This window comes from Diospyros lotus, chromosome 15 (genome assembly GCF_014633365.1).
Source record: "Diospyros lotus cultivar Yz01 chromosome 15, ASM1463336v1, whole genome shotgun sequence".
Taxonomy (NCBI): Eukaryota; Viridiplantae; Streptophyta; class Magnoliopsida; order Ericales; family Ebenaceae; genus Diospyros; species Diospyros lotus.
This window is the reverse complement of record NC_068352.1, coordinates 17,811,737-17,878,661: the sequence shown is the minus strand read 5'-3', so window position 1 is coordinate 17,878,661 and position 66,925 is coordinate 17,811,737. Positions and strand designations below refer to the sequence as shown.

The 66,925-nt window shown below is 39.3% G+C and overlaps 2 protein-coding genes across 2 annotated transcripts; one reads left to right on the top strand and one right to left on the bottom strand.

Annotated features, from left to right (window-relative positions):
- Window positions 1-16,838: 16,838 nt before the first annotated feature.
- On the top strand, window positions 16,839-22,258 carry LOC127791352 (anamorsin homolog). The gene is made up of 8 exons (XM_052321167.1): window positions 16,839-17,043; window positions 18,377-18,524; window positions 19,632-19,792; window positions 19,972-20,076; window positions 20,662-20,824; window positions 20,946-21,079; window positions 21,604-21,678; window positions 21,775-22,258. The coding sequence occupies exons 1-8, from the start codon at window positions 17,041-17,043 to the stop codon at window positions 21,811-21,813; spliced, it is 828 nt and encodes a 275-aa protein (XP_052177127.1). The 5' UTR covers window positions 16,839-17,040; the 3' UTR covers window positions 21,814-22,258.
- A 23,842-nt stretch (window positions 22,259-46,100) lies between these two features.
- On the bottom strand, window positions 46,101-49,543 carry LOC127791440 (ankyrin repeat-containing protein ITN1-like). The gene is made up of 2 exons (XM_052321319.1): window positions 49,014-49,543; window positions 46,101-47,357 (listed from the first exon to the last, which is right to left on the bottom strand). The coding sequence occupies exons 1-2, from the start codon at window positions 49,509-49,511 to the stop codon at window positions 46,482-46,484; spliced, it is 1,374 nt and encodes a 457-aa protein (XP_052177279.1). The 5' UTR covers window positions 49,512-49,543; the 3' UTR covers window positions 46,101-46,481.
- Window positions 49,544-66,925: the final 17,382 nt, after the last annotated feature.

The window sequence follows — 66,925 nt, the reverse complement described above, 5'->3', positions numbered from 1 at the left end:
TTGCTATAATCTAGATTATGAACTCTATGGCTAGAAATTTTTTTATAGCATAACGAATCGTGGATTAACCATTATTCATATTCTTAACGTTTAAGAATGATATCTACTCCTTATTATACTGATGGATATATGTTTAATTTAAATCATATTGCAATTTAAATTTAAAACATAAACTTATCATTTAAATAATAATATTTAAAGAATTATAATATCGAGTTTCTTAATGTCATTAGAATTGGTCTTAAGGGCTCATATCCAAGAGACTTACCTTGCAACAAATTCCAATGTTAATAAGATGAAGATTTTTGACTCAATCAATGGCTATCTTCTTGATTTAGTCAATACTATATTATTATTATTATTATTATTATTATTATTATTATTTTAAACAATAATAAACATAGAATTTATAAAACTTTTAAAATATATAAATAGATTTCATAACAATCCCTTACATATTTCAAAAATTTAAAAGAAAAGAAATCATCAAATGTTGGGTTATCCCATTTGAATATAATGCATCATATCTAATGCTTTTTACGCTATGAACTAAATCTAGAACTAATGAGTTATAATTTACAAGATTAATGATGAAATGAAAAAATTTTATGAACCATAATCCTTATTGTAAATTATAAACCTCATCGTTCACATTACACATGTTAGATTAAATTTGATCATACGTAGCGAAAAATCATTTTTTAGGTATCACCTTTTTCATATTTTTACGATTTACTAAATGAAGAAGGAAAGACAAATGAATACCTTTTGACGAAATTTGATTTTTACATGTGTTTACCTGTCGTGTAATTCTCCATGTGTAGGATACCGAATCGGTCCACTCGAAATCACTTTTGATTCAAGGCAGTCTCGAGAAAAAAATGAGAAAAATTTCTCTAAAAGTTTCTTTTTTATTTGTTTTGGTGACAATAGTTATGCATTATGGTCCTATTTGTAGGAATCCATAAAAGAAACCCTAGGGCACGTTTGGTTTAGGTTTAATGTGCTAGCATTAAATCCTAATCCAATTTTGAAAAATATTAATAATTTCATTCACAATAAAATTATTTTATTATCCTTATATATCCTTATAAAATAAATGCGTTAATATTAGTAATTTTTAAAATTACTAATTTACCATTCTTCTCTTAAAAAATGATTTCTTATTGGGTAGGACTTTCTGAGTTCACAATTAAATTGGTAACGAGAATAATCTATTATTAATTTTTATAAATTATGAGTGGCATCTAGCAATATGTCATAACTACCTAATTTAATGTGAAGCGGGTACAGTGAACATTTTACTATGATTTCGTGCAATGCGATCCCTCTATTATCATATATCCCGACAAGACATGAGATCATGGACAATAAATCAAATATCGCAATCTTGTCGTATGACCAAATCCAAAATCATTCTTGATTAATATGACACAATTTATGGAGTACACATTTCATCGTCATAATACCTTGGCCAAGGATTTATCATTAAGTGATTATCGAATCGTATAGAATATCCTCCTCGCCAGCCCCGAGGTGATAGATTTCATGTCTGATGTACACATACCTCATACATCACTAGATTAGACACATAAATATGTATAATAATTCTTGATTAGAATAATTATATAGTATCATTGATTTCTTAATCCATCAATGCATAGGTATTTATGTCATCTTAGGTCTAAAGACTAGTTGCACATACGCAACTAACATTGAATCATTGACCCATGAGCAAGAACCCATGTGATTTAATGTTAACAGTCTCGTTTAGTGAACTCGTTCCTATAACAAGTACCTACTCATCTTCCTTCCATATCTCATATAGAATGGCATGAAACTCACCAATATTCATCTTCAGCATATCATACTAAACAAGGAGAAAGACGATCTGTTAGCCTTTACGAATTGTTATTATTCAGGTTAGGAACTCTATAGCTAGAAATTTGTTTATAGCATAACGAATCGTGGATTAACCGTTACTTATATCCTTAACACTTAATGATGGTATACATTTCTTATTATACTAATGGATATATATGTATATAATTTAAACCATATTACAATGTAAATTAAAACATAAACTTGTCATTTTATTGATAATTAAAGAATTACAAGATCAAGTTCATTTGTGTCACTAAGAACTGGCCTTAAGGGCACATATCTAACAACACCACCACAATCATTTGTTATTCATCATGGTTTGTTCTAATAGGCCATTCATGCTTTTGTTAATTCATGAGTGCTTTATAAATATAGCCACAAATTTCATAGAAACGACCCCACTCCACACTCATATAGGTGAATCCATCAAGTGCATACTGCAATACTATACACCACCCATAAGAGATATGAAATTCATTAAGAGCTTAGCTTAACCCTCATACATTGTAATTAATCAACACTATTTACACCATAGGATAAGACACAACAAAAATAATAGTGTTTCACCAAGATCAACATATGACTTGTTATTACCCATATAAACTTAATTCATGGGATCTCTAATCACATAGGTTGTGTTACCATCACTGATGATTTTTCTCAATTGACAATAGTCATATTCCCCTCAATGTTTCATTTATTAATTTTCTACCCAAGAGTTTAGTCAAAGGATCGGCCAAATTCACTTTTGACTTCACATAATCAATGAAAATAATTCCATCTCTAAGCAATTGTTTTACCACATCATGTCTTAAACGAATATGTCTATTTTTGCCATCATAAGATTTATTCTTTGCAATGGGTATTGTTGCTTGGCAATCACAATATATAAACACATATGGTGTTGGTTTCACACCCAACATAGGTAAGATGTTTCTCAACCACTCAGCCTCATTGTCAGCTAACTCTAGAGTTACAAACTCCGACTCCATAGTGGATTTAGTTATAATAGTTTGTTCGGTTGATTTCCAAGCTATTGCACCCCTACCAAAGGTGAACACATATCCACTAGTGGATTTTATCTCAAATCAAAAATCCAATTAGCATCACTGTATCCTTCTAATATAGTGGGAAATCCACTATATAGAATACCATAATTCATGGTACCTCTCAAATATCTCATTAGTCTAACTAATGTAGACCAATTATCATGATTGGAATTTTGTGTATATCTACTCAATATACACAACATAAACTATATCAGATCTAGTAAAGTTCATTAAATGCATTAGAGTCCCAATAATCTAAGCATATTTAGACTAAGTTACACTATCACCTTTATTTTTAATTAAATGGGTATTAGCATCATAAGGAGTGCTCATAAGTTGGACATCAAAATGTCCAAATTTCTTTAGTAGCCTCTTAACATAATACTCTTTAGTCAACATTAGATCACTATCTTATGATTTTAATACCCAAAATTACATTAGCTTCTCCCATATTTTTCATATCAAATTTAGAAGTTAAAAATTGTTTGGTTTCATTTATAATTTTAATGCAAGTCCCAAAAAATGAGCATATCATCAACATATTTTGTATATACACATTTACCTACTTTAACAGAAGAAAAACCATTTGAAATTAAAACAAAATCAAATTTTTCATGCCACTATTTAGGAGTTTGCTTTAAGCCATATAAAGACATAAACAGTTTATAAACCTTATTCTCTTCACCAAAAGCAACACAACCTTCAGGCTAAACCACATAAATCTCATCTTCTAAATCACCATTTAGAAATATCGTTTTATTATCCATCTGGTGAATAACAAGGTTATAAACAGAGGTTAAAACAATTAAAATATGAATAGAAGAAATTCGAGTAATTAGTGCAAAAGTATTAAAATAATCAATATTTTATTTTTGAGTAAAACTTTTTGCAACTAATCTTGCTTTATATTTATCAATAGACCCATCGGGTTTAAATTTTCTTTTAAATATTTACTTACACTCGATAAACTTTGCCATTGGGGGAAAATAAGTCAAAAGCCAAGTTTGATTTTGTAAAATAGACTCAATCTCACTTTGAATAGAATTTTTTCAAAATTGACTTTCAAAAAAGTTACAACTTCATAATAAGTTAAAAGGTCGTTATCAACAAGATATGTGATGAGGAAAATACCTTCGGGTCTGTAATTACTCTCATACCCTGGGAAGGCGTCCTATAGTAGTCATGCCACGTGTTCGCTTAAGGGGTACTTCGCAGATCCTATCTTGTTTGGATCTAGAAGGACACGTGGCAGATAGGTATCACCACGCCAGTTGGCAGGATGCTGGGTAAGGAAGTCTCCGAGGTCTTAGGGACTAGTCCTTTCGCCAAAGATGACGAAGGAAGAAAGCTATCCTGAACTCTCCGGAGAGGGCGACTATTATGGAATCCTTATCGATAAGATTCTAAGAAAAGTGGGATAGAGATCCCGAAGATCTCTATCCGGAATCTTGATCTCAACACAAAGATAAAAGAAGGAGGAAGGGTAAAGGTAAGGGGGATCTCTTCATAATTTGAGCATAAGTAATTATACTAGTTTTGCTGGTAAAAAGACATCTGACTTGATCGTCGGAGATTCACCGGGGGAGTAAGTCCCCATCTCCATTGCAGGCACACTGGAAAAGGCGGAAGAGGGTGATCGGCTACCGCATCATCAATTGGCGCCCACCGTGGGGCCGAGGCATTTTCTTTTCTATCTCTCCAGCACAGCAGGTCGTGACGTTCTTTAGTAATCTCTTTTTTCTATAATGGCGACAAGGAGGCAATAATCTCGAGCCGCTGGGGGTAACCTCGTTCCAAAGCCCAGTCAATAGAATCCTCCAAAAAGCCCGCCAGGGAGAGATCGGAGTCCAAAAGGGCCTCCACCCCCTCCTGATCGGATAGCGCTCCTAGAAGGTTAGGTACAGCGGCTGATGGAGTTACTCACAGGCTTCTTGGATCGACGGCAAGCCCAGCATTCTCGGACGGAGGAAAGACAGGAGCCCCCGAGGGAGGAGGAGTCATATCTGCATGAGGCAAATCGGCGGAGGCCAAGGCAAGACGACGGGCATGGCGAGGCAACCGAATCTTCCGACTTGTCGTATGTGCCACAGCGGCAAGAAAGGAGACTACGGCAATTGGAAGAGGAGATCGCCGCCCTGAAGCCGAAGTCTGGAGAGGCTCAGGGGACAAGGGTGAATTAGCCCCTCAGCTTGGAGATCATGGCGGCGGTACCACCGGAGCGTCTTCGCATTCCGACCATCAAACCTTATGCAGGGACCTCTGACCCGATAGACCACCTCAATCTTTTTACCTTACATATGATGGTGCAGGATGCCTCAGATGTGATGTGGTGTAGGGTCTTCTTGGCAACCTTGGAAGGGCACACACGGGCTTGGTATTCAAACCTGGCCCACCATTCTATCGCGAGTTTCGCACAGCTCTGAGGCAGCTTTCTGGCGCATTTTGCACCTCTTCGAAGGCATCGAAGGTCCACCATGGCCCTCATAAGTATGAAGCAGAACCAAGGAGAACCTTTGAAAGACTTCGTTTCACGTTTCAATATGGAGGCCTTGAGCATTGGGAACTTTGATCATAGTGTGGCTATGGTGGCATTCCAGAACGCCCTAAGGCCTGGCCCTTTTGCTCAATCATTAGCCAAAACACCCCCGATTACGTTCACGAACATCTTGGGTCGCGCTACGAAGTACATAAATGCCGAAGAAGTCATGCAAGCTAAGAGAGCAGAACACGCAGAGAAGAAAGACAAAAAGAAGCACCCCGAGGAAAGGAATAATGATGACTGGAAGGAAAAACATCGTCCTCGGTGGGACTCGGGTGGTTTTACCCCTCTGAATGCCCCAAGAGCGGAGATCCTGGCCACCATCAAGGGTAAGGACTATCTGAAGAAGCCTCGATCGATGAAGGCACTGTCTGATAAACGGAACCGGAATAAATACTGTTGTTTCCATCGGGATCATGGCCATGATACAGAGGAATGTCACCAGTTAAAAGAGGAGATCCAGGAGCTCATCAACTGAGGTTTCCTAAGGAGTTATGTGGCCAAGGAAGGCGATTCTCGAAGAAGGAAAGATCGACGGTTGCGGTCGAGGAGTCCCCCCAAGAGGGACAGAACGGACGATCGAGATCATGCTTGACGTTCGCCTCGAAGAGAGAGATCGCAGCGGGGAGAAGATGATCATCCCCAGCTTCTAATATTTCATACACTCACTGCAGGGGAGGTCCCAGTCGTGAAAGGCGAGCGATTGGGCTAAAAAGGTCGAGGTATGTTGAGCTAATCTCTTTTTCAGATAGTAACCTCCCGGGGTACCCAAATCGAAATGATCCGCTAGTGATAACAGCCGAGCTCAGGAAATGAGAGCTTCGGTGGATCCTCGTGGATCTAGGAAGTTCCTCTGAAATCTTGTATCGGCAAGCCTTCTTAGGCATGGGGTACGAAATGGCGCAACTAAGGCCAGCGAGGGTCCCTTTGGTGGGATTTGATGGGGAGGCCGTATATTCGGAAGGGATCATTCAACTTCCGCTGATTGTAGGGAAAGGCTCCCAAACTTCTCAAGTCATGCTAGATATCCTGGTAGCAGACGTGCCTTCGGCCTATAACATGATTCTAGGAAGATCTGGCCTTAATGCCCTTCGAGCTATTCCTAGCACGTACCATATGATGATGAAGTTTCCTACAGACAGTGGAACAGGTGAAGTACGGGGAGATTTGCGCTCAAAACGTGAGTGTTATATGGCCTCTATAGGCATAGTAAAAGATAGAGAAGCAATGTTGCAAGGAGAAGCTCTAGGTTCCCGAAGGGATTCCTAAGGAAGAAAGGGAGAAGATCCTTCAAAGGAGGTCCGTTTTCTACTAGAAGGACTGGAAGATCCAAAAACAGCAGAGCCGGTGGATAAATTGGAGGAAGTACCTTTGAAGGAAGATTGCCCAGATCGTTGTATATGGATGAGTGGAGAGTTAAAAGACCTGTTAAGGGGTCGGATCTTAGCACTTCTTAGGCAATATGCGGACATCTTTGCATGGACTGCTCAGGACATACCAGGAGTGGATCCAGAAGTTATGACGCACAAATTGGGAATACGACCGGGCTTCCGACCTGTCAAGCAAAAGAAGAGAAGCTTCGGCCCCGAAAGAGCTCGAGCAATTGAGGAGGAAGTTGCGAAGTTAACGGAGGTACAGTATATTCGAGAAGTTGATTATCCGGAACGATTAGCAAATGTCGTGTTTATTCCAAAAGGGGAGAGTAAGTGGAGGCTTTGCATTGATTTCACTGATCTTAATAAAGCTTGCTCGAAGGACAGCTACCCTCTTCCGAGGATTAATGCCTTGATTGATGGGACTGCCGGTTGTTTGCTCATGAGTTTTCTGGATGCTTTCCAGGGATACCACCAGATTCCATTACACTCGGAAGATCAGGAGAAAACATCATTCATTACCAATAAGGCAACTTACTGCTACATAGTGATGCCTTTTGGTTTGAAAAACGCAGGAACCACTTACCAGCGCTTAGTAAATAAGCTTTTTCAACACTAGCTCAGGAGAAATATGGAAGCATACGTGGACGACATGCTGGTGAAAAGAATGGAGGTAGAGCATCATCCGGAAGATTTGGAGGAATGCTTCAAAACCCTTCATAAGTTCCATGTGAAACTTAATCCTGTCAAATGTGCTTTTGGCGTCTCTGCAAGAAAGTTTTTGGGCTACATAGTACACCACCGAGGGATTGAGGTAAACTTGAAAAAAGTTAAAGCCATTATGGATATGCCAACCCCGAGGAGTATCAAGGAAGTGTAGAGTCTTACGGCAGGATGACGGCTTTAGGGAGATTCCTCTTTCGTTTGGCAAAAAAAGGCCTTCATTTCTACAAGGTCCTAGCAAAGGCAAACAACTTTGCATGGAACGATGAATGTCAGAGAGCCTTCGAAAAGCTGAAAGAGCATCTGGCTATGCCTCCGATTCTCACCAAGCCAAAGCCAGGAGAACCATTGTATATCTATTTGTCGGTGGCCGAAGAAGCCGTAAGCTCGATGCTGGTACGAGAAGAAGATAAGATACAGATGCCCGTTTATTATGCAAGTAAGCGGTTAACAGGAGCGGAGGTCTGATATCCTTCCATAGAGAAGTTGGCCTTCACCTTGATAGTTTCGGTTAGGAAGCTTCGGTCCTATTTTCAAGCTCATACGATTATTGTGCTTACTAACCAACCTTTGAGGCAGGTTCTTAGCAAACCAGAACTTTTAGGGAGGATGTTGAAATGGACAATGGAGCTTACCGCTTTTGACATTGAATATAAGCCGCGGCCGACTATTAAGGCATAGTCGTTGGCGGACTTTATCGCCGAAGGGATAGGGACTCCCAAAGGGGTAGAGGAAAATCAGAGACCATGGACAGTGGCTATAGATGAAAGCTCAATCTCGGGTGGCGGAGGAGCAGGATTAATGATAAAGAGTCCCAAATGACAGATATGGCCTTATGCTTTACATTTTGAATTCTGAGTATCTAACAATGAGGCAGAGTATGAGGCTTTGTTGGCAGGATTGAGATTGGCAGAGTAGTTGGGAGCTCAGAGCGTCGAGGTGAGTTTAGATTCTAATTTGGTGGTGCAAGAGGTGAATGGAGAGTACGAAGCTCGGGAAGGCCACATGGCATGATACCTGGCACGTTTTCAACATATAAAGGTGGAGTATGTCCCTCGAGCTATGAATGCGGAGGCGGACCTGTTTTCCCGAATTGCCCCTTCCTTTTTCCCTACAAGCTCTCGAGAAATCCGGATTGAGTCCTTGCCACAGAAGAGTATCGAAGAGGTCGCTGATCAATTATGTGTGGAGGAGGAGCTTAGCTGGATGGATCCTTTCCTGTTGTACCTAAGGGAGGAGAAACTCCCCGAAGATGATTCAAAAGCTCGGGAGGTTAGATGAAAGGCCCGAAGTTTCGTGTTAGTCAGTGGGGAGCTTTATAGAAGGTCATTTTCGCAGCCATTGCTCAAGTGTATCCGACCCCGCGAAGCAGATTATATCCTAAGAGAGATTCATGAGGGCATATGTAGAAGCCACATCGGAGCCCGAACTCTCAGCCAAAAGGCTCTTCGGTAGGGGTATTATTGGCCAATGATGGTAAAAGATTCAGAACAGCTAGTTAGGACCTGCGATCGATGCTAGCGGACATCCAACTTGGTCCATGTACTGGCGGTCGCACTAGCTCATTTGGCTACGCCTTGCCCTTTCGCTCAATGGGGTATTAACATCTTGGGGCCCTTTCCCCCAGTAGCTGGTCAAGTTAAATATATCATGGCCGCTATTGATTATTTTACAAAGTTGGTCGAAACCGAGGCAGTGGCCTCTATAACTGCCCGGCGTGTGAAGCAATTTCTATGGAAGAATGTGGTATGTCACTTTGGAATTCCTCGGGTACTAATCTCCGATAACGACACTCAATTTACTGATCGATCTGTCCAAGAATGGTGCCAAGCATTGGGAATTAGGCAGCAGTTCACCTCAGTAGCCCATCCATAGGCTAATGGACAAATTGAGCTCGCCAACAGGACTTTGTTACGCAGTCTGAAAGCGCAAGTGGATGAGGCAAATGAAAGCTGGGTGGAAGAACTACCAAACATCTTGTGGTCTTACCACGGTGAAAATATCCACGGGTGAAACTCCTTTTAGCTTATGCTACGACTCGAAAGCATTGATCCCAGTTGAAATTGGGGTACCTACGCTAAGAGTGGAGCTTTTTAGCCCCGAATCCAACGAACAAAATTTGAGGGACAACCTTGACCTCCTTGATGAATTTTGTGATCAGGTAAAGATTCGACAAGCTGTTTACAATCAGCGCATAGAAAGATACTACAATCGAAAGGTAAGGGCGCGAAATTTTCTTCCTGGAGATTGGGTATTGCGGCGAGCAGATGTTCGAGGGGCGCGAGAAGCAAATAAACTAACACCAAATTGGGAAGGTCCTTACAGGGTAACAGAGGTTCTCAGCCCTGGCACTTACAAACTCCAGACCCCCGAGGGTACACCAGTGAAAAACGCGTGGAACGTGTAGAATTTAAGAAAGTTCTACCAGTAATGATTCTTTATTATTTTCATATGTTCTGTCGGTAATAATTCTTTATTACTTTTATGTCTTGGCAGTAGTATTTCTTCGTTATTTTCATATGTTATTCAGGAATAAACTTATTCTTTCCCCTATGAGTAAAAACTCTTCGTTTCCAAAGATCTAGGAAGGCGCACCTGAGTAAAGTGAGCCTAACTTCGGAGGGCCTCGAGCCCTAAGCCCAAAAACAACAGGATCGGATGCGATCCTCGAGGGGTCCGAACCCTCGACAAAAACAAAAGGATTGGATGCGATCCTCGGGGGGCCCGAACCCTCGACTAAAACAAAAGGATCAGATGCGATCCTTGGGGGGCCCGAACCCTCGACAAAAACAAAGGATCAGATGCGATTCTTGAGGGACCCGAACCCTCGATAAAAACAAAGGAATCAGATGTGATCCTTGGGGGGCCAAGACCCTTGGAGCAAATGGGAAGATCAAGTTCAGCGATAAACAAAATAAATGAAGGATCAAGCTTGATTCCTAAAGGTTTTTTTTTTTCTCTTCCTTTTTTTTTTTTTGAAAAACAAAACGAAGACGACAAAAGCAAGGCAGTAGATAAGGAAAATTTCCAAAGATCAGACGAAAAGATAAAAATTTTATTATGAAGTTTGAATACAAAGATATCTACTCTAAGGAGGATAAGGCAGCAATAACATCAAAGGGGATGGAGTCCACATCCAGGTTCGGAAAACGCTCATTTGTAAGTTTCTTCATATGCTCGAACCCGCCCCGAAGGACTTCTTCCAGCTCCGCGGCATAAGCTTCAAAGCTTCGAAAATCCTCGCGACCATTCTGGAAGGCCACTTGGGCATCCTTGAGGGCGGATTGAAGTTGAGCATGAGCAGTGCGAAGGTCTTCCTTGCACCGAGAATGGGACTCCAATGCCTCGACTTGCCCCTTTTTTGCCTCCTTCAGCTCTAAGGTGAGCTTCCTTATATTTTCTTGGAGCTAGTCATTGGCGTCCTTCGCAGCATCCAGTTCCTCCCCGAGCCGAGAATTGGCCTGGTTAGCCTCGAGCATGTTTCTCTGGACTAACTCCAGATCCTCGCGCACCTAAGCTTCGGCTTCATTGGCAAGTCTTACATCTTCTTGCGCCAGCTCAACAGATTTGGTCAAAATGTGGACGCAGTGTTCGAGACGTGACAGCTGGGAGGAGAGGGACTCAAACCCTCGGAGCCTCTCGACGTCGGACTCCAGGGAGGTGATCTAGGCACGGAGTTCGGACTCTCACTGGAAGACAGAATCTTGGAAACCCGTAAGGTTCTAAGAAGTGGAAACAAGGTGAGGATTAAGATCCATCCACATGAAAGAAATTCAAAAGGAAAAGACTATGGTCATACTTTTAAAATCTCGGCACAGTAATCTGGTTCGCTCGAAGTTGGTGGAGTGCTGGAGAGGGCCAAAGTCGTTCGGAGATAGTAGCGGCAGAAGGTGCAGTCTCCACCCTACAGCGTTTCGTTCGGCACGCTAGTATCTCCCTCGTTGATAGCACCGAAGCCCCTTCCAGCAAAGCCTCCCCCGTCAATTCTGAGTGCCTCTCTAGTGCTAGTGGCGTTAATATTTGCTTAAACACATAATTGATAGGAACGCTGGGAGACGTTACAGTGGGCTCCGTACCTGCAGAAGTTTGCTTTCTCTGTGCTTCTGTGCGAGTCGCTTCGAGTACCTAGGTGATGGTCGTCGTATCATCTTCAAAGGGGATTGGCAAGAGGGCAGACGCGACTGTGGATCTTTGTTGCGTAGAAGAAGGGTCTTTGGTTTTTGAGGCGAGGGGCTCCGAAGAAAAGCCCTTCGAGCCCCCATCGGCGTTGTTCTTGGAAGCCTCTTGGAAAGTCTGAGGGTCCCCCTCCGCCGTTCTTTGTGATTGGGAAGAAGTTGAGGACTTTTTATTCTTTTTGCTCTTCGGGGCTCGCTCAGGAGGGGTAGCCTTTTTAGATATCTTCCTGTCGCTAGGAAGGGTCGAGGGAAGTCTAAGATCGTCTTCTCGGTAATGGGAGAATATGTTATCTCCCAAAGATTTTCAACTACAAAAATAGCGACAAAGGTCAACGTCTGATAGGAGCGGGAAAGGAAGAAGAAGGCAAAGGTCGAAAACTTACAATTTACACCGTCCAAACCCGCTTTGGTAAGAGTTGGGTTAGAAAGCCATCCTTCTACCCAGTCCCGGCTGACCTTCATAAGCTTGCCGGCAGGTTCCTTGATGTTCTCGATGCTCGGACGTTTGTGCTTGGTATCCAAAGTCCATCCATTGCTAACAGACCAAATTTCTTGGGTAGAGCCGGCTGATTGAGGACTGACGAAGACGAAACGCTCTTTCCAATTGTCCGATTCTTTCGATCTGCCGGAATGCAATAGGGTTGAGGCTTTGATCTCAAGTTCGGGGCGTTCTTTGGGGGCAAGGAGGCAACCCTCCTTTATGATTCTTGGAGAGATCGAAATCCAACCACCAGGGTCGCGATTGGTGGTAAAAAAGCAGTCAAAGAGCTCTCTCATGGGTTCCACTCGAGCAGTATGGCAGATAACGATGAATCCCATCAAATACCTCCACCCGAAAGGGGAAAGTTGAGCAGGGGAGATAGTAAGATGTTGAAGAAGTGACATAACCCACCCCCGAGGAGGTAGTCGAAAGCCCCGATCAAAGACGTACTTGTAAATATAGAATCGACTCGCGACGGGATGGCACGCTCAGAGATGGGCGTTGAACTTGATCTCCCATTCGTTAGGAATCGCGTACTTCTCCCAAAATTGTTGGCATTTAGACTCACTCATCCACTGGCAAGTAATGGAGGCCGTAGGATGCTTTTCCCATTCTACGAGCTCGACGCCGACTGAGGTGAAATGTCCGAAGCCAGTGATCGCCATTGCAGAGAGATTAATCAGGGAAAGTAAAGAGGATGAGAACACCTGGCCGCATGACAATGAGGAGGAAGTGGAGAATAATCGGAAGAAAGAAAGGAAGAGTGGAAAACCCCTTTTTAAATCATAGGAGCGGAAGATCAAAAGGCGAGTAATGATGAACATTAACTACCCCAGATCGTCGCAGTTCAAAAGACGAAAAGGTTTGGACAGAGCATTGGGAAGAGAAAATACTGCCGGAACAAAATGGATATCTGTGCCCTCCATATACACGTGAGAGAAAAAGACACATTGGCTCTTCGGGCCTCGTAGATACTGACCCTCGGGATAATAAGAGCTTGAGCTTCGGAGATTCTAGCACTCCATGAGCCCTTCGAACCGAAGAGCTCAAGGAGTGAGGGGGCAAATGATGAGGAAAATACCTTCGGGTCCGTAATTACTCCCATACCCTGGGAAGGTGTCCTATAGCAGTCGTGCCACGTGTTCGCTTAAGGGGTACTTCACAGATCCTATCTTGTTTGGATCTAGAAGGACACGTGGCAGATAAGTATCACCACGCTAGTTGGCAGAATGCTGGGTAAGGAAGTCTCCGAGGTCTTAGGGACTAATCCTTTCGCCAAAGATGACGGAGGAAGAAAGCTATCTCGAACTCTTCGGAGAGGGCGACTATTATGGAATCCTTATCGATAAGATTCCAAGAAAAGTGGGATAGAGATCCCGAAGATCTCTATCCGGAATCTTAATCTCAACGCAAGGATAAAAGAAGGAGGAAGGGTAAAGGTAAGGGGGATCTCTTCATAATTTGAGCATAAGTAATTATACTAGTTTTGCTAGTAAAAAGACATCTGACTTGATCGTCGGAGATTCACCGGGGGAGTAAGTCCCCATCTCTATTGCAGGCACACTGGAAGAGGCGAAAGAGGGTGATCGGCTACCGCATCATCAATATGTATAAAAACCATTCCCAAAGGAAGACTATTTTCTTTGTCTTTTACTTCTTCTTAAATCAAATTCAACATTTTCTAAATCAACATTTTCAAAAGACAAAGTAGAAATAGTATTAGTTTTCAAAGGAAAAATATTTTCAAAAAATTTAGCATTTTTTGTTTCAATAATAGTGTTGTATTCAAGTACATCACTTTCCAATACTATAAATCTATATGCAATATTATGATCAACATAATGAATAATCAAATAATCAGATATTTTAGAGCTTATTTTTCTTTTCTTAGGTTCAAGAAGCATAACCCTAGCAAGACACCCTATATTTTTAAATATTTTAAGTTAGGAAGATAGCCCTTCCATAACTCATAGGAAGTCTTACTAGTTTTCCTATAAGGAATTTTATTTTATAAATGGCAAGGGGATAAAATGGCTTCACCCCAAAGATTATTAGATGCATTAGAACTAATTAGCATTGCATTCATCATTTTTTTTAGTGTTCTATTTTTCCTTTCAGATACACCATTAGATTCAGGAGAATAAGGAGTAATTTCATGTATAATTCATTCTTTTTTACAAAAATCATTTATCATTACGTATTCACCTCCTCTATTTGATCTAACTATTTTAATTTTCTTATTTAATTGATTTTCTACTTCTGTCTTATAGAAAAAAAACATGCTAAAAGCCTCGTCTTTATTTATGAGTAAATACACGTTAAAATATCTAGAGCAATTATCAATAAAGGTTATGTAATATCTCTTGCCACCTCTAGTCATAGTTTGTTTCAAGTCTCCCTAGTCAATACAAATTTAATAGTTTAGATTCTCTTTCTATAGAAATGCATGATTTTCTAGTTAGCTTAACTTCAACACAATGTCACAATTATTCATGTATGAGTCACTAATTTTAGAAATTAATTCTAAAATTTGCATTTTCTTAATTTGTGAATGCTAACATGTCCTAGTCTACCATGCCACAAATTAATAGAGTAAAGCATATAAGCATAAGAAGAACTAGCATTATTATTCATTACTTTAGAGATATTAAGAACAAATAAACCCTTATTATAATAGCCTTTTCCTACAAAAATATTATTCTTTGTTATTACAATCTTATCGAATTCAAATGACATTTTAACCCCCACTTTGCCCAAAAGAGCAACAGAAACCAAGTTTGCCCTCATGTTTGGAATATGTAGCACATCTTGCAAAGTTAGAGTTTTCCCTAAGGTCAACTTGAGAAAAACCTTGCTTTTTCCAAGAACTTGTGAGTCCTTGAGTTGCACATGTGCATATTTTCTTCTCCATTTCCTACAAGTGTGTAGGAGGAAAAAGTATTTCTGATTGCATAGATATGCCTGGTAGCACCAGAGTCTACCACCCATTTCATTCATGTTGACCACAAGGTTCACTTGAGAAATGATCACAACTATTATTTCATTATAATCTACTTCGACCAAATTGGCCTTAGTATGATTGTCATTTATTACTCTCTTTTGGCATTGAGGTGCATGGTGACTTGGTTTCCCACAAACAAAACAATTGTCTTTCTTTTTCTTAAAGTTGGGGTTACTAATTTTGGGCTTGACATTAGACTTAGAATTTTTATTAGAATACCTGTTGTTGTTGTTACCTTTCCTTTGCACCAAGTTGGCCTTTAAAGCAATCTCATTTGCTTTAGCAACCTTTAGTTCCTTCTGATTTGTGTCTTCGATGATGATGTGTACTATGAGATCTGACAATGACAGTTGGTTGTGACTATGCTTGAGTTATTATTTGTAGTCATTCTAGGACTCGAGCAACTTTTCAATCAGCGATCCAACTATAAATTCTTTTGGCAACTTAATCTTTTCAACTTTTAGATCTTCCAGCAACTGTTGGTACTTGTTGATTTGGACTTTGATGTCCTTGTCGTTTATCATCTCTCGTCGATAGTACTTTGCAATAACCAACTTCTATTTGCTGACATCTTTAGCAATTTACTTAGAGATCATGGAACTCCATATCTCCTTTGCTTCTTGTTGGCATGTGCCCAATTTTCCAACTGCTTGTTATCGTCTTTGGGTTTGGATTCGGTTAACACGAAGGCAACTCCATGCACATCAAGTATTAAATGTACTCTTTCTTGCCACCGCTTAAAATTATTGCCATCAAATGCCTCGATCTTGGATATATCAAGAAATGACTTGGCATACGATAATGGTAGGATAGGAGATGAAACATTGTTGGGATTTTCCTCGCTATTTGGATTGGGGGTATTGTTGATAGAATTGTTGTTATCAGAAGAGACCATCTACCTTTTAGAATGTTAGAGAAATTGAAGATGGAAAAGTAACAAAACAATGATGATAAAAAATAAGGTTAAGGGTGATGTCAGTGTCATAAAAGGTAGATTTTACCACACACAATAATAATATTATCAAAGATGGTTACTCCCAGAATATATCAAGCTTTTCTTGTACTACAAGCTATAAAACAATAATAATACAAGGTAATAAGAATAATAAGAAAATTAAACTTAACAATATTTCTCAAAATAAAGGAGATAGGAAGATTAAAATAGAGACAAGAAAAACGATAAGAGAATTGTTGATGGATTGATGGTCAAAAGCTCTCACCAGGTTTCTATAGTGGAAAATTGGAACATTGGCATTGCATTTCTACTACTTACAATTTTGCCACCTCGTTGAAAAGATAAGAATAAACAAAGAAAATAAATTTTATCAAAATTGAACTTGGACTTAAAAATGGCTTTGCTTCAGACAACCAGACATTCAAGAAATCTTGTAAATGGTCAAATTCAGCGATGACCTAACTTGCAAGAAATTCCAATGTTAATAAGATGAAGATTTTTGACTCAATCAATGCCAATCTTCTTGGTTTCGTCAATGCTAGATTATTATTATTATTATTATTATTATTATTATTAAATAATAATAAACATAGAATTTATAAAACTTTTGAAATATATATATATAAATAAATTTCATAACACCTCTCGTCCACGTCACCACTTGCTTTGCCTCTTTCATGCATCCTCATCGCACCAGATCTGTCGACCATCTTCTCTCGCTTCTTCTTTCGTGCTCCAACAATCTAGAAACAGATCAAAGGCCGAACAGGTATCGTATCTTCTAGTCTTCGCGGATACCGGCGTTTTCGAGTTCTTTGAACTGCAGCGACGGCGGTTGTCCACCTCCGGCAGATGATGTTATGGTAAGGTTCAGAATAATTTCCTTCGCACACGTGTTTTTCTTTTATTGTTTACAAAATTGAAACGGAATTTGTGGAATGGCGACTTCTATTTCATCTGTTCTGCTGGAATTTTTTACCCAATTGTGTAATTGAGGCTGCGCCGTTCCCGTACAATTAGCGATTGCCATTCTTTCTTGAATTGCGCTGTGTGAAGAAGGTTCGAGGTTGTTTTCTTATTGCTTTCCCGTTATTCCGTATTCTTTTCGATTTGTATTCTTATTGGCTTTTAACAATTGAGGAATTTTTGGGGAGAAAGAATTGGATGTAGGATTTTGTTTCCGTTTTCCCGGGCCTTGCTAGGTTATGTTTGGAGCAAGGATTTCTCGATGTAAAGCAAAATGGAAGAAAATAGTAGTAACAGTCGTTATCCTTTCTTTGTGTTATTTCTTCCACAAATCGTAGTTCCAAGCCTAGTGTTACTGTAATTTAATTTCACAGTCAAAACATGATACCGTAAATTGGGTTTCAACTACCATTTTAGACTTCTGAATTGCTCCTCCCCGCCCCATTTGATTAACCCATCCGTTTTATTTCTGAAGTTTTATTTTATTTTATTTTAATTATTTTTGGGGTGGGGGTCGGGGAGTATAATTCCAGTATTAACTTATTTCTGGCCTGATAAATAGGACTTTATCTTCTGGAATAGTTCTGTGTGCAACATGTCGTGAAGATAAACTCCTGCCATGGGTGAAGACAAGTAGCAGCAACTATATAATGTACTTATATACTATAAGTGTGTGTGACCTATTACAAGAGATTTCTATTTTTTATATATATTTCCACTCGTTTTATGTGAAGTGGTGTGAATGATCTTCTTTCCCAATTGGAAGCTGACAGCTAGTAGTCTTCTTCTTTCAGTTATTTTTTGGAGATTATATTTTGCATCCCCTAAAGTTTTCATGTTCATTTAAGGAGTCTTTTAAGTACAATGGTTATATATATATATATATATATAGAGAGAGAGAGAGAGAGAGAGAGAGAGAGAGAGGCTGTAAGAGCCTTTTGATAGGGGGCGAACCTTGGTGGCAATTGTAAGGTTGCTCTTTTCTGACTTCAAAGGTTTGAGCCTAGAAACAGCCTCTTTGCTAACCAAGGGTAAGGTTTCACACAAAAATGACACTCTCCTAGCTGTCTCAAAGCGGGGAGTGTCCTGCTCTAGAAACGTCTTTTAAGAGCCTTTTGATCCTCTTGTAAATAGTATAGATGACATCTTTTAAGGTTTCAATTTGATTAACCATTACACATGATGGGAGAATATGTTACATTGATCGTTTTTTGTGAATTTCTTTTGCAGGAGACCGAAATGATGCATGGTAGTGTATTGGCTCTTTCAGATATGACAGTTCTGCCTATTAGTTCAGTTTTAAATGCTATGAAGGTGATAAAAGATGGAGTAGCAGAGCAGATTGATCCTCTAATCATCACTCAAGCTTCATTACTTAGTATGCTTTTCTTGTTTTCTTTCTTATATATTAAGAACTCATGTGTAAGCTACTTGTGTGCCTTAACAATGTTCAAAATGATGTATAGTTATTTTCTTGATTTCCATTCCACTAACATACAACTATCTCTCAAGGGAGTTACATGTTTTATTAAGTTTGATACGTCATAATGGTGACTTTCTATTTCCCTGTTTCTCCGTTTTGTTCTTTCTTTTGCCAGCTTCCTTTATCTTTCCTTTTCTGTGTACCAGTAGGAAATATTTTGGTCATGTCTAGGCAGCAATTCAATCATAAGATGCTTGTCCCTTTGTTTCTTCAGTTGTTTATATCATAAAATAAAGAACCAACAAAGATGCAACAAGTGAGGAAGAAAAAATAAGACAGTTTCTGTAGTATCATTTTGTTAGTTGGAATGGGAGATCTAGCAGGACACAGCTCTAAGACTAGTGCCATTAATAAATTGGCCTATCAAATTATCATCTGAACTTCCTGTTCCAATCAGAATCCATCACTACTTTGGCTTTTCTGCTGTGCCATGAATGTCACCACAAGGAAACACCAGCAGTTAGCACAGATTTGGTGGCAAAATGACAAATCTACCCTACATAACTGTGATCAATGTGGCATGTGGATAAGCCAAGTTACTTTAAGGTATTTCCGGTGTTTGCTTCTTTCGGTCCACATTGAAGAGTCTTGAGAAAATTGTCATTAATGGAAGGATTTTGGGCTATGATGAGTCATCTTCATTTGACATTGTTAGGTTGTACATTTCATCACACACTTCCCGCCCAAAAAAAAATGATAGGTCAGCTAGACAGCTAGTCCATGAACAGCCAACCATTGGAGGTCCTCCACTACCCCTTCTTTTGCCATGAAAATAGATGCCAATCTCGAGTTGGTTCAGTGGGAAAAATGGGAATGTCTTTTTCAAAAATTCAGTTTATGTATTTATTGTAAATAAACATGCTATTTTGTTCTGGAATAACTAGGGGAAGAATAATACTTTGAAAGAACATTTAGTTGCTTTGTTTTTTATTTTTGTATTTAAGGGGGTTCAATTCCTTGTACTCCATGTCAGTATTGTAACATCAGTTGAGAATGGTGCAGATGAGCTGCCTGTAGGTTCATTATCTGTGGATACCATGATATTCATCTGTCAGTCACTTGAGTTCCCCAGCGATCAGTTGTTTAGAGAAATCTGGAAAGTGTTGAAGCCTGATGGAATGGTCTTTCTTCACCACATTTTCAAATCTGAAACTGAGGACAAGGTGATTTAACAATTATGTTGGTTTCCACTTGTTGAAATATCAAGTTATATTTCTTACAAAGACTCTTATGGCAGGCAGCCCAAGGGCTAGGGTGCCTCTTCTTAAATGATTCTTTTTACCTAGCAAAAAAACAAAAACAAAAACAAAAGGTTATATTTCTTACTGTTTCCTCCTTGCAGATAACATCAATTCTAGAGCGCAAGTTACTCCTGGCTGGGTTCTTAGATGTAAAGGTTTTTTCAATTAAATCAGTTATACATTCTGAAGGAGTAGAGTCTCTTGGGGTGAGTATGTTTCTATTATTTTCCTTTTCGTCTTGGTTAAGGAGAAATCTAGTCATCTGAACTGTCAGCCGCATCCTTAAAATCCTGTTTGCCTTCCACATTTCATGTTCCTCTCTGTGTTGGACAGGGTAACTGAGGAGAACTTGTGGATTGTTTTCATATGCATAAGCTTTATATATATATTTATATATATCTATATATATATATTTTTTTTTTGGGGGGGGGGGGGGGGGTTGTCAATCAATCCCACCCCTTAATCCCGCTAGGTGGGGAATTTTTTTTTTTTTGGGTCTTATAAAGAGGATGTGTATTGAAGTGTTCTAATACCTTTGCTTTATTATCTTTCTCTTCTCTCTGAAATTGGAATGAATATTTGATATTCTTGCAATTATGAGGAATTTCAGATTACTGCTAGCACAAACCATGGTTTGTCTCTTGCTCCTAGAGTCTCATACATCTCTGCAAAGCTGTCTAAGTTGCTTAAATTTGTGTGTGTGTGTAGGGGGGGGGGGGGGGGGGGGGGGGGGGGTATATGTATGACATACACCTTACTTTCCATGAACTGGATCTGTTGTCTTTTGATAGGTTAAAGGCAGGAAGCCTTCTTGGAGGATTGGTTCATCTTTTGCTCTGAAGAGGAAGCCCACAAAAAGTTTGCCAAAAGTCCAGATTGATGATGATATGGATCTAATTGATGAGGATAGCCTATTGACTGAAGAAGATTTGAAGAAACCTGAGTTGCCACCTTGTATGACAATGATATTGAACTTCTATTGTTTCAAATGCTGTACTTTCCTAGTTCTACAAAATAGTGCCACCACAATGTTTTTGGGAACCTTTAATTCAAACATCTAATGCAAAATATGCAGTTGGTGATTGTGAAGTTGGAAGTGCAAGGAAAGCGTGCAAAAATTGCACTTGTGGAAGAGCTGAGGTGGAGGAGAAAGTGAAGCTAGGGCTGACAATGGACCAGCTGAACAATCCTCAATCAGCTTGTGGCAGTGTATGTGCTCTGCTAACTTCGTTCATGTACAATACCCCTTTTTCTGAAGTACTCATTCTCTTCTTCCTATGGCTTGTCTAGACTGGATTCAGTTTCGCTAGCTTGTTCATTTAAAAATAAATGTGTACAATGCAATAGCAATTATGGCCTACCTAAACTCTTTGTTTAAGGGCTATGACAATCTCAAGTGGAAAATCCTACAAAAATGGCTAGTCTACCTAGGACTCCATGTTTAACAAAGCTGTCCTGAGTGTGGAGATCAATGTTTGTGGCTTATATGTTCTTTGATCTCACTTAGGTGATCACTTACATTACATATGTCAACCCTGTCATTTGTTTCCTTCAGTCTCATTCACATCTCAGCAGTAGATACATATTGCACCCATATTCATCTCATTCATATCTTACTGGTTTCTCATACATTTTCAAGCAAATGAATACATATTCATTTGTCTGTTTCTTATATTTGCAGTTGTACTGGTTTTAGTTTCTTCTTGGCTTCTAAACATTGTTTGTACATATAGTGTGGCTTAGGCGATGCTTTCCGCTGCGGCACATGTCCTTACCGCGGTCTCCCTCCATTCCAACTCGGCGAGAAGGTAACATAAAGCAGTTCCGGAATTTCCCACTTTTGTTGTCCATTTGATCTATACATTCCATTCAAGAAGGTGCCCAATTTGGATGCATTTACACAGGTTGCTCTATCTGGAAACTTTCTTGCGGCTGACATTTGAGAGGTCGAAAGCCCGGGTTGTGCCTGCTGTGTATCATCGGTTGCTGGACGTATCCTGCTTGGTTTTTGAACATGAGGATGCCTAACCTACTCATTGTTTGATGTGTCGGTCTCTGAAAAGGGCGTCTAGATCACGAGACTCCTCCCGCTTTGGTATGCAAAAAATAAGAAATAAGGCGATTGGCTTAGTTTGGTGCACACTGGCAGTACGATTAAACGTCTGGAAGGAAAACTGCGCTGGACTGCAAGTAAGAGGAGAGGATGTTGATTTACAAGTATGTTGCTTAGAATGTTAAAACGAGTGCTTGTGTTGTCTATTTTAACTTTTTTTGTTTTTTGTCTGGTAAGTACTTTTGAAATAAGAGAGAATACCTTCTTACTGTTTTATCAAATTGGAGCATTTTAATATCCAAAATTGTTCAATAAAACACTATTTTGTTGCACAACCACAATTGTTAAAATCGTGACCAAATGGGCCCAAGCATTTGAAAGTACTGGATATAGATAGTTAAAACAAAAAATCTATTTTTTTTTTTTTGTTTAGTCATTTTGTCTAAAAATATGTTTAAACTAATGGAAGGGTTGTGCGAGTAAAAAAAAAAAAAAAAATTACAACGATGTCCAAAGACATTTTTAAACTAGAAAAAAAAATTTAAGTAAATGGTTCACAAATCACATCTGTGGGTGCAATTTATCCCCAAAAAAATTCAAATTGCAGGATCTATGAAATTTTAGGCAAAGTGGGTACTTTTAGAGTTAGCTTGGGCCAAATTGGGCTCGTACTTTTAGAGTTAGGGTAATTCACTTTCTTATTTTTATAAAAAGTAAATAAGTTCTCTTATTTTTAGACTCAATGTCAAAGATAATTAAAGAATGATACTAGCAACCTAAATTGAACCTAAAATAGTTGCATTTGCAAGTCTTTTAGAATTAAAGAACCCTACCTGGCTAGTCCAAATCAAACGCATGACCAGAGTATGTGTGTGAAGTGTTTGGAGTTTTGTTTTGATTTTATTTAATTTTGGGGGTTAAGGTTTGATTTATGGTAGATTTAACTTTGTTAAGGAAATATAAATGTTTTTAGATGGCATTTAGATACCATCTATTATAAGGAAATATAAATCAACCTTAAGGGGTTTTAACATTAATCACGAGTCTTTTTTTTTTTTATATAAAAAAAAGAAAAGAAATATGACTAGTATGATATACATTTTGAGGGTAATAATCAAATAATTTAATAATAAAATATTAAAATATAATATTTGAAATACAAATATATGAATCAATTATCAACAAGAAGTTAGAAAGAAAATTCTAGCACACAGCAATATTCGAACCTGATATGTTAAAAGCAGCAAACCATACCCATGTTGGATTATAAACTTGAATTTGCATGGTTTTGTAATCCAAATTATCTTTTGTGTTCTTTGTAAATAATGATGTTGGTAGTGTTAAAGAGTTTTGTTGTAGATTATTCACATTAGAATCGTTTAAAATTTAGAAAGGAAATACATATTTAATATTTTTGAGATTTAATCTTGTTATGCTTGTTAAAATAATAAAAGATAAATAAATAAAGAAAAAATGCCTTGTGATGGCCCCATGAGTTGCCACGTGGCAAGCCATCAAGTTGCCACCTGGCTGCTTCATGCAGCCAAGAGGCAGCCCCCAGGCCGCATGGCTGCTTCCCTCTTCTCTGCCACGTAACAGCATAGCCAAGGAAAGGGGGGGGGGGGGGGGCATTTCCCCTCTACCACATCGCCAAGTAACAACGTGGCTAAGGAAAAAAGAGGGGGGGCTCCACCCCCCACCCCTGAGAGAGTCTCTCGGGGGTATTTCACACCCCCGATGGAGGTCACTCAGGTGTGCCTAATGCGAGCCTCTGCGCACGCACCCGCATATGCTCGTGTGCTCGCTCGATCATGTACCCTCATGATGATAATCTCGCCAGACTTGGTCAAAATCGCCTTCGATATGCCTGCCGAGAAAATCAGGTCACACAACACATGGATGCCCCTCTCACCACTATAAATAGGGGGTATTTTCCCTCATTCAGTATGCAATCTCTCACACTCACATCTCCTTCTTGCATTCGACTACTTTATATTTTCAAGAGACTAACTTAAGTATCGGAGGGTTTATGCGGGGACCACGCTAATAATCCCGCAAGACTTGGTCAAAATCTTCGATATGCTCGCTAAGAAAATCGGGTCACACGACACATGGATGCCCCTCCTATCGCTATAAATAGGGGATATTTTCCCTCATTCGGTATGCAATCTCTCACACTCACATCAAGCATTGGAGGGTTTGCGCGGGGACCCTCACCAGCGCCCCTAACCGATCTTTTTTTTTGAATAAGTCATCCATTGCTCTCAATCTAGCCGAATGACTCATCCATCGTTGTTGCCCCACCCCGGGAGACTCACCCATCTCTCCCGATAATTACTCATCGTTTGGACAATTCACATGTTACCTATCACTCGAAAGAGTCATCCTTCCCTTGGGTGAGGTCATCCATCGCTCTGATAAGTCATACGCGGGTCATCCATTGGCAATTTCCCATCTATAAATCTATTGTGGTAGCCGTGCTACAACAATTGGTGTCGTCTGTGGGAAACAACAAAAAACCAAGAAAAACCTTATTCACCATGGCACAAACTCGAAGTGGTCAACATACTCTCTCTCGTGGTGCACAATCACCTCAACGAGAGACCCTTCCTCGTGTGAAATATCAACATCAAACTTCCCATGAGGGCCAGCCACCCCTCACCCATCAATCCACTTGTGAAGGCCAGCTCCCCCCCACCCATCAGTCCCCATGTGAGGGTCATCCACCCCTCACTCAACAACTACCCTTCCTAGGGCATTCACATCCATTAGACATTAAATTTCAAGCTCCACCATTTATCAACTCACATGCCCTTCTGGGGCCTTATTTTCCTCATCGCATTTGCTCAAGTGTACCAGCCCCACCCATGGTTCCTCTGGCTGAGTACGAAGCGTTGCGACAGCAGCAAGTTAAAGGGATGCAAGCTCTTTGTGAAATGGTTGGGATATTGCAAGGTTTGGTTCCTCGAGCCTCAATGCTGGCTACCTTAAGAAAGTTTATACCAAAAACAGTTCCGTCCAATGGGGCACGTCAAGAGGTTCCAAGGAATGGCTCTTATCAAGAGGCTACTCCTGACTCTCATGCACAATCTGCCTCTTCTCGAAACAACTAACCAAGGTCTCCTACTCGAGGGGCTCCTACCCAAACCTCCCCCTGCCAATAAAATCAAGGAAGGGTCGAGCGTCAAAAGACAAGTGGGCGAAGCCCTCATATGGGGAGATACTCTGAGACAGTGGCCAACACCCCTATAGAGGGAGGAAGAAACTCTTCTAAACCAGTGTCAAGGTGGAATGATGAGCTCAATGACAACCCTATGACCTTTAGTGCCTGGGAGACAACGAATATGAAGAAAATGATTGAGCAGGTGTTGTAACAAAATAAGTTATTACCAATTTCAGAAGAGCAATCACGATGGAGGCTATCATTTGTGGTAGAAGTAATGGAAAAGCCCTTACCCAAAAAATTTAAGATGCCCCAAATAACCCCTTACTCTGGCAAGGATGATCCTTATGATCACATGCAAAACTACGAGTCTTTGATGATGCTCCATGGATAAGACGACGCGATAATGTGTAAGGCCTTCCCATTAACCCTAGTTGAACATGCTCGGGCTTGGTTTAATGGTTTACCCGAAGCATCCATTTCCTCGTTTGGACAACTAATGCAGAATTTATCAAAGCATTCATTATTAATAGCTAGAGGAAAAAAGACGCGACATACCTTCTTAGCATTCGACAGGGGAGCAAGGAGACCCTACGCCATTATGTGGACAGATTCCGAAACGCTACACTTGAGATTTATAACCTATTGATTGAGATAGCAGTGTTCGCTATGTTCCAATGGGCGCGACTAACTTCTTTCCAAGAATCCCTATCTCTAGACTAGCCAAAATCCTTGGTAGATTTGTTCGGCAGGGCCAATAAATATATACACCATACAGAAGTAATGAGGACTATGGCAATGTATGAAGATAGAGAGCGAAAAAGAAAGGAACGAGATATCGAAGAAGATCTTGATCGACGACAAGAGAGGGCTTGAAGACTGGATGATGTCAGGCCCCAGTTCAATCACTATTCCCTGCTTACCCAACCTCGATCTTCCATATTGACAACCATAGAAGGATTAGGCCTAATCAGACTTCCAAAAAAGATGGATTGACTTATTGGGAAGAATCAGGATGAGTACTGTCGATACCATAGGACTCGTGGCCATTCCACCAATCAATGTCGGGAATTGAAAAATCAAATTGAGATGCTTATCCGGGAAGGGCACTTACAAAGATATGTGCGAGAAGAAAAAGGAAATAACAAGGAGCTATAAAGAAGGGAAGAGAGGCTTGAAACACAAGAAATACATAATCCAAGACAACAAAATAAAGGAAGCGACTACAGACAGAATCCACCTATGGATAATGAACCAATACATTAGGTTATACACGTCATTTCGGGTTAGTGAAACCTTGGTTGGTGACAGCTCCTCTTCCCGAAAGGCTTATGCCCGTTTAACCTACCGGGTCAATTTAGTAATAGAGGTTAGAGAAAATGAAGAGCCCATTATATTCACACCTGCTGACAGAGGAGATGTAATCATTCCACATGATGATCCGATGGTAATAATCTCAGCTATCATTGCAAAGCACCCAATTGAGAGAATTTTGGTAGACAGTGGCAGCTTAGTTAATCTCATTTATTGAAATTGCTTTGAGCAAATACACATTTTTCAAGATTAACTGAAAAAGGTCTCTTCCTCTTTATATAGTTTTACCGGGGAGACTATCCCGGTGGCTGTTTCAATTCAATTGCTAGTCACATTGGACTTTGATCCTCAGAGCACAACATGCCAGGCCTGCTTTATGGTGGTTAAAGCCTCATCAACTGCATACAATATAATTTTTTATCGTCCCCTGCTCAATGACATGAGAGCTATAGTCTTTTCCTGCTATCTATTGATGAAATTTCCTACACCCCGAGGAGTGGGACAAGTCCGAGGGGATGGAAGGCCCGCACGTGCTATGTTGCATCTACAAAAGGGAAATAGAATGAAGAGACTTTATTGATTTGCAAGCAAACTATGCAAGATTAAGTTGTATTATTTCCTTTATTTGAATTATTTACATTGTAATAATGTGAGTCCAAAATGGTACTGTGGACGTAGGCACATTTGGCTGAATCACATCAAAATGCTTGTACTCACTTCTGCAAATAAATTATCATTATGGCGTCCACTATTATCTACTAGATTCCATCAAGGGTTTTTTCTCGAACGAAAGACCCATTGCCCCGCGTGTAGCCTGGTAAGGAGATGAAAGCTAAAAGCTCATTGCCCCGTGCATAGCCTGACAACGAAGTGAAAGCTAAAAGCTTGTTGCCCTGCTCATAGCCCGACAACGAAAAAGATAACAAGCCCATTGTCCCGCACGTAGTCCGACAATAAGGGAAAAATAAGACATTGTCCCACACATAGCCTGACAATGGGGTGAAAATAAAATTGTTGTCCCGCAAAAAGCTTGACAGAAAGGAGCCATAATATTTGTTATCTCGCGAACAACCTACACCGCTTCGCTTGGTGACCTAAGGCCCATTGCTCTACTACTAGCCCGACAACGAAGTAAACACGGAAAGACCTGTTGTCTCGCTAACAGCCCGACCCCAAGGTGAAAATAACAAGTCTGTTGCCTTACTCATACCCTAGCAACAAGGAAAAGCCAAAACTAATTGCAGACGTAAGCGATACGCCAAATCGGGAAAATAAAAGATGTATATTCTTTTTAATTGCGAATGTAGGCGTCACACCAAATCACGATAACAAAACATGTTGCAAACGTAGACGTTATGCCAACAATACTAGAAAGCATGTACACGCGAAACTTGGGAGCCGCGACATTATAACAAAAAAGACCTATTACTTGACAACAAGGAAGCACATCCCATTGCCCCCACAAGTAGCTGACAATGAGAAAGTATAAGACCGTTGTTGCACGATTAGCTATACATCGAGGAGGCATAATATCAATGGCCACACAAGTGACTTATGCCGCTTCGCCTGGTGTCCGAATGATGCAATAGTTGTTGTCCTACAAGAAGATATGTCATATTCCTCATTTTACAAGTAATCCGACAAACCAGGAAATGGAGCGCCAATCATCACGAACACCCTTGGATTCGAAGAAAATTTCTCAATATGCCAATTCATCTCTCGGCAAAATGTAGATACATATATGAGCCAATAACGACATGATCACTCTTGACTTGATTTGAAGATTTTTTCGAGCCCCTGTCATCTCGAGAGATGGGAGCATATGAAGAAATCATGTTTATACTCCTAGAAGATGAAGAACTGAATGCATGGATCACAGCTGCAAGGGAAGGATCTTCAACACGTCATGCGAAGACTCTGCCACTTCTTCTTAAAGCCATCGCACTTATAAGGAGTTGAAATATGAAACTACCAGAGCCACGAATAACACAGAAGACTTGTTGAAATAATGGCTAAATGAGAAACTCAAGCCTTCTTTTATAAGGGCACATTGGTAGCAGAATGCCAAAGACAACTACGAAAGACATAAAAGAGAAAAAATAGCCTCTTAAAAATAGGGTAGTATTACAGGCAGAATACTCTTTCTCTAGGGAGACCCGATAAAAAGAGTAGGGAGCATTTGTTATGCCTGTTAAAATAATAATAAATAAATAAATATCACGTGGTAAGCCATCAAGTTGCCACCTGGCTGCTTCATGCAGTTAGAAGGAGGTCCATGTGGCCACTATGGCCGCTTCATTTTCATCTCCCACGCTGGCTATGCGGCAGTGTTGCCAGGGAAAGAGGGAACGCTTCCTCCATCCCCCACGCTGCCACTTAGTAACGTGGCCAGTGAAAGAGGGGGCACTTCCCCCTTTGCCACGTAGCAGCGTGGCTAAGGAAAAGATGAGGGCTGGAGCCCCCCACCCCGAGAGAGTTTCTCGGGGGTACTTCACACCCTTGATGGAGGTCACTTGGGGGTGCCTAATGTGCGCCTTTGTGCAGGTACCCACATATGCTCGTGTGCATGTTCGGCCATGCACCCTCGCACCGATAACCCCGCAAGACTCGATCAAAACTATCTCCGATATGCTCGCTGAGAAAATTGGGTCACACGGCACATGAATACCTCTCCCATCGCTGTAAATATGGGGTATCTTCCCTCATTCGGTATGTAATCTCTCACACTCACATCTCTCTCTTGCATTCGACTACTTTACATTTTCAAGAGACTAACTTAAGTATCGGAGGGTCTGCACGGGGATCCTCACTCTCGCCCCTAATCGATCTTCTTTCTTGAATAAGTCATCCATCGCTCTCAATCTAGCTGAGGGACTCATCCATCGCTGTTGTGACCCCTGGGAGACTCATCCATCGCTACTGCTACCCCCGGGAGACTCATCCATCGCTCGCTCCACCCTAGGAGAGTCACCCATCTCTCTCGATAATTACTTATCGTTTGGACAATCCACACGTTACCCATCACCCGAAAGAGTCATCCTTCTCCCGGGTGAGGTCATCTATCGCTCTGATAAGCCATACGCGAATCATCCATCGGTGGTTTCCCATCTATAAATTTATTGTGGTAGCCGTGTTACAACAAATCTAAATATAAATGGTATTTCTTTGATTTTAAAATTAACTACGATTTTTCTTAGTTCTAAAAACTTCATGCCACTTTTTACCATATTATTAGATAACGGTTGGCAATTTTTTTTAAATACCAACACCAACATTTACTACGTCTCCATTCTTTTCTCTTTTCTTCGAGGGACATTTATCTTTTCAATTTTTTCTCTAATTTATATTTAGTACTTATTGCATTAATAATTTAAAATTTTTAATTACTTTGAAATAATAAATATTAATTACTGTAAAATTAATAATGAATTTTAAGTACATGAGTTTTTCAATGTTAATCATGGGTTTTTCAATACATTATTATGTAAATATTAAACATTTAATTAATCTATCAATTAATAAAAAATAAATACTATTTATGAGGAATATGAATAGACACTTAAACTATTAATTAAGTCATAGAAAATTATTTATTAAATAAAATCTCATCTTTATATAATATAATAATATATAATATCTTTATGTATATAAAAATATGATAGTCTGAAAAAAAAAATTCCCCCCAAAACTTGCATTAATAATTTGCATTTAGTACTCATTACATTAATAATTTATATTTTGTAATTTGCATTAATAATTTAAAATTTTCAATTGCTTTGAAATAATAAATACTAATTACAATAAAATTAATAATGAATTTTAAATACCTCAATTTTTCAATGTTAATCATGGGTTTTCCAATATATTATTATGTGAATATTAAATATTTAATTAATCTATCAATCAATCAAAAATAAATAATATTCATTAGGAATATGAATGCCACTTAAAGTATTAATTAGATCATATAAAATTATCCATTAAATAAAATCTTCTCTTTATATAATATAATAATATATAATATAATATCTTTATATATATAAAAGTAGGATAGTCTGAAAAAAAATAAATTTCCCCAAAACTTGCCGTTAATAATTTGCATTTAGTGCTTATTGCATTAATAATTTGTATTAATAATTTAAAATTTTCAATTGCTTTGAAATAATAAGTACTAATTACTGTAAAATTAATAATAAATTTTAAATACATGAGTTTTTCAATCCTAATAATAGGTTTTTCAATACAGTTTATGTGAACATTAAATATTTAATTAACTCATCAATTAATTAAAAATAAATAATATTTATGAGGAATATAAATAGACACTTAAAGTAATAATTAAATCACAAAAAATTCTCATTAAATAAAATCTTATCTTTATATAATATAATCTTTATATATATAAAAGTAAGATAATCTGAAAAAAAAGAATTTCCCCCAAAACTTTCATTAATAATTTACATTTAATACTTATTGCATTAATAATTTAAAATTTTCAATTGGTTTGAAATAATAATTACTAATTACTGTAAAATTAATAATGAATTTTAAATACATAAGATTTTCAATATTAATTATGGATTTTCCAATACATTATTATGTGAATATTAAATATTTAATTATTTCATCAATCAATCAAAGAAATATGAATAGACACTTAAATTATTAATTACGTCACAGAAAATTATCCATTAAATAAAATTTTATCTTTATATAATATAATAATATATAATCTTTATATATATAAAAATATGATAGTCTAAAAAAAAAATTTCCCCCAAAAGTGCATTAATAATTTGTATTTAGTACTTATTATATTAGTAATTTAAAATTTTCAATTGCTTTGAAATAATAGTACTAATTATTATAAAATTAATAATAAATTTTAAATACATGAGTTTTTTAATGCTAACTATAGGTTTTCCAATACATTATTATGTGAATATTAAATATTTAATTAATTCATCAATCAATCAAAAATAAATACTATTTATAAGGAATATGAATAGACACTTAAAGTATTAATTGAATCACAAAAAATTGTCCATTAAATAAAATCTTATCTTGATATAATATAATAATATTTATATATATATATAAGTAGGATAGTCTAGAAAAAAAAAATTTCCTCTAAAACTTGCATTAATAATTTGTATTTAGTAATTTACATTAATAATTTAAAATTTTCAATTACTTTAAAATAATAAGTACTAATTACTGTAAAATTAATAATGGATTTTAAATACATGAGTTTTTTAATGCTAATAATGGGTTTTTCAATACATTATTATGTGAATATTAAATATTTAATTAATTCATCAATCAATAAAAAATAAATACTATTTATGAAGAATATAAATAGACACTTAAAGTATTAATTAAGTCACATAAAATTGTTCATTAAATAAAATCTTATCTTTATATAATATAATAATATATAATATGAAAGTATAATAGTTTGTAATTTTTTTTCCCTCAAAAAATCTATTAAGCTGTTTTTGTCTCTAAAAATTATATTAAATTTGCATGGGTTTTCTAAGAAATATTAATAGATAACTTCAACTATTAATTAAGTTATAGAAAATTATCTATTTATTTAAAATTTTATCATTATATCTTTATTATATATATAATATTAAAATAGGATAGTCAGGTAAAGTATTTTGCTAAGTGTCAATCAATAGTGAATTTTTTTCCTCAAAAACTTGCATTAAATCAAAGGTAGTGATTAATTAATTATTAATTTTACTTTAATAATTATATTATAATCTTGAAAATGTGAATCTTAACAAATTTATAAAAAAATATTTAAAGTAGTCAAATGCTTGGATTTTTTAATACTAATTAATATTTAAGGAATTACATTTTTAAGACTATGGAAGAAATCAAAATTCATATTTTTAAATTTTGTTATTATTTAAAAACTTATTCTTACTCACATTTAAAAAATTTAATTTATATTTATAATATAATAAATAGAAAATAACGAACGTCTTTGAGTGGATTTATTATAAATTTTATAATATTTATTTATAAATAACTATATTATAATAAATAAAAAAAATTATAAGTATTTTTTCAAATGACCTACTTAATGTGTTAATTGTTCTTTATAACATTGAATGATGATATATTGAATTAAGAGTGTTTTCCATTAGTATATTGAATAATGAATAATTAATTAAACTTAAATTTTGATAAAAGACTGAGTATTAAAAGAAAAAAAAAACTATAATTATCAATTATGTTAGAATTATTTAAAATAATGAGTTTAATCTTTTATTTTTAAATTAAACTCTTTCGTGTATCGCACAGGTTTACCACTAATGTATTTATAGTAAAATGATATTATGGGTGTGTATCCATTCTTTTATATTTTTCTGATTATGTTATACTATAAATATGTTTCTGGCTATAGAATTCTTAATCTGAATAATTAGCAAATCGCAAAGGTCGGCACATTGTCTTCCTCCTTGTTCGGTATAAGATACTGAAAGATAAGTGAGAGGGACCGTTATGCTCGTCTTGCGATGCTTGTTAGCATGCGGGCTGATCTCATGGGCCAGTTTGAGTCTTGCCAGACTGCCATGGAAATGTGGCAAAAGTTGAAGATCACTTTTGGTTAGACATCTGCAACAAAGCTTCGTGCTTTATAATTAAAATTTCAACAGTATGTCAAAGACCTGAGGCACAACATGGCTAAGCATTTGAGAGTGATGGGTTCACTTATTAGAGATCTTCAGAGTGTGGGAGTAGCGCTTACTAATGAGCAACAACTCTTAGGGGTGATCAGATCCTTGCCTGACCCTGAGTGGTCTCAGATGAAGCTCCTTATGACACACAGCGAAAATATCAAAACTTTTGATGATATTTCACGTCACTTGGAGCTTGAGGCGGAGCGCGTTGAAGCAAACTGTGCGGCGGCTTTTGTAGCCAAGGTCGACAGACGTGAGGGCTTCGGGCCCAAACACAAGAGACAAGGATCGAAGACATTAAGGCCTACACCTAATATTGGCAAGAGCAAGAAGGACAAAAGAGGACACGTGGAAAGAAAGACTTGTCCAAATTGAAATGCTATAATTGTAAGAAGAAGGGTCACTTCGCTCGGGATGTTCCAAAGCTGAAGAAGGTATATTTCTCTTATTATTTCCATTTGATTCATGTTTGCTCGCATGCATTAGTTGCATACTCACGTCCTGAGTGGATTGTGGATACAAGAGCAACACGACACATAAGTGTTAAGAAAGAAGGGTTTGTAGATTACCACCGGGTGCCAGCGGGAACTCAGTACGTCATGCTTGGGAATGGCACACAAGAAGAAGTTCTTGGAGTTTGTTTGTTCCAGCTCAAAATGAAGAATGGCAAGATTCTTCTCCTGAAGGACGTTATGTATGCTCTTGGAGTCTGGTGTAATCTATTATCAGTAGCATGTTTATTAGGACAAGGTTATTCTTTTATTTTCCATGATACTGGCCTGAACATCTATTTGGATGATACATTCTTTGGAGGTGGTTTCTTAGTAAATGGTTTTTTCAAACTTAATTTGGATCATGTTTTTAATAACCATTCTATTGCTTTAGTCTCTTCCACTTCTTCTAACATAAATGTTGATTGTGATTCACGGCACAAGAGACTTGGCCATGTGGGTCAAGAAAGGCTGGCAAGGCTGGCGAGAGAAGGTCTATTGGGATCTCTCAGTAAAGTGAGACTCACTGTGTGTGAGCCTTGCTTAGCTGGTAAGGCCAAGAAGAAACCTTTTGGTAAGGCTTCCTGTGCATCTTGTCCTTTGGAGTTAGTACACTCCGACATATGCGGTCCTATGAATACGAGGGCACGTCATGGTGCATCATACTTTATTACCTTCATAGACGATTATTCACATTTCGGTTATGTGTATCTAATTTCTCACAAGTTAGAAGCTTTAGATTGTTTCAGACGCTTTGTGCATAAGGTTGAAAATCAGATGGATAAGAGCTTAAAAACTCTTCAAACCAATAGAGGCCGTGAATATCTTTCTGATCAATTTAGAAGTCTATGTGAGGAAAAATATATAGTTCGACATCTACCCATTCCCGGCACTCTACAACAAAATGGTGTTGCAGAACGCCGGAATAGGACTTTGTTGGAAATGGTTAGATCGATGCTAGTGCAGGCGAATCTCCCGATTAGTTTCTAGGGAGATGTGTTGTTGACTGCAGCCTACATTCTTAATCGTGTTCTAAGCAAGTCCGTGCCTTCTACCCCTTATGAGTTATGGACTGGAAGAAGTCAAAACTTGGATCACTTACGGCCTTGGGGATCAGCTGGATATGTTCATAGCACGTCCCACAAGTATGGAAAACTTGGACCAAGAGCCAGCAAGAAGGTGTTCATTCGGTATCCTGCGGGTTCAAAAGGACACGTCATGTATGGTGAACATCCTAGTGGGGGTTTGACTGAGACAGAATCTCGAGATGTAGAGTTTCTTGAGGATGAGTTCCCAGGAATTGGTGAGGTTGATAAGGACTCCCAATTGTATGAGTTACAAGAGGAAGTTTCTTTTGTCAGTGGGAGAATTCCTACAGTTAGTGGGAGTGAACCCATAGACAGTACTTCAGAGACTCAAGTAATTCGACGTAGCCAAGGTGGGCTTATCCCTCGTCGTCATTTCGATGATATTGAGGGAATGGTACTTATGTGTGCCATGTCGGATGATAGTGAGCCGACTTCTTATGTAGAAGTCTTAACCTTCCCAAACTGAGATCAATGGATGATCGCTATGAAAGAGGAAATATACTCGATGGATAAGAACAAGGTATGGGAACTTGTTGATCTTCCATCAAACAGAAAGACGATTGGTAACAAGTGGGTCTTGAAAATCAAACGCCGAGCTGATGGATCGATCGACAAGTATAAAGCTCGTTTGGTCGCGAAGGGCTACACCCAAATGGAGGGTGTAGATTTCTTAGAGACATTTTCTCCTGTGGTGAGATTTGACTCTATTCGTGTGATTCTAGCCATCGTCACTCATTTAGATCTTGAGTTACACCAGATGGATGTCAAGACATCATTTCTCAATGGAGAACTAGACGAGGAGATATATATGGATCAACCCATCGGTTTTGTTACTGAAGGGCAATAGGGCAAAGTGTGCCATCTCAAACGATCCATATATGGTCTCAAGCAATCGTCTAGACAATAGTATCTACGGTTTCATGAAGCCGTCACCTCTATTGGTTTGACCATGATTGTAACATCCAGTAATCCTAGTGTTATGAGAATGAGAAAGGAAGTAGGAAAACTTCCAGAAATACCCTTGAGAATGTGTTAGATCCTTGAGAATATTGGTGCCCTATGAGAGGGGAATTTTGGTAATTTGGATAGTGAAGTCCAATAAAAAAAGTATTTTGATAAATTGAAAATAATTCCTATGTGGAATTAGGTGTGTAAGTGAATTGAATCCCAATTGTGAATTTATGTGGAGATATGGGATTAATAATTCATAAAAGGGTATTTTGGTAATTTGAAGAAAATTCCATAAAGGAATTTAATTATGGAATATGGAAAAAATGGTGGATATTCAATTATGTGGTAAAGTAATTAATTTTCCCTATATTAGAGAATAAATATGGTGATGCCACATGGATGGATGAGATTAGAACTTGGAAGCCAAGGTTAGTGTCTTGGAATGACATATAGCTTAATGTGGTTTAAGTTAAATGAGAGATTAAATTAAATACAAAAGAAATGCTAATTAGTCTTTTAAGCATTTAATGTGGAGCATGATTATGGTGAATTATATAAATCCAAATGAATTGAGAAATTAGTCACCCATTAATGCTTTGGAAAATATGGGATTTATTTAATTGCATAAGTAAAGATTTATGTCTCTCATGTAATGGTTGGAAAATAATCAAATTAAATTAATTGGAAATAAAAAAAGAAAATTTCCAAGTGATCTAATGGTTGTGCTTGAGTCTTGGAAGTAGAATAAATCCAAAGGTGGGGATTCAAAGAGAAGAAATGGCATGGATTGCCAAATATTAAAGAGATGAGTGGTTGAGATTAAAACTTTCAAAAGCACTTGGATTGTGTTTTTAATTGAAGGTTGAGATCTTCTCTTGAAAAGTGAATAAAATTCAATGGATGAGATTAATCAAGATAAAGAGTATGGATTGTGCTTTTTCCTAGAGAGGAGATTTGTTTATTTGAAATGGAAGATGGAGATTTAATTCTCCTTAAGCACATGGATTGTGCTTTTAATGAATGGTGGAGATCCATTCTTGAAATTGGAAAATGGTAGTATATAAGGGCAAGTAAGGAAGACTTGTTTTCCCTTTGGCCATTTGAAGAAAGAAAGAGAGAAGATGAAAGAAATAAAGAAGAAAGGGAAGAATGGAGAAGAAATCAAGGTATGTTTCATACTTCTTCTCTTTATTTAGTATTCTTGTATGCAAAGTGAGTTCTTGTTGGAATGCCATCTTAGATAGGAGAAGATGATGATGGAAGCTCTCTTGAGAAAAGGATTTCAAGCTTCAAAGAGAATAAAATAGGTAAGGGATGGCCCCATGGGAGGGTGGCCTTGCAATGTGTAGTAAGTATGGTTCATAAATGTATATGTTGCATTTGGCATGTTCTTTTATGTTCATGAGATTTATGGCCATAGGTTAGTTTGGGAACATGGTTGAAATGGTGGGTTGATGCCTCTAACCTTGGTGGGTTGTGAGGGCAAAGAGACCTAGCCACACTTGCATGCATTTGGTATCATATAATCTTGTTGTGTTCATATTTATTTTGTATTGCACCCTTATTGAGCTTAATAGCTCATGAGGTTTTTACCCTCATATATAGGTTGTGAAAGTATGGGAAAAATCAAGACAAAGTGAAATGGCATGTGGAGGCATAGAAATGAAGATTCAAGTGTGTTGTATGGCTTAAGGTAGCCTATTTTGTGGCATTTGATTTATGTAATGTAATGTATTTGGTTGGTAATGGCTTGTTAAAGCCTAAGATCATGTGTGTATTTTATATCTTGGGAGTGTTTTGACTTTATTTTAAAATGAGATATTGGCTTATGGCATGTTGAAGCCTAAGTTGTGGAGAAAGTCTCATTTTTTTGTGTGTTGTGGAAAACACCCAAGAAGTAGAATAATAGAAATTTTTGTTGTGTAATGAGGCTTTGGAATGAGAAAAGTGGAGGTTTTGATGCAAATTAAAGGTGTTCAAATTTCTGGAAAATTTGGGGTTTAAAAGCCCCCCCCAAAAAAAAGAAAGAAAAGAAGTGAAGATGGTAATAGGGGCAGCAGTAGCAGCAGCAAGACTGGGGGCGTCCTGGGCCAGGCGGGCTGGGGCGCATGCGCGCGGGCGGGCGCGCGTTGGTGTGCGGGCCCTGCGGGCAATGCGAGCTGCCAGCGTGCAGCTGGGCCCCGGGGCATTCTGTGGGCCCCGTCGGCCGAAATTTTTTTAAAATTTCAAAAATTTGGGAATTTTTGGGGCAATTCTTAATTGATTTTGGGCCCTGGAGAAATTTTCAAAATAAAGGGATTTTTCGAGCATTTTGGAAAAAAATGCCGAAATTTTGGAAAATTAAAAATGATGAGTTTTTCCTCCAAAATTGGTAAAATCAATGGATTGATTGAAATGATGATTTTTATAGAGCCCGGTAAAATTCGTGGATGGAAAAAGAGTTAAATATAAATAAGAAAATGGCGATTGGGCATCTTCATGAGATTTCTTTTAACCAAATGCGGTGTGGTTAAAGCCCAATTCTGGTAGTGAATCCTGGGGTTGAGGGAATGGAAGGACAAGTCTAGTTCCCGCCTAGGGCGTTTCGTCTTGAAACATGGTCCGCCCTTCACCAAAGGCCAGGCAGGTGGACAATTCAGGTAATTGTTCACGAGTGGCACCCGTAAATGGGAACGGGGCGTCACAATGATGGAGGAAGACCATTGTGTGTATGTCCAATGGACAAAAGATGGGTTCTTGATTTTGTCCTTATATGTAGATGACATCTTATTGGTTGGAAACAACTTGGAGATGATCAACACCATTAAGGAATGGCTATCCTCTGTCTTTGAGATGAAGAATTTAGAGGAAGCGAGTTATATCCTCGGAGTTAAGATCTCGAGGGATCGCTCAAGGAAGCTTTTGAGTTTGTCTCAAGAGACATACCTTTGTAAGATCCTTGAACGGTTTAGTATGGATAACTCAAAGCCTGTTGATACTCCAGTTGATAAGGGTTGCACCTTGAGTACTAGTCAGTGCCCTAAAATAGAGGAAGAAAGGAAACTAATGGAAAAGAAACCATACGCTAGTGCTGTTGGGAGTCTCATGTACCTTATGAAGTCTACTCGTCCTGATATTTGCTTCGCTGTTGGGCTAGTAAGCAGATACCAAAGTAATCCTAGTGAGAAACATTGGAAAGTTGTCAAGAGAATCATGAGGTATCTACGTGGTACTTATGATTATGCCCTAGCTTTCCAAGGTGGAGATATGAAAGTACGTGGTTACACTAATGCTGATTTTGGCGGAGATATAGATGATAGTGTCTCCACATCGGCATATGTTTTCACTCTTGGTGGAGGCTCTATTTCTTGGCGAAGCAAGAAGCAAGATTGTGTTGCTCAGTCAACCATGGAAGCAGAGTATATGGCTAGCTCAGAAGCTGGAAGACATGCATCCTGGCTTAATGCTTTCATTCGAGAGCTCGGGATAACAGTTCAGGCTGATGAACCTGTCGAAATTCATATCGACAACACGGCTGCGATGCAGTTCGCACATGACCCCAAATTCCATGATAAAGGAAAGCACATAAGAAGAAGATATCACTACATTAAAGGATTGATCAGGGACAACAAAGTAATTTTAAGTTATATTCCTAGCGCTGAAATGTTGGCTGTCCCATTGACAATGCCACTTAGCAGGAATGTATTTGAATCCCATGTGAGGCGTATGGGATTACGTAGAATTTGAGTTCTACATTTGATCACTGTTTACAACATTCATTTTGATTTATGCTGATGGATATTTGTTATCTTATTTGATGGATATTTGTTATCTTCTTTTTGTTTTCATTATATGACATTGTGTTGTTGATATGGAAAACATGAAAATAATTGCACGTGTTTGTGAATGTCACCAGGCTTGGATCGGTCCACTCACGCGAACGATTGCCCTGACACTTGTGTGGTGTGCAGGATGAGACAACTTACTGTTGGACTTATGTGGTCAGTGTAAGTGCCTTGATACATGAGGGGTATTCAAGGTTGTTATTGTCTCCTTTTTACGGCTAAGATGAGACTTATTTGAAGAAGTCAAATATGGATATTCTTTGAATTCCATATCAAGCCTGAGAATAGCATGATGTGAGTACTCATGAGTTGAGTGACTCAGGCTAGTGCCTATGCGATGACTAGGCCGACATCTGTACGGTGTTTTGAGTGTGACATCCCCGATTAGTGGGAGCTCCACCGTAGCATGCACATCATACAGCATGCACTTATACGACTGCTATAGGGAAGTGACAAGATTGTTCTCTCTCTGTCACTGTGTGAGACCCTATTCACATATGCCTTCTGACCTAAAATTGTTTCATGAAGTTGAGGTTCAATTATACTACTTTAGCATATCACCCAATTGGCTAGCAAGAAAGCAGCTAGGCGGGCTATGTCTGGGCAAATGGTTGAACCAAGAGATGGATTGTTTCGAATTTTGGGAAAGATAATTTCTACCACATCATGTAAGTTTTGCAACTCATAGTCCGGACGATCATCCGTGTGATGATCATGAGTGCAAGAACTTCGATTGATGATCAAATGTTGTTCAGAGTTACTCTTGAGAGATTGGAAGCATTTGATAGATGTGTTATTTATTATCTAAGGCATAGATGGCATTACCCTCGTTTATTTCCTTTTGCAGCAGTACTATGTTGGCATTGGTGATTGTTTGATATAGTATTCTTATCATTGTCATCATGGTCGCACCTCTTGACGTCCTGTATGAGAAGATGAGTTGAGCATTATCCCATGTACCCGAGTGGAAGATTGTTAGAATTGCGGTTACATTGAGATAAGTTCCTAATGATAAGATAAATGTTATAAATTTGAATTTGTTTCAAATTCATTAACATTTGAATTTTAACAATATATAATGGGATAAGTAATTGGAATTTGAATTGGATTCAAATTCCTATATGTCTATCTATATCTGTGTGATACCTATAAATAGACATAGAGCCTAATGGAAAAACAACAACAATCAGAATCAGTTTCTGATCACTCATATACTGTCTTCGGCATTACCATTCGAGCCTTAGGCGGGCAAGGGGTGGACGGATAAGAAAGCTTTTATAGTTTTTTTCTATGGTTGTTAGGCAAATCAGATTCGAGTATTCCGCTGCGATCCAGGTATTTTATATACCGCTTTGCTATTTATTCAAAAGTTCTACAATAAGGTTAGTGGATCTCGTGCCATTCTATATGAGACATAGAAGAAAGATGAGTGGGTACTCATTATAGGAATGAATTCACTGAACGAGACTGTTAATATTGAATCACATGGGTTTTATCTCATAGGTCAATGATTCAATATTAACTACAGATTTGCAACTAGTCCTTAGACATGAGATAACATGGATATCTGTGTGTTTGTATATTAGGATATCAACAATATTATATGATTGTCCTAATTAGGGATAACCATACGTATCTATGTATCTAGTTTAGTGACAAACGGGGTATGTGTGCATCAGATATGAAATCTATCACCTCAAGATATACGAGGAGGATATCCTATGCGATCTAGTAGTCACTTGATGATAAATCCTTGGTCAAGGTAATATGACAATAGAATTAGGATTCCGTAGAGATTAATGTGTCATGTTAGTCAAGCATGATTATTGGATTTGATCATATGACGAGATCAAGAGATTTGACCTACTGACCGTGATCTTATATCTCATCGTGATATAGGATGATAGAGGGACATATTGCATGGCATCATAGTATAAGGTTCACATTACCCGATTCACATTAAATTGGGTAATCATGGCATATTGTTAGATGTTGTAACGCCCTGCTTTCTCGAGCGCGTTATAACTTGGAACAATTCTAGGATAATAAACTTTTTTTCTTTCAAACTAATTCTAAACCACATCATTCCTCGAATCCATCACAGAATTCCCATTTATTTTTCTCGAAAGAGAAACATTAAACACATCAAATGCGGAAGCAAGGATCGAACCTGATATCTTAACATTAATTGAAATTCAGTTCTTACATCATCATTCCTCAACGTAACTTAATACAAAATATAGGTTCTCAACTAATATTAACCCTAAATAAGAATATACATCATTACTCCTCAAAACGTTCAGAATTCAAGGTAGTAGAACTTAAATACATGGGCTATATTACATACATTTCCTTCATCATTCAATTCATCATGCACGTTGCTAAGCGCCATTTCATGCCTTATTCATTCTTGTATCTACTACAATCTCCATCTGGAATGTTTGAATATTCTAGGGGCAAAGCCCAAGTTAGATGATGAATCATCTAAATAAGGGCACAAAATACTTTATCATGTATGTATGCAATGTCTTACTTCATCGTAGGGGTCAACTGTGCCCCTTCTTGTTACTCGCATGTTTACGACCACCTCTTTCGAAGCCGGGGTGTATGGGTGCACCCTTGGTAAAGTAGCAGCGCCAGTTCGTACTCCCAATGGACAACATGCATGTGATCAATAATTTCAACGTGTACATATGCATTTCATAATCATGTCATGTATGCAGTCTACGTGATGGATACATATCAGGGCATGTCAATATGATGAAAACATTCCCGAGGATCGAGTTTTTAAACATAAATTACTTACAAACTAAGCATTTTCCACAAAACTAAATTCAATTGGGAAATACTAATTACCTTCTTAAACTTATCGGGCTACCTCGATATTTGTGCATCGCCTCGATTTGCGTGCCAACATCAAAATTTGTACAAGTCACTTCAACTTTAAGTCTCAAAACATCATAATCACCATATTTATTTAAATAAGTATTAAAACCTATTTTCCATAATTTCTTGCATTTTCTTTATTTTTCTCTCTATTTCTTCCTCAATAAATCCAAACTAAATATTTCTCAAATATTTCACTGTGACAATTCATAAAATAATATTCTAGAATTTATGAAATTTTCTAAGGAATTTTACTTACCTTGACTTATCCTCCCCGACTTCCTCGGTATGCGTATCATATCCTTGAAACAAGTGCCTGAACTATTTTCTCTCCCAAAATCCCAAAATATTAGTAAATATTCATTTCCTATTTTTCAGGATTCTTTCGGGAATTTTTTCCATTTTTTTTCGATTTTTCTTCTATTTCTTTTCTTTTTCTTTTCTCCTATTCATCTTCTTCTCCATGCTTCTACTTCTACGTCTGTAATTGTCATTCTTCTTTTCCTCTTTTTCTTTTTTCTTCTTTCTTTCCTTTTATTTCTTCTTCTTCTCCTCTTCCTCCTCCTCATTCTTCTTCTTCTTTTTCTTTTCTTCCACTACAACGCACCAGCACCTGCGTACGGCCTGCCTGGCCCTCCCGTCAGTGTTGGCCCTACTGTAAGGCCAAGTAAGTGGCTGCTTCAGGCCCCCAATTGTGAAAGGCCCCTTTTTTTAAAGTTTTAAATTTTTTTAATATTTTATTAAAAAATTAAATATAAAATATTAATTTTATATTTCCTTCCCATACTCTTTGTCCAATTTTGTACATTGTCTGCCCAATTTTATAGTGTATTCATAATTCCCAATTCTTAAACCCGCCAATTAAACTCATTTTTCACTTCTCCCTCCCTTCCCCCCTCTCTTTCTCAAAATTCCAATTAAATCTATTTTTTTCTATTTTCTCTCTCTCTCTCTCTAATTTGGGTCACTGGCTCAGTGCATGTTCTTCTTCTTCTCACTTCTCAGTGTCCCCCCCCCTCTCTCTCTCGTGCTTACTTGCTTGCTTCAATGTTTAGGCTTTAAACTCAGTTTTCACAAACTCATAGTACGATTTGCAGGTCTAATTTATAACTAATAATTGTAATAATTGAATTAATGTAATTCTACCAATAATATTTTTTTACCCATAGTATGAATTTGATGTTGAACACAAATTTAGTAAAATTAAACAATGTTTTCAATTTTAAAAAAAATTAATAAATGACATCAATTATGTAATTGATTGAAATAAAAAATTAACAAATTTTGTAATGGATTGAACTTTAACTTTTTTTTTTTAATTTAATGAAATGATGAATTTTTTTTAAAAAAATGTGTTATTTATTTTTTTATAAAAAAATTAATACTTATAAAAAAGCCTCAAATTTTTTTTTGCCTAAAGCTCCCAAACTGGTTGGGCCGGCTCTGCCTCCCGTTAGCCATCGCGGCCTGCCAATGCCGCCGCGCGTCTCCTCCGACCACCCCCGCGCGCTTTCGGCCTCCCTGCTCGTTGCTTGCAACTCTTGCGTGCTGCCTCAGCTCCGCCCTGCTTGCTGCTCGTACGGCCATGGCCGCTTGCAACCTTGGGAGCTTGCGGCTATGGCCGCTTGCTGCTATGGGCCGCCATCGATCGGTCTCTCTCTCGATCTTATGGCTTCTCTCTATTGCTCTTAGTCGTAGCTATCTGCCTCTCTTCTCAGCCATTTGCTTCCATTTCCATTTCTTGCTTTCCTTTCTTCCCTTCTTCCTCTATTTATAGCCCTCAGTTGCTCCCTCACCTTACTGCCCATACCTCATTGCGTGAAGAACCCTTTTAGCGTGCAAATCACACCATTTCTTCATCAATCACCTTTGCAGGGCATGGCTTGGATTATGGAGTTGCAGATGGCTGCCATCACTCACGCACATACACATCAAGTACATATATATTAAGTACATATATATAATTATATAACTACATATTATACTATAAAAATAAAAAATTACACATTTAAATTTTAAAATTCACTTCTATTCTCTTTAAGTAATTCTCTAATTGCATTTATATTCTTAAACATTAAATTAATTTGTATTTCAATACCGAAAATATAAAATTAATAACTTTAAAGTTACTCGATAATGTCGATTTCACTCCATTGTCCTCACCGGGCTATTGTTTCATCCCGAAACCACTGAATGATTGTTCATTACGCAAAACCAGAGACTCCTAGGGTTCCGTTGATTTTTTGGGAGTCCCCTACGACAATTCAATTTTACAGCCTAAATGGCAGTTGTATTTTAACTGTACCGAAAATTGTTCCTGATCCGATTTCTTTTGATACCATAAATCATATCTCGGAACGCTCATCGAGACTATATCATTTTCCTTAGACAATTTCACCCTGAGGGATTCCATGCAGCCAATTCAGTACTTATAACTACTATCAAACCAATTTTTCGGTATTCTAAACTTATCAAAATTATGTGGCAACCTCATACGAACATGGGGTATTATAGATGTCACTCATGATTTATGAAAATTAATAATTGATTAATTCTATTTTTCCAATTTAATTGTGAACCCAGAAAATCTCACCCAATGAGAAATCGTTTGAAAGAGAAAAGAGAAATTTAGTAATTATGAATTTACTAAATTATAAGTGTAATCATTTATTAGATAAATAAATGATAATTAAATAATTATATGATAAAGATAATTATTTAATTGAACTTATTTATTAGATGAATAAGAACAATTAAATAATTATCTTTAAATAATTATATTGTGAAGATAATTATTTTGATTACATTTATTTATTGGATAAATAAAAGCAATTGAATAATTATCACAAAGATAATTATTTAATTATTAAGTTGGATTGGACTTTTTGCTAGCACATCAAGACCGATCCAACTGCACTTAGGGTTTTAGGTTTTACCTATAAATAAGACATTAAGCCCTAATTTCAGTAGTTCAATAAGTTGAATCAAAACGAAAATTTTGGAGAAATTTTTCGTATTTCTTTTTCTCTCAAGTCTCTTGGAGTCTTGGTGATTTTGGGTGGACTGACTCGGCATCTCATGCGTGAGAGATTTCAGGCGGCTTATCAGCTACGAAATCAAATTTTATTTCGAGGTAACTTTTCATTTTGTGTCTTCAATTTAAACCGTAAGATTTTGAAAAACGTGATACCTTAAAAATCATATTTTTGTTTCTGCTGCGTATGATCCAATCATATTTTCTAACACTGTATAGATAACTTACCAATTGGTCGAATGTGCAATCTGTCTCCACATGTATTACCCAACCACATTTATCAATCACGTACTTATATTCTTTCGCATCAACATCATATTCCTACTGACCTCCATACATCACAGGTACAAAAATAGGTCTAGAAGTTGTCATTCCTATAATATAAATTGAATCAATTTATAAATTAAATTAACACATATCGATTTTGTAAGTATAAAAATATATCGGTTGTTTAAGGTTATATCGACTTCTTAATATCGGTCGTATAAGGATATGTCGATTAATATATATCGGTTTACATAAGATCTCAACCGATAAAATGTTGCAAATATATCAATTGAGAAAGAATGTCGATACATACGTATCCTTTCCTGATCGATATATCATCCGATATAAAATATTTTTCAGGATGCTGATGTATTTTAACGTATATCAATTGAAATATGTCATAACTTAACCGATATATGTTCAAACCAGCGAAATACACACTCTTCACTCAATTGAGCTTTTAAATGAAGAACTAGGACTAAGTTTATTTACAAACTCATTATGTTTTTATTTAAAAAATAGTAGAGAAGAGGATAAAATACTCTAAAATCACTCAAGCTACTAAGATTCATTGGCCAAAGTTTTTCAAAGATAAGAAAATAAATACATGCCTGGTATGGACATAAGCTATTAGATCTGCAAATGGAAGAACAACAATGGCATTGAAGAAGATGATTGATGAAGAAGCAACAACACTTAGATGGAGAGAAAGAAAGACGAGTAAGAGGGATTGACCGGGTGAGTGAAAATGTGTGTGAAAGAAGAACACAAGATCTTATAGCTAATTTAAAGTAGGGGCATTTTTGTCCAATTAATTTTTAAAAGTCCTAGTTTTGAAAAGATTTTCAAAGTGTCCTAGTTTTACAAAGTTTAGTACCGAAAGTCCTAGTTTTTCCAATTTTGCCTTCCCCATTAGATGAAGTTGGTAGGGTTGAAGTTGGTAGGGTTTGGTCACTTGGAGGTGAGATGAGCAACTCCTCCATCAGTGATTTTATTTTATGCCAGCTTGCCTTCAACAACTCTTTCAGCACGTTAATGGTGTTGGCTACCAGAAGAACAGAGATCACCCCAAGCCAAACAATCACCCCGATAGAAATGGCATAGTCAAACTGACTCCGGCTCCTTGTTGGGGTGATCACGGCGATTGAAAATGCGTATGTAAATGCCATGGATGTAACTGTGAGCCACATGATCAGCACCATGATGTGCGTAAGCAACTTTTTCCTGAAGGGCAATCCGGTCAATAGAAACAGAATTGTGCTTATTGATGCCACAAATCCTATTGTGTTGGCATGAAGGAACCCTGCATATGCGTCTGGGTGGCTATAAGCAATCACAGCTTCTCCAGCTCTATGGTCGTCTATTGAATCGTGGGGTGAATTCTCCTGCCAGACACCACCAGGAGGGCTCACCCCGGATTGGAAAGCCATGGTTGCGATAAGCGACGCCACCACCATCAACGCTTCCTGCTTCTTGGACAACTCCTCAACCTGATTGACTTCTTTCATTTTCAAGGCAACAGCTTTCAAGGCAACAGCTTTCAAGGCATCAGCTTCTTGAAACGATTTTTGAAAATGTAGTATTTCAGAAGATTTGATTTCCTCCAAAATATCCAGAGCCGTGTACCCGCATTTGTTTATCGTGTTTGCGGGGTTGTCTGTCTTTTGTATGTTCATCGCTTTCACTCGATCTTTTATTTTATCAAGCAACAACTTCACGACCTGCATAAAATGTTACATTTCTAGGAAAACAATAAATGTATTCAAACAATTAGATTAAATAGGATAATATTGGCTATATTGCATTGGACTGAAGTATAATCGGACTCATAAAGTCACAAGTAATTAGATGAACCAGGAGTTTATCCCTTAGTAATTTATTAGAGTGCGACGCTCTGAATTAACAGTGGGAATAAAAAATGTGAATGTGTTAAACAAATGTGTGGTTGCATGGGCCGAGGGTAGAAGGGTTCCAAAATGTTGCTACGGATTTAGGATGGATTCTTGTCTTAAATATAGAATTTACTTAATAGTTTCTATAAGAGTGTGGATTAATACAAAAACAAAAGCAAGTGTGATAATTTTATAATAATTAAGAATAGCACAATATCCAACAATCCCAAGAAGTGATATGTTCTTGTCCTACAAATAATCTCTTTGTAAGAACAAGGAGAAGGCTGTGCCAAAATAAAACTTGCCACCGACCCTGGTTTAGGATACTGTATATAATTAAATGAAGGTAAAGACCATAATAATACAATGATAACTCAAAGACATGGGTAGTATTTGCATTCTACTTGATTTTTGTATTCAAGGCCTAGAGAGTTTGTACAGATTTTCACCAAGGGATTCAACCATAAAAGGCGCAAAAATCTGGGAAATCTACAACACCAAACCTACTTTTAGAGGGTGTTTGGCACACCATTTTTTTTAAGGGCTTATAAGCCTTTCTGTTTTAAATTGTGTAAATTTTTTTAAGTTGATAACGCGTTTGGATAAATGTATTTTAAGTTGTCAATTAAATAGTTATATGTTTGGTATGAAAAAACTAATAATCTATTAGAACTTGTCAAAAAGATTAAAATGGATATGTTATTGAATAATATAAATAAAATTCACAAAAATACTAATTTTTAGTAAAAATAAATTATAAATTGATGTCTAACTAATAAAATTGTTATAATTACATAATAATAAATTATACATAATTATTAAAAATATATTAATACAATATATATATATGTTAAATATATATAGAGAGAGAGATGGCAGGACACTGATGATGGAGGAGGCGACTGAGGATGGAGGCCGGAGGCGATGACCGCTATGGAAGAGATGGGAGGCAAACGACAAAGATAAGATAGAAGAATGAAAGGGATGAGTAGAGATTGAAAATGTGATAATTATTTGAGGACAAATTTTTTATTTACTTGATCAACGAAATAAGTTATCAAGACCTTATTTGAAAAAACTAGGGATAGCTTATTGAGAATACTTATAAAATAGTTTATAAGCTAATCTCTTAAAATTTTATCAAATGAGTAATTAAATAAGTTTGATAGCTTATAAACTAAAAAAAAAAAGCTTATAATTGACCAAAACGGAATATCAAACACCATCTTAATTATAGGGAAAGATTCCCTTTCTCTAAGATAAAAGAAGATAAAGCAAAAATACTGAAAAAGTGTGTTAAACTAAAGATTACGTATTCCATTAATTCAATCATTCAAAAGCAAAGAAAAGTTGATTCAACAATTTTGAGAGGCTTCTTACCCATCCAACTAGCTAGGAGATAAAAAAAAAGAAAGAAAGAAATTCATCAAACCAATTAAATTAAATGACAGACCAAATTTAACAGTAAAAAGGCCTCAGAAATACCTCAAATTTCTTGTTCCTGACAGCCAGATGAAGGATGGTGTTGCCACCGCCATCTATAGCTTTGAGCACCTCAAGAATCCAATGGGGATTGTTCTCAAAGAACACGCGAAATACGGAGACGTGCCCCTCCATGGCCGCCAGGTGCAGAGGATTTCTGCCGTCGCCGTCCGGAGTCAAGCACATGTTGGCGTTAGCTTCCACTAAAACTTTCACAATCATGTCGTGTCCGTTGGCCGCCGCCAGGTGGAGGGCCGACCACCGCCGGTTGTCCAGCACTCGGGCGAGTGCCTTGTTGTTATCCAACAGCTCCCGGACAAATTCTAGGTGCCCCTTGGACGCGGCCACGTGGAGAGGAGTGGAGACGAAACAATCCATCTTTACTCGTTGAAGAATCAGCGGATCTTTGCCAAGTATTTCTTTCAGTAAGGCCGTTTCCCCTTGAATGGCTGCCTCGTAGAGACTCCGCTCCCTTTTCTTCTCTCCCTGTCTCCTTCCCATTATTTCTCTCCCTCTCCGAGACGTGACTTGAATTTTCTGATAGTAATGGGCACACACGCGTGTATATATATATAGAAAGAAAGAAAGGAAATGAGGAAGAAAGGGAGACGAAGATAGAGACATAGAGAGGCTAACGCTGAGTCGGTCATGGTTGACTTCAGGTCAAGCTGTATGGCCCACGTTGGGAATTCAGATACTCTTAGGGGGCGTTTGGCTTGGTAGTTTGATTATACATTTATTAAAAATTAAAAAAATTAAATGCTGTCGAGTTTAAATTATATTTTAATACCATTTTAGAAAAGCTCTCTCTAACTTTATTTAAAAAATTAAATTCTAATTTTTAGTAATTTTAAGCTCTCTCCAACGTTTTAGTAATGATAATGGATTCTAGCTCAAACATAAGGGTTGGAATTAAATTCTAATTTTTAAGAAATTTATTCCAAATGAGGTAACTAGAATTCGAATTCTATTGGGATCATTTGAATTACCAAGTATGAATTCTATGTCTAGTTGTGGAATTGGTTGGTTCCAACCATACTGAAAAAAATTTCTCATAATTTTTTATTTTAGATTATAAGTCCTGTTTTAAAACATTTTTTTAACGGTTCCACTTAACAATTTAAAAGAATAAAAATAAGGCATAATTTAAAATAAATTTTACAACTATTCTTTAGAATGAGACTAATTAATTTTATTTACGCCTAATGAAATAAAACTTATTAATCCTTAAAACAAGACTGATTATTAAAAAAATTGTAAACAATTTTAAAATGAGGTATATATTTATTTATTTTTCTTGTAAAATTTATTTTTTCACGTTGACTCAAAGTCAACATTTATATTCACGTTGGGAGCTCAAATGACGGGTGAATTGTACAAATAATCCTTCAAGTGTGCTCTTAATTACTATTAAAATATTATTTATTGATCATTTATTTTTTAAAATTATTTCTCATCCATCACTATCAACTCACCGTTAATTGGGACAAACAAATATGCATACATGTCAAACAAAAAACACACATGATGCTGATATGAACTGATTGTGCATTAATTGTCAATCACAAGCTAACAGTGTCACTAACCTATGTGCCTATCAAATCTACCCTTTTACGTTTTTTTCTCAAAAATAGAAGGGTAAGCGGAATTGATTGTGCATTAATTGTCAATCACAAACTAGCAGGTGTCACTAACCCATGTGCCCATCAAACCTACCATTTTACTTCTTTTTTTTTTTTCTCAAAAGTAAAAAGGTAAGAAAAACATCACAAACTACAAGTGTCACTAACCCATGTGCCCATCAAAGCTACCCTTCTACCTATTTTTCTTAAAAGTAGGTGTCATTAACCCATGTGCTCGTCAAATCGATCTTTTTACTTCTTTTTTTTTTCTCAAAAGTAGGTGTCAATAACCCATGTACCCATCAAACTGACTCTTTTACTTTTTTTTCTCAAAAGTAGAAGGGTAAGCAGAAATTCCGTTTTATGTTCAAGGGTTACTATTTATGAGCAAAATATTAAAATAACAAAGAATGGTCTCAATATTTTGGAGGAAAAACAGTGTCATTCGTATAAAGGTAGCCTTGTTTGCTATCAATCTCTTCTATTACATTTACGTTACATCATTTAAGAATTGTGACATGGCTCTTTTAAGTAGATAAATTATAATTAAAAAAAATTAACGGACATTAATTAATCACATTATTTGGGTTTTAAATTATTAATTAATTTTATATTATTATTAATTCTGCAATCACCCACGTAAACAGTGTCATTCGTATAAAGGTACCTTTTATTTTATTTTTTTCTCAAAAATAAGTGTCAGTAACTCATATGCCCATCAAACATACCCTTTTACTTTTTTTCTCAAATGTAGAAAGGGCACTGTTATGTTATCTACTGTTAGACAACATAACAGTTATTTGACTGAGATAGAAGAGGTGGACCCCATGCATGAGACTCACCCCCTCTCTCTCAGTCGGGCAACATAACTGTTGCCCGACGATAGACAACTCGGGCAACATAACAGTTGCCTCTCGAATTCTAATGAATGGTGCAGTAGGTAAATCAAAAAAATTGATGAGTCACAATTTTGATTCTAAAATAAAACTCTAAACATGGAATAAAATTAAAAAGAAAAAATTATCAGGACCACCAAACCAAACTGTCTTTAAATGTCACAGCAGGTTCATTATTTATTTTATATCAGAGGGACAAGTGACAACTCGATTGATGGGCCACGAGCCACGTTGTTGCCCAAATGATAACATTAAATAATAAGAATGTGTTTCACAAGGGTACCACATTCTGTCGAGAATAATGTTATTAATATATCTTTGTATATTTTTTAAACTATATAAAAATATATTAATAACAAAAAAGTCTCTCATGAGACGCATGAAGGCAAGGAGTATTTTGGTCATAATATCCCTTTATGTAGTCCAAGATGTATAAAAATAATGTATATGTAGCATGATTCTCTTTGTTGTTTTCAAGTCATTTTTAGTTTTCAGTTTTCTAAAATAAAGAAAACTTGTTCTCTTTAATGTTTTTAAAAATATATTTTTGAAAACAAAAAAAAAATTACAAAGAAAACTCAAAATAATAAAAAATTATTTTAAGTGTTTTCATTCAAAACAAACTCAAAACTCAAAACACATTTATTTATTTGTATTTTATTATTATAATAGAAAAAAATATTATAAAATTTATTAACTTGAAAATATATATATTTTTTAATAATATATTAACATTGAATATTTTTAATTTATTGAATAATCAAATTTATTGAATAAAATATTATTAAAAAATTATTTTCAAAAGTTCAAAGAGAAAGCGTTTTCTAATTTTCTATTATGAGAAATAATTTTTCAAAATAATTCTAAAAATAGACTATCAAAATAAAAAACTGAAAATGAATTCAAAACTCAAAATTAAAAATTGAAAAGCAAAGAAAACGCAACCTTAGTATTTAGGAAACGAAAATGTGTTTTGATAGATACTAATTTTATCCAAAAACTTGTGAGCTATACTCAAAGGAAACGAAAGTATATAGGAATAGTGTTAAGAGTAAAAAAAGTATGATTTTTAAATGTGTTTTAATTTGATAGATGGATTATGAGAATTATTCTTAACTTTTCTTCTTTCTAATTTTTTTTTTCTAATTGATGATTATCAAAAATTCATTTCTTTCTTCTCAAATGTAGAGGGGAGGGGGAATTCCTTTTCATGTTCAAGAGTTACTATTTGTTGGCAAAATATTAAAATAAAAAAGATTGGTCTCAACATTTTAGAAGAAAAATAATCCTTTGTATAAAAGTAGCTTTGTTTGCTGTCACCCTCTTCCATTACATTTATATTACATTCTTTAAGAATTGTGACATGACCCTTATCTACGAGATTTATAAGAATTGTCTTTAAGTAAAAGAAATTATAATTAAAAGAACTAACGGACAATAATAAGCCACATTACTTAGGTTTCACATTATTAATTAATTTTACATTATTATTAATTCTACAATCAACCCCGTAAACATAGTTGTTATGAATTAATTTAAAACACCCAATATTGAATATCTAAATAATCAAAAGTAAAAGATATATATATATATATATTTTATATTAAGTTCATTATTTGAATAATGCCTCATCATCTTAATGAGTACGATAAAAAAGTTAAATCAAAGAATTCGATACTCACAATTTTGATACTAAAGCAATACTTTAATCATAACACATAAAACAACAGACTCCTAACAAAATCAGTAGGACCAGGACGCTAGGATAGTTTCATTATCCATTCTATATCTGAGGGACAATGACAAATCGGTGGAGAAAAATGCAGATGCAGTGACGATCGGGCGAGGTGAGGCGGCGATGGCAGCGAGGCGGTGGAGGCGAGGGCAGTGTGGCGACGAACGCGTAGCGGCGAGGTGAGGACAACAGCTAGACTAGGGCAGCGACCATGGGAGGGGAGAGAAGAAAAGTAGAGGCAGGGGCAGTGGCCCACTTTGCAAAGTAGACGGGGACAATTTTAACTTTTTATCTCCTTTTTATAAATATCTCTATGACCCTCTCTGACTCTGTAATGGAGCTCATCGATGGATGGGCCACGTTGTTGCCCAAATGATAATAAAATGAGATCAATGGTTCTCGTTGACTCAAAGTCAACATTTATGTTCACATTTAAATGATTGGGCAAAAAGCTATTAGGCTGACGCGGTTCCCTATTCTAAGCTATGTTATATTAAAAATAATTATTTTTTTAATTTTATGTTAAAAATATATATTTATTCCAATCAAACTCTCTATTTTCATCTTTATTTAACTTCTTATTTTATTTATTTATTATTAAATTTTATTTTTATTTATTTTATCTCACACAAAATTAATAATTAAATATATAAAATAATTAGATACACACATACATAAAATTAATAATTAAATACATCCATATATAAAATTAATAATCAAATATACAAATTAATAATCGTATATTCAAAATAATCAAATACACATATACACAAAATTAATAATCAAATACACAATACCACTCATTCAATACACAAATAAATAAATAAAAAAATTCAAAATCACAAAACCCAAATCTGTATAAGATAATTGAACAACACGCCACACAATACACCTATCACCACTCGTTCTGCTCATTGCTGCAGATGGCGCTTTCGAGGCCGCCATTGCCTAATTTGGTGGTTGTCGCCTCGATTGTCTTTTGTCACGTCTGCAACTCGTTTTCTTTAGCCTTCTTATTCAGATCTACTGGTCTCCAACCGATTTCGTCTTCCAAGCATTCGGTGGGGCCAATTGTCCAAGTTCTTTGAGAAATTTTTGTTTTTCCAAATTCATGAACCCAGAAAAAGAGTAACAAAATGTTTTGAAATTATATTAAATTATTAATTTTTTGTCAACTCATTTAAAGGATTAATTTTATTTATTATGTTATTATTTTTATTTTAAAGATAAAAAAAAGTTGATATCTTAATGTTCTAATTATTGACTATATTAGCAAATAACTAGTGTACATACATACACACTCATACATATATATTCAACTACGTACTACTAAGTTCGGAGTATTCGAAATCAATTATCTCAAGCTAACCCTGATTATCATCAAAATTTTTGTGTGTTTCACAATATGACATATAAAATCTTTGTGCTTCCTGCAAAACATGGAATCCAAAACGTTTCATCTTTAACTTCCTCAATACTCAATTATTTCTTTCAAAGTCTAATGTAATCCCTCACCTTGCATATAAGTAAATTTAAAAGGTAAAAGAACTTATCATGTTTAGGGGTGTGTAATCGGTTATAATCGAATCGAACCAAACCGCATGTAATAACTGAACTAAACCGACCAACTAATCCCAACTAACTGAACTAACCAAAATCTAAACTGAGTTAACCAAACTAATAACCAAAAATCGATGGTGCAAAACCATAAATTGATATAGAAACAAATCAATTTACAAAAATTGATATAGAAACAGAGGAACAACATCAATTCATATAGAAAAACGCAAAACCATTTACAATGAGGAAGAATCGAAGGAAATACAAATTCGTTTGTGCAAATGAAGTAAATACAAATGAAAAACTCGTAATGTTAACGAATAAATACATCAAGAAACTAACTTAACTGAAAGTAAAAAAAAAATGAAAAATCTTACAAACCCTAACCTAATTGTCGATCGACCACGCATAAGGAAAGTAAGAAACAAGGAAGTGAAGGAATGGTGTGGGTCGTCAATTTGGGTCTAATGAAGGAGACGAAGGGGATGACGAAGGGAAAGGCAAGCGCAACTAATTGTCGACGGTGAAGGGAAATGTGTCGAAGGCGGAAGTGACCATTACCGATGGCGACGCGCCGATGGACACAAAAATGTGAGAATTATCTTGTGGCTCACATGATAATTAAGTAAATATCTCAACAGATATTACAATGTTTATCTAATGAGATAATAAAGTTCATTATCAGATATAATTGTATTAATCTGATAAGATAAATATAAGAATTTAATAAGATAATGATCAATCCTAATTCTATTTGGTTTAGAAGATGTTAATGCTAACTCCTAAGAGTCTTGATAGGAGACTACTTCTACTATTATAAATAGGGGTCTGGTCCTCTCCCTACCCAACACATTCAAAAACATTACAGTTATATTATTCCATCATTACGGTTGAGGTCAAGGGAGAGAAACCAGATTCTGGTATTTCGTCATCAACTGGTATTTCTCATTACGATATGTTATATGTATTTCTCGCATCACCCCGCATGGGCCAGACTCAGTCCGATAGACCGGCCCAATCACCCAAGGCCCGGACGACCTCGTCAAGGAAAGTCCAGCCTCCACCAAAGATCCGGAACTCGTAAAGCGAGCATATGGCGAGCTCCCGGTAATCCCCCAACGAGCTCCAAGCAATCGACTAACGAGCTCCTGAAATATCCTTCAGATCGCTGGCCCATCTAGGTCGCTAGCCTAAAACCTCCAGCTCGCATGAGTGGCAAAGCTGCTGAGAAGTCAGAGATAGGGTCCGATCACTTTATCTGTAACAGCCCATGCCCCTCGTAATGAGGATCCCACTGAAGGCGATAAGAACTGTTTGTCCCCCATTATACAATCACTGTATTTTTATATATTATCTAAATTGTAAAAGCCCCTCAATATAAATGGGAATTAAAGAGACCATGAGGGGCAAGGACGAAAAGAATAATCAGATACCGCCACTCTGAGAGAATAATCAGACGGCGGCCGTGGACTAGGCATCGTTCTGGCCGAACCACGTAAAAGATTCTGGGGTACACGCTTGAAATTTTGGGGGGGGGGGTTTCCTTCCTTCTCGGTATTTTTGGATTGACTCACCGCGGCCCAAAACGAATCACGGTCGGCCGAAATTGAACGTCAACATTTTGGCGCTAGAGGAAAGGGCCGCTCTGATCAATAGCCATGGCTAGGGGAAGGAATACTCGAAGTTCCGAGGCGGCGATCGACCCACCTGAAAATCACCACGACCGACCACGAGACTTACCACCAAATGGAGGACCCGTTGCCCCGGCAGCCGATACTCCTTTGCTGCCGCCCGTCGGAGATGCTCCCGGCATACCACCACGGGTCCCTGTCCAGCCTACTGTCCAAATCACTGGGTCAGAGACGATCCGGGACTGGCAGCAGCGCCAGGAAGCATTGGATAATACAGTAATGCAACTCGCTGACGCGGTCAGAATTCTGGCCCACGCTCAAGCACGGGCTGTCCATGACCCACCGGCGTCGCCTCGCAGGGTCCGCCAACTGCGGGAGGAGAGATACCCACCCGCGGAAGAGGATATCGGGGATAACTATCCGTCCCCAATTCACCGCTCCCCAGTCCGAGAAAGAAGCAGACGATCGCAAGCCCAACAATCAGTAGGACCAGACTCAACTGTGGAAGAGCTGTATCAAAGGGTGCGACAGCTGGAAGAACGACAAGGAGTCTGCAGCCAGAATAATGGCTGTGGGGATAGGACGCCGTTCACCAGAGAGATTGAGCTCAAACCCCTGCCGCGGAGGTTTAAGGTCCCGAGCATGCCACAATATAATGGAGACAGCGACCCCTATGATTACCTGGATGCGTACAACGTGCAAATGGATCTACAGGCAACCAGCTCGCTGGCTAAATGTCGCGCCTTCCCAGCAATCTTAGGAGACATCCCCCGAACTTGGTTCAGGAGCCTTCCGCCTCGTAGCATCAACAGCTGGGAAGAGTGCCAACAGAGGTTCCTTAACCAATACAGGGCTCTAAGGAGGCAGCTCGCGCCACCTTGCCACCTCGCCATCGTATTCCAGAAAGCAAACGAGCCACTGAGGGATTACATCGCCAGGTTCAGGCGTGAGGTGAGCAACGTCGAGGATCCCTCGGATGAAAGTATCCTAACGGCGATCTCCGCTGGCCTCCGAAAAGACGGAAAGCTCTACGAGAGCATCTACCGAACCCCGGTCAAAGACCTGGGGGAATTCTATGAACGAGCTTCCAAGGAAATCTGATGGGAAGATGCCTTCGGGACGAAGAAACCCGTCGGGTCGAGAGAAGAAGCTAGGGGCTCCAGCCAGAATAAGAGAAGGCACAACGGAGATGCCGGAAGAGAAGCTCGGGGGGAGCACTCGAGCAATGAAGTGTTCAAGCGAGCTCGGAAGGCAGAGGGAGATGAGCGACCTCGTAGATCACAGCGCTTTGACAGCTACTGTGCCCTGTCAGACCCCCAAGAAAGGATCTTCGCCATCGAAAGGAACAAAGAGGAATTCGGGAAGCCCAACCCGTTAAGAACCCAAAACAAATTCCGAAACAAAGAAAAATTTTGCGCATACCACAACGAGGCGGGTCACAACACCTCGGAGTGCTGGGCCCTAAGGGACGCCATCGAAGATCTGATAAGAAGAGGTCGCTTGAAAGATTACGTGGTGCGGCCGACTAATCAACCAAGCCAGCCGCTGGTACAGCAGCAACCCCCCACAAATGATGACCAATCACCGGCTGTACGAACCATCTACACGATCCATGGTGGGCCCCACCTCGCTGGATCCTCCCACAAATCCCGCGACAAATACATACGAGAGGCCAACCATGTCTTGCTAGCAAGATCGGGCGAACAGCCGGTTCCCGCGAAGCGGCCTAGGGGTAACCCAATCCCAGAGAAGATGTTTTTCTCGGAAGAAGACGCCAGAGACGTCCATTGGCCGCACAACGACGCACTTGTTATACGAGCCCAGGTCGGCAACTCCGAAGTGCGAAGGATAATGGTGGACACGGGCAGCTCGATAAATGTAATGTACAAAGCATGCTTCGATCAGATGGGTTTGGGACCGGAACAGCTGAGCTCGTCCCCAGAGCCACTCTATGGGTTCACGGGGGACGCAGTGATTCCCGTCAGTCGGATCAGCCTGCCCCTCACCATCGGGGATGCGAACCGCCAGGCCACTACTTTGGCAGAATTCCTAATAATTGACTGCCCCTCAGCATACAACGTCGTACTCGGAAGGCCGGCGATGAACGACCTGGATCTAGTCACTTCAACCAGGTCGCTTATGGTGAAATTCCCGACCCCCGATGGTGTAGGGTGTGTACGAGGCGAGCAGCACCTCGCAAGACGTTGCTATGAGGACACCCTGAAAATGGGAGCAAAGGGAAAGAAGGTAAATATCATCGCAAAGGTCGACCCGCGATCAACCGGACAATGGGAGGCTAAACACGACCTGGATCCTCGCGAGGTCAACTGTGAAAAACCCACCAGTCCCATGGAAGAGCTCGAAGATATCTCAGTCGGCGAGGCAGACGAGGAAAGACACCTCAAGTTAGGCAAGAGTCTAGCCCCCGAGGTAAAATCCCAACTTACAAATTTCCTTAAAGCTAACCTTGATGTATTCGCATGGAACCACGAAGATATGGTGGGAATCGCCCCAGAAGTCATGTCACATAGGCTGAACGTAGATCCAAGCTACAAGCCAGTGGGCCAGAAGAGGAGGCCAATGACTCCGGAGCGTTATGCCGCTCTTAAAGAAAAAGTGGACAAACTCTTGGCAAATAATTTCATCAAGGAAGCCCACTATCCGGTCTGGGTGGCCAACCCGGTCCTAGTAAAAAAGAAAAATGAGAAGTGGAGGACCTGCATCGACTTCACCGACCTGAACAAGGCCTGTCCTAAAGACAGCTTTCCTCTCCCCAGAATCGATCAGCTCGTGGATGCAACGGCTGGTCACCGCCTCCTCAGTTTCATGGATGCCTATTCAGGCTACAACTAGATCCCCATGAACCCCACGGACCAAGAGCACACCTCGTTCATAACCGACCGGGGGCTCTATTGTTACAAGGTCATGCCCTTTGGATTGAAGAATGCTGGCGCGACCTACCAGAGGCTGGTCAATACGATGTTCGAAACACTGATCGGAAAAACCATAGAAGTATACGTTAACAACATGCTGGTAAAATCCGAGCAAGTGACGGACCACGTTTCTGATCTAAGAGAAACGTTCGGAGTCCTCAGGAGATATCAGATGAAGCTCAACCCGCTCAAGTGCGCCTTCGGTGTAGCCTCTGGAAAATTTCTTGGGTTTATGGTAAACAACGGAGGCATTGAAGCCAACCCAGACAAAATTAAGGCTCTGCTCGACATGAGGTCGCCCGTAAGAAAGAAGGAGGTGCAAAGCCTCAATGGTCAGGTCGCAGCTCTGAGCCGTTTCATTTCAAAGGCAACTAACAAGTGTGCCCCGTTCTTCGAGCTTCTAAAAAAGGAGAAAGACTTCAGATGGACAGAAGAATGCGAGTTCGCATTCCAACAACTAAAAGAGTACATGGGACGGGCCCCATTGCTCGCCAAACCTAAGAAGGGAGAGAGGTTGACCTTGTACTTAGGAGTATCCGAACAGGCTCTCAGCGCGGCCCTCGTTCGGGGGGAAGAAGGGGTGCAGCACCCCATTTATTACGTCTCCAAAAGCCTAATCGATGCAGAAACAAGGTACGCACCAATCGAAAAATTGGCTTACTGTCTAATAATGGCATCAAGGAAGCTGCGACCCTATTTTCAAGCTCATGAGATCGAAGTCCTGACCAAATACCCATTGAAACAAATCCTCCAAAAACCAGATACCTCAGGCCGCTTACTAAAATGGTCTATTGAGCTCGCTCAGTTCGACATAAAGTACAAACCAAGGACGGCGATAAAGGGTCAAGCGTTGGCAGACTTCATTACTGAGTTTACTGGGCCAATTGACGAGGAGTGGAAAAACCTGAAAGGACCGTCCTGGGAACTATACGTCGATGGATCATCGAACGAACAAGGAGCGGGAGCCGGGGTTATGCTAATAAGCCCCGAAGGTCACAAAATCCTCTGCGCCCTGAGGTTCGGTTTTTTGGCCACCAATAATGAATCCGAGTATGAAGCCTTATTAGCAGGACTCCACCTGGCAAAGGAAATACGAGTTGAATTCTTGGAGATCTTCAGCGACTCTCAGCTAGTTGTCAACCAGGTACGAGGAGAATACCAGGCCAGAGACACGAAGATGGCAGCATACTTACAGAAGGTACGCGAACTTTTAGCCAATTTCGAAAAATATGAAATGCATCAAATCCCCCGTTCCCAGAACTCTCATACGGACGCTCTGGCTCGCCTAGCAACTGCCCGGGACGCAGAATTCTTGGGGGACATACCTGTCGATTTTTTGGCCACCCCGAGCACGGAACAACGAGATGAAACGCTATTGATCACGGCGCCACAAAACTCATGGATGACCCCCATCTTGGAGTATCTGTAAGACGGGAAACTACCGGAAGACAAGCTGGAAGCACGTTGCCTGCGAGCTCAAGCCGCCCGATATTGCATCTACGATGAAAGACTGTACAAGAGGGGGTTCTCAGCCCCGCTCCTGAGGTGCATTGACGGCACCGACTGCCAGGCTGTGCTAGAAGAAATTCATGCAGGCCACTACAGTAATCATGCAGGGGCACTCTCTCTGGCACAAAAGGCCCTCCGACAAGGGTTTTATTGGCCCACCGTGAAGCAAGATGCCATAGAGACGGTCAAGAAATACGAGAAGTGCCAAAGGTTCGCCAAGGTTCCGCGAGCTCCGCCGGCTTACCTGCGGCAGATAAGCAGCCCTTGGCCCTTTTCCATTTGGGGCATGGATCTAATCGGGCCGCTCCCCACGGCTCGTGGAGGATGTAAACATGCCATAGTGGCAGTTGACTACTTCACCAAATGGGCAGAGGCCAAAGAGCTCGCACAGATCACCAGTGCGAAGACACAAGCTTTTACATGGGATAACATAATCTGCAGATTCGGAGTGCCACAACAAATAGTAACGGACAACGGAACCTAATTCACCAGCGAGCAATTCATCCAATTCTGCGAGTCAATGGGGATTCAAAAGAGTTTCACCGCCGTTGATCACCCCCAGGCCAATGGACAGGTCGAAGCAGTCAACAAAATAATCAAGCAGACCCTGAAGACAAAGCTTGAGGCTAGAAAGGGGCCCTGGGTGGATGAACTGCAAACAATGCTATGGACCTATCGGACAACAGCCCGAAGCAACACTGGAGAAACCCCATTCTCAATGGCGTATGGGTCGGAGGCTATGATCCCCGCTGAGAATAAAGTGGCCAGCCACTGAAGGGCCACCTTCAGCTTAGATCGCAATAATGACCTACTGGCGGCTAATCTGAACCTGCTCGAGGAATCAAGAGATGTAGCTCGCGTAAGGATCGCCATTTATCAACAAAGGGTGGCACGATACTATAACAGGAAGGTCCGAATCCGACGTTACAACGTCGGAGATCCGGTACTACGCCTGGTACTGCCAGGAGCACGGGCGGCAAGCGATGGCACCTTAGGTCCTAACTGGGAAGGTCCATTTATCATCAAAGAAAATTTGAATAACGGAGCATATCATCTGGCAAACATGGACGGTCTCCCTCTCCCACGAGCTTGGAACGCAGAACACCTTCGTCCTTACTTCAGATAAATGTAATCGTTCTTGCCTATGCTCCGTCTTTTTCATTACGAATGACTTTCATGATTCTGGTTAGAATTTATGAACTTTCATTGCACTTTATTCTTATTGGTATTCGATTGAATGCCCCCGTAACGAGGGGTCGAGAAGCCATGGTTTGCGAGCCGAGGCCTAAATAACCTAGCCACGGCGCTACGATCAACGGCTTAACCGAGCATTCACCTTGGTCCCCCCCTCAGGTCGTGGTTTGCGAGCTGAGAACCAATCATCTGGACTTTATGTCATGGTTTGGAACCTACTGAGCAACCACTTCCACAAGTAACCCCGAGCTTGGGTTCGCTAGCCGAGGTCCTTTTATCTTGGCTTAAAGCCATGGTCTGCAACCTATCTGGGTGTTCCCTCTTAGTTCAAATAAAACTTGTAGAAGCCGCTGGGTGTTAGCTGAGGCCGTAACGCGACCTACCTGGACACATATCCTGGCCGTACAAGTCAACGAGATAACAAGCCATGGTGTGTTAGCTGGGGTCACTCTATGACCCGCCTGAACATATAACTTGGTGGTACAGGTTGCGCTTTCACTAGGTGGGGTCCTCCTATCTTGGCTTAAAGCCATGGTCTGCGACCTACCTAAGTGTTCGCTCCCAATTTATTGAAAACTTATTAAAGCCTCAACATGCCAGCCGAGGCCATGGCATAATCTCATATCCTAGCAAATTTTGCGTATTGGACCCTATCAGCTGAGGTCCGTCTTAACTTGGCTAAATAAGACCATTCGCGACCTACCAGGCACACGCCCTATAACGAGCTTCTCAGCCACTACATGTTAGACGAGATCACAAGGCCATCCGACTTTACATATATCTCGGCAAGGCTCTCGTTATTTCGTCAAAATATGCTGAACGGGGTTTCCTGGAAATTGCCTAAGTATGAGTGTTCGCGCTGATTATTACAACTATCATCGACGAGCTAGTTAAAGAGCGTTAGTCTACGAGCTGATAAAATTCCGGATCTACCTGGACCTATGTTCGAACAGTTCGTTATCAAGTTACATACTCAAAAGTTTCTTATCAGTGAATTTTTCAAAAATACGGGAGTCTTGTTGAAATGATTTTCAAGTTATACCATGAAGAAGTTACTTTTAAGTCACCTCATCGAAATTGGTTCAAGAATCGTTATGCCAAAACCTCGTCAGAGTTAACTTGAGTTCGCGAAGAAATTTGAGGCAACGTGCACAAAATGCCAATTTTTATTATTAGATGAAGCTCAAGTTACAAAAAAAAAAATGTGGGAATCCTAGCTAAGAGGGGCGTTTGGTTCTACAGGATCAACCTCGACAGGGCGAGCTTCAGTAGATAGGGTCGGCTGGAGATCGACCTCGGCAGCCCCGGCTGGACAAACCTCAGCAACCTCCACAGGAGGCTCCTTGGCAGTCTCACCAAACTAAGCCGCGGCGACCCCGAAGAGCTCGGCCTCGACCTGAGGAGCTTGCGTTGCGACCAAAAACGAGTCAAGGGGACTGGCATTGTCAGCATCCTCCGCGGCCTCGGCAGCATACCGAGCCACCTCCTCGACAGCCTGCGCACCAAAGAAGGAGAAATCCATCTCAGGATGGTTCACCCAAAGGGTGTACAGAAATGCCGAGCAGGTGTCGGATCTGGTCTCCCTACGCGCTGCGTCCATCCGCTCTCCGACCTCCGCCCTTATATCGTCAATGGTCCTCTTGGCAAGCTCCTCGCATCGGACAGCACGATCATCCGCCCGTGCCCGCTCTTCCTTTGCCGCCCTAAGCTCCGCCTCGGTTGATTTGAGTCGCTCCTCAGCCCTCCGCAGCTCCGCATTCGCTCCATTTAGCTCGCCGATGAGCCCGAAGTTGGCTTGCTCCCACATGTTCTTCGACCTGCGAAGCTCCTCGTCGAGGTCTTTATTCTTTTGGACCTCCATCCTCAGACGCGTCAAGCAACCCTCCACCTCCTTTTGAGTGGCAAGGAGCTCGACCTGGAGATCTTTCTTCTCGTCCGAGAGCTTCGTTATTTCGGCCTTTTGGGCGTTCTTCTCGTCCTCAAGCTTCGCTATTTCAGCCTGACGGGACATGCTCACCGACTGAAGCTGCTCCTCAAAATCTTTGTACTGAGCTCAGAGCTTCACGGCAGCAAGAGAAGTCTGCAAAAGAAGAAATGTTAGCTCATTAAAAAAAAAAAAAGTAGGCTAGGAAACCAAGGTACGAAGAATTCTCACTTACCACCAGGCTGTGACGGGCCACAAAATCACAAAGGGGGATTCCCTTTAACTTCGGGTCGTCGAGGGGTTTCGAGTTCGGACCCAGGAAGTCGGGCACGGAATCCAGGAGGGGACCAACAAAGACCCCTCCTGGCAGGGCCTCCACGACCAGCTCCTTCTCACGGACCCTGACCCGTTTGGCCCTGATATCCTCCCCCTGTTGCAGCTGGTCCGATCTCCGTTTCGAGCTGGCGGCAGGAGCGTCTCGAACCTCCACTGCGACCTCCTTCCCACGGGCTCCACTCGAACCATGGTCTCGGGAGGCAGGGGGCCGATGCCCCAGCTGCAGATGAGCTTTCTTTGGCTGTTGGGGCTGACGAGGTAGTGTTCTTTGCCGCTGCTCCTGCTGCCCCCCCCCGGCGGCTGTTGGGTTTGCTGCTGCTGAGGGCGTGATTGCGGCTGCGGTTGCTCCGACCTGCCATCCCGCGAGCTATAGCTCGGGATCATGGAGGACGTAGTGCTCGACCTCGCCCTATGACGCTTCGGTTGGAGGAGCTCGAGATCAACCATGTTATCGTCTTGGTCAGCTTCCCCTCTTGAACTGTTCGGTTCAGCGACCTGCAAGCCGGAAGAGAGAATCTCCGTACCCAAGTCCCTAAAATGATCTCCCTCGATAGTCTCGGTGCCAAGAGGAGGGGCGAGCTCGTATTCGCGAAGTAGCTCGTCCGAAAGTTCAAGAATTTCCGAACTCGACTCCATAGCCACAAGTTTGCCAAGGATATCAGTCTCCTCGGCCGATAAAATCGGTTTCTTCCCCCCAAAATCTGCATCAAAGCATGAGCAAGTTAAAACAAGCACTCTCAAAACAAAGGAAAGATTTATGAGAGCTCATATTCTCTTACCAGGGGTCAGTGCGAAGCTACAATTCCTAAGTAGAGAAAGGGAAGGGCAAGACACGAAGAACCAACTAGACTTGTAATCGCCCACGTTGGACTTCCCCTTTGCTTTACCCTGAGGAAGGGCAGCCTTGTACGGGGAAGGACGAGCCGCCAGGTAATACAACCCGTCCTTGGCATTTTTGAAAGAAAATAAAAATCTTATCAGTTTTGGCGAAGGGAGAGGAAGCTTGTTTATAAGGAATAAGACGGCTAAAGAAGTGAGTTGGGCATACGAATTCGGTGTTAGTTGAAAGGGGGCGAGCTTGACGTCGTTCAAAAGGGCAATAAGGTACGGGGCTACTGGGAACCTAAAGCCAGACTCAAGGTGTTGGGGGCTAATAGCTATGAAATTGGCTGGCGGGTAGGCTGCATGGGAGCTCGAAGCAGGGATGTATATTCGGCAGGTCCTGGGAAGACGAAACTCCTGAGCACAAGTCATCACCTCGTGAGGCTTGGCCTTGGATGAGAATCTCTTGAAGACCGCAAGATCAGCACTCCCACCAGCGATCTGATCTTGAACCTTCAGCTCGGTTTCCCGAGAGATCGGGACGGCGACCTCCCTGCACCCCGAGCTCGCACCCCCAAGATTTTGGCCCTCCATAATGAGACAATCTTCGGAGCTCGAAGTGTCGTTTTCTCCTACGATATAATTGCAGCGCTTTTGACCTGAATTTCCATGGTGTTGGTCGGACATCTACAAAGGAAAAGAGAGAACAGTCAGGTCGCAAGTCGCGAACCAGACCTCAAGAAACTAGAAGAAAAAGCCTAAAACGTCCCCTAGGTCTTCCAGGCCGAGCGCTTCGCAAAAGGGGTACCGCCTAAGGCGGAGGGGCTGCAGCCGCAAGCCCGGTGTTCCATGAAAAGCTAATCCTAAGGTCATTGGACCCAAAGGCCCAGCAAACGCCAAACTGAATCGTGCCGTTTCTCCAAAAATGAGAACGACATCGATCGACGAAGCCAGAGAAACCACAGACAGCTAACCAACGGTGGACGGCCTCACAAGAAGAAAAAGAAAGTCACGACAAACTTACCTAAAAGTTGCGGCTGACGTCTGAATGGAGACTCGTACCAAGCACCGGACGAGAAAGGCAAACGTCTGAAAGCACGACGATAATGGAGGCCTCGAGAGAGGAAAGAGAAAGCAGGGAGGCAAAGGTTTGAGGGAGTTTTCAAAATAGCGTGAAAGAAGAAGCGGGTGGACACTCCCCACTATTTATACTGACGGCCTGGTCCATCCCAACCGTCGGATCAAATGACGACTTATCACATGCTCCGCATCCAGCGGCCGCACAACAGCTTGTGGGTCCCACGGGCGTAATCATGCGCAGAAATGGGAAGGGGGCGCGCATTAAATGCGCTGCCGACAAAGCGTGCTGCGTGGAACGACGAGACTTAAAGTGATTGGGCAGAAGTCGGAGGGATGGAAGAATAGCTGGCACGCATCAGTTCCCAGCGCGAAGATCGCGCCGCGAACTGGGGGGCTTATGTTATATGTATTTCCCGCATCACCCCGCATGGGCCAGACTCGGTCCGATAGACCGGCCCAATCACCCAAGGCCAAGAAGGCCCGGACGACCTCGTCAAGGAAAGTCCAGCCTCCACCAAAGATCCGGAACTCGTAAAGCGAGCATATGGCGAGCTCCCAGTAATCCCCCAACGAGCTCCAAGCAATCGACTAACGAGCTCCTGAAATATCCTCCAGATCGCTGACCCATCCAGGTCGCTGGTCTAAAACCTCCAGCTCGCATGAGTGGCAAAGC

What these genes read in the sequence shown, in the direction of transcription:
- LOC127791352 (XM_052321167.1), top strand. An exon ending in AAGGAGTAGAGTCTCTTGGG is followed by an intron (nt 20,077 to 20,661) that starts GTGAGTATGTTT and finishes GTCTTTTGATAG; the next exon opens with GTTAAAGGCAGGAAGCCTTC. An exon ending in CTCAATCAGCTTGTGGCAGT is followed by an intron (nt 21,080 to 21,603) that starts GTATGTGCTCTG and finishes TTGTACATATAG; the next exon opens with TGTGGCTTAGGCGATGCTTT.
- LOC127791440 (XM_052321319.1), bottom strand. Translation starts at nt 49,511, where the DNA reads ATGGGAAGGAGACAGGGAGAGAAGAAAAGGGAGCGGAGTCTCTACGAG. An exon ending in TCAGGAACAAGAAATTTGAG is followed by an intron (nt 47,358 to 49,013) that starts GTATTTCTGAGG and finishes CATTTTATGCAG; the next exon opens with GTCGTGAAGTTGTTGCTTGA.